The following is a 61,716-nucleotide window of genomic DNA, read 5'->3' as shown; positions in this document are numbered from 1 at the left end:
CCAGGGACATCATCTGGGTCCCCGTGTGGGTGGCAAGGATGGAGCCCCTGCCCCATTCCAGGTAATATTCTGGATGCTGGAGACAGAATGAACAACGGAACGAGGAGATGAGGAGGTGAGGGCCTCCTGTTGTGGGGAGGAGACTTTGGAAAGGTGGAGAAAATACGAACAATTAAGTTAGGTCGTGAATAAAAAGAGGAATTAAGTCACGAAGCACCTTGGGTTGGGGATTTGAAAGGGTGCCTAGGAAAGGCCTAGCTGACAAGGCGCGAGGTTGGAGCAGCCCTATGCCAGCCGTGAGCAGAAGCCTGCCTGGCAGGCTCGGACAGCGCGCAGGCCGGGGGCGAGGTGGGAGAGGGCGCGGCGGAGGGGTCAGCCAGGCGGGACAGTGTCAGGGCACTGCTGCGGCCGCAGTCCGGGTGCTGCAGTGCTCCGTTGGAACTTCGTGTACAACAACGTGCAGGGGCGGTTGGCAGTCATTCTCCAGGACCGACACGGGGCCTGGGAGTCATACTACGGACTTCAGTATTGCTTTCGCGTGAGATCAGAGTGGGGTTTTGAGCGCCAGCTCCGAAAGGCCCGCCCGGCCTTGCATTAAGAACACAGGATGGGGCTGGAAGACTAAGCCGCACGAGAATGAGAACGAGAGGGAGCAGGGAAAACAGGACGCACTGCTGGCTTGTGTCACGTGCTTGCGTTCCAACTGGTAAGAAGCAATCATAGCCTGACTGTAGGAGGGGACGTCAAAAAGTCCCTGGGAAGTGGAATTAAAAGGGGCTTGAGAAGGCACGATCTTCTACCCGTCTGTCGAGTAGGCATAGCAGCCATGAACTCACCTAGCGCCCAGAAATTGGTATCCGAGTTAACTACACCTGAGACCAGGCACTTTCTAAAGAGGAGCGGTTGGTTTGGCTCATGGTTTGGAGGCTGCGGAATCCTAGCCCGTGGTGCCGGCACCTGCTGAGCAGGCAGTAAAGGTCTCGTGCTGCATCGCAACATGGGCGAGGGCAGCACAGGGCGACACAGCATGAACTGCCAGCTTAACCCTCCCCTCCTCTTACAAAGCCGTTGTGCCGTCATGGGGGCTCGCCTACATGGCGTGCTCCCCTCCTAATTACCTCGCAAGGGCCCCACCTCCAAACACCTCCGACATGCAAATTTGAGGGTTAGGTTTCCAACCGTTAACTTTGGGGGATACACAAGATTTCAAAAAGTTCGTGGAAATGGAATTAAAAGACGTTTATTTTGGTGCAAAAAAAAAGAGATTGATATCCATGCATACAAGGGGTCTTCAAAAAGCTCATGAAAATGTCTATTATGTACAATGACAAGGTCAGTGGCTGCCTAGGGACAGGAAGAGGGACAGCAGGTGCTTAGAACGAGGAAATACAAAGGGAACATTCAGGGACATGGATGGACTCACCGTCTTCATCATGGTGAGAGCTTGGTGTGTATACGCCAAAGCGTATCAAATTTAAATGTGGAATTTATTGTATGTCAATTATACCTCAATAAAGCCTTAAAACCAATGTATATTATGAAAAAAACTGTATTTCAAAAATTTTTGCACCAAAATCTTTTAATTTCATCTCCATAAACTTTTTAAAAAAAATGTATTTATTTGTCTGAAAGGCAGAGTTACAGAGAGGCAGAGGCCTTCCATCTGCTGGTTCACTCCCCAGATGGCCACAACGGCTGGAGCTGTGCTGATCCAAAGCCAGGAGCCAGGATCTTCTTCCGTTTTCCCATGTGCGGAGACCCAAGGACAGGGGACATCCCTCTACTGCTTTCTCAGGCCACAGCAGAGAGTGGGATCAGAAGTGGAGCAGCCAGGACTCGAACCAGTGCCCATATGGGATGCTGGCACTGCAGGCAGTGGCTTTACCCACTACGGCCTCCTCCATAAACTTTTTGAAGTACTCTAATTTCCAAGTCATGGCCTGAGGTTCCTTGGGAAAATAGTTGATTCCAGGGATAGTATAGGATAAGCCTGCAACATCTGAAAGCAAAAATAAGGAAGTGCTCGAAGAACAATGGGGATACACCAAAAAAAATTTTTAGATTGATTTCAGAGGCAGAGAAACAGACAGACAGAACCCACCTGGAATAAGGCTTAAATCATGTCCACCATGTCACGGTAAGACCTTACAGGCAAAAGACAACTTTCCCTGATGGGATGGCTGGACTGGGAGCACCTCGTGGCCACAGATGAAGCTGCCAGTCTACTGTGCTGGGTGTACCAGGTTCCTATGGCTCCTGGAATCACTTCCAGCCCACACGGTCCTTTCTGCATCTGACTACGGATGGCTACCTACAGCCGCCCTCGGTCCTTGCTCAGGCCATGGAAGATCACTTCCAAAGGCACACGTACTGCTTTATGCAGGAAGGACCCAAGGAGCTAGGTCCTGCCTTACACCCAGTGCAGACCACATGGATTTTCCAAAAACAGGTCAGGGTTTATCTCTATACACTGTGGGGTTCTCCAATATCTGCCACAGATACAAAGAAAGTCTCAAACATTTTATTATAAACAGAACAGTGGCAGCAAATGGGTAGAAGCTTTCATGTTAATATTTACATTATTTTCAAAATATATTACAGTTTTAATTTATGAACAGAAATATCTTGTCTTTTTTTCTTTTTCTTTTCCGTCTTCTTTGCATCACTGATTTGCATCTTCACTTGATCTTGTAATTTAGAAAAGAATGCTTGAGATGACTTTAAGGCTTTGTCTTTCCCTTCATCCTGTAATTAAAATGAAGATATGTTCAGGCTGTGAAAATGTGCTTATTCATAAGAAAGCCAAACTATAACTATATTATGAATACAATAATGTGCAAAGGTATAAATTCAAGAAAGAAGTAAAATTAGAAACAATTGCATCCGTTTGTGGACAGGTATCCTGTACATCCCACACTGGTGCAATGTTCTTGCGATTTAAGGGAGAAGGGAGTGAACAAAAACTGCTGCAGGCCCAAGTGGGACAAACTTGGAAGCTCCTCCACCAGTCAGTCTCCACCCTGTGGGGGCTGTGCCACTGGCCCTGGCGTCCCAGGCCAGGAGACAGCGCCTAACCCGCAGGTCTCTTCAGCAGCGTCCTTCCCGTCCTTACCTTTAACAAGGAAGCTCTGCCGGTTTTGGTCAGATGTTTCAAGGTCTCCGAAGCTCTGGCTTTGGTGTATTTTCCTCCTTGGTCTGGGTTGCTCTTTTCAAGTTGTTTTCTCCGCTTCTCCCTCTCTTTTATTTTCAAGCGTTTCTGATATTTCTTTTTCCTCCGTTCTCGCTTCTTGTCTGTAGCTGTTTTCTCGGCAGCTGTTTTTATATCTCCAGCTTTATTTTTCTCCTATAAAGAAACACCACCAACACAGCAGTTACTCTAGTCTAACATCAACGCAGGGAACTGCCGCAGAAGAGAGCAGAGAGTAGGCAGCTCAGGGGCTGTAAGGACGTGGCTCAGTGCGTCAGGATGCAGTGCAATCCCCACCTGAGTTCCAGAGGGCTTGGCTAGCAGCTCTTTAAAACCTGGACGCAGGGGCTGGCACTAGGGCGTAGTAGGCCAGGCTTCTGCCTGTAGCACCCACATCCCTATGGGTGCTGGTTCGAGTCTCAGCTGCTCCACTTCTGATCCAGCTCTCTGTTTATGGCCTGGGAAAGCACTGGAGGATGGCCCAAGTACTTGGGCCCCTGTACCCATGTGGGAGACCCAGAAGTTGTTCCTGGCTCCAGATCGGCTCAGCTCCAGCCACTGCAGCCATTTGGGGAGTAAACCAGCGGATGGAAGACCTTTCTCTCTGTCTCTGCCTTTCTCTGTAACTCTACCTCTTAAATAAATAAAATCTTTAAAACAAAAACAAGCAAACAAAAAAACCCTAGATGCAGTGTTTGACATAACAGACTTTTTCAGTGACAGTTCAGTTACCAAACAAATTCACAAAGGTGGCATGGAGAGTTGGGTTCTCAAGTCAATGTATCAGAGACTCCAGCATGGGCCTGAGGCATGCCTGAGCTGCAAAGACACAGGGCACAGGTTCCCAGAGACCGAGAAACCACAGAGGAAAGGAAAACACCCCTCCACTGCAGACCAGTTTGTCCGTCTCTTCTCCTCAGCTGCCAGCCCACTGTGCCAGGGTGGCCACCCTCACGGAGATGGCAGAAGCTCCGACAGGAGGAGTGGGAACAGCAAAGCAATGAGGAGAAAGAAACAGGGCCCTGCTGCTGGCCAACCTTGTGCTGTGGGCCTGGCAGAAACCACCATTATTGCATAAGGCACTGGCGTCATTTTTCTCCATTTGGTAAAACTAACTTCTTCCAAGACCTAAACGCTGTATTCTAGATCCAAAGCCCTTTGCTCCTAATGTATAAGCAGTTTATTTCAACCTAACTTTGTAACTACTAGTGTTCAGATTTGGATTATAACAAGACACTCATACTGGATACTTAAAAATTGCTTTTATACTACTTCTAATACCAGCAACTCATACTAATGCCTGCTTGTATGGAATATTTTGATGTTAGTTTGACTCGACCTATAAACTACTTAGATATATCAGAATAAAAACTACAAACTCGGGCCGGCGCCACGGCTCACTAGGCTAATCCTCCGCCTTGCGGCGCCGGCACACCGGGTTCTAGTCCTGGTCGGGGCGCCGGATTCTGTCCCAGTTGCCCCTCTTCCAGGCCAGCTCTCTGCTGTGGCCAGGGAGTGCAGTGGAGGATGGCCCAAGTACTTGGGCCCTGCACCCCATAGGAGACCAGGATAAGCACCTGGCTCCTGTCATCGGATCAGTGCGGTGCGCCGGCTGCAGCGCGCTGGCCGCGGCGGCCATTGGAGGGTGAACCAACGGCAAAAAGGAAGACCTTTCTCTCTGTCTCTCTCTCTCACTGTCCACTCTGCCTGTCAAAAAATAAATAAATAAATAAATAAAAACTACAAATTCAAAGGAGTGCTAATAAATAAACGGAGATCTGCCTGTATCTAAGGTCTGACTTGTATACATGTTTATGTCTCAACCTCCGCTTCTTACCTTGATTTCCTCTGGGGCCAGGAGGGCTGCATCACTAACACTCACGGGGGCTACTTCCTCCATAGTGATGGCTGGCAGGTTTGACACAACTTTGATCTCTGGTGCAGGCTGGAAAAGAGACAACACACGCACTCAATAGGAAGTCAAAAGTGGCCCTGGGGCCAGCATTATGGTTTAGCAGGTTAAGCCGTGGCCTGCAGTGTGGGTATCCTAAGGTGCTGCTTCAAGTCCTGGCTGCTCCACTTCCAATCCAACTCCCTGCTAATGCACCCAGGAAAGCAGTAGAATGGGTCAAGTGCTTGGGTCCCTGCCACCCACATGGGAGATCTGGATGAAGTTCCTGGCTCCAGTCTGACCCAGCCCTGGCCGTTGTGGCCATTTGGGGAGTAAACTAGCAGACAGAGGAGCTTTCTCTGTGTCTCTCCCTCTCTCTAACTCTGCCTTTCCAATAAATAAATAAATCTTAAAAAAAAAAAAAAAAAACAGCGGCTTTAACATAAAATATGTGAACTGTGAAGTTATCAACTTAGAGTCCTATACAATCAGGCCTCCATATCTGGGAGGTTCCACACCTGTGGATTCAACCAACTGCAGACCAAAGAGATCCTAAATTATATAGTAATATAGCAACTAATATTGTATTAGGGGCATGAGGTGACTTAAAGTATCCGGGAGGACATGTGTAGGTTATCTTCAGATTTACGCCATTTTACGAAAGGGACTGGAGCACCTGCATAGTTTGATACTGAGGGTGGAGTCCTAGAACCAATCCTGTGCAGACAAGGAAGCTCTACACATAAAGTACTTTATGGGGAGATCATTAAAACGTTAGTGTGCTGACAGCTGAAGCTGTAAGCCGGCTGGAATGCAGGTGCTGTGCACAGCCTGGGCACCTCCGAAACCCTAGGCCAGCCGAGCTGCAGGGTCTTCTGCTGCTTCGACATCTCTGCTGGCATTTCTGCCACAATCAAGCTCAGTTCCTCTCTCTGTACTAACCTATTTATACCTGTGGCCTGTGTGGACTTTCTCAAGTAATCCCATCCCCTGCTGAAGTCAAACACATCCACTATGACAAGGGCAGAGGAATGCAACGCTAACTGGGGACCATTTGGGTTTGTATCAGTCTTTTTTTTTTTTTTTTCCATTTTTTGAAAGAATTACTCAAGAAATTCAGAAATCAAAACCGGTTTCCCACTGCTCATGGTAATCAAAGAGCAATGGAGATTACTTACCACACACCTAGACTCACAGTGCTCTTCACGTCAGATTCCTGCCTGTCTCTGTGAGGGTCACCAGGGACGGGGAGCAAGAGCATCACTCAGACCCCTCCCTGTCACCAGCGGCTGAACTGTGGGAGGAGGTTCTGCTTCCAAGCACATCACTGACTCCTCAGCCCACTCACTCTGCTTTTCACAGTCCTGCCCATACTCCAGTGAACTACGAGACATTTGCCCCAGGAAACTTCAAGAACAAAAAACAAGCAGAAAAACAACAGAGCCTGGATTCCCAGAGAAAAATGTCACAGTATGGAAGAAATCACTTCTTCCACAGGACCACTGCTCAATTATTTATTAGGAACACTGTGTTCTACTCTACAATAAACAGAAATATGGAGAGAATGGATGTAGTTCAAGATACATCCAAAAATGATGGCTGGTGACTGCTCAGCAGTCTACTGAGAAGGCGAGGGAAAACCCAACCTGAATGGGAAAACAGGGGCACTGTGGGGCCCACACTCCAAGTCTGCATTTCTGAAGAGGAAAAAGCAAGCAGGTCTTTCCAGCTGGAGCGTGCAGACAACACACACATTAAAAACCCACTTTTTATACAAACTACAGGATTTAAAAACCAGGTGATAAAAGCTTACTGTCTGCTGAGAAATCAGAATACAAAGGTAAAATCACCTAACCATCAACAAATCAGAAAGGATCTTGGAGACTATCATCTATGCTGCAGATGAAATGTGAAGCAATCTACCTGAATCTCAAAGCTAGTCAGGAGCAGAATTAGCCTTAGAATTCTGGACTTGCATTAACTCCCGACATTGTAGAGCTACCAAAGGGCCGCAGGAGAGCAAGCAATGAAAGAATGGTACAAGCACTGTCCTAGAGGTTTCAAGAAGGTGGTGAGTAGAAGATGAAGCTCCCAAGCAGGCAGATACTGAGCCAAGTCAGTGTCCTGGATGAGAGTCAACCAGACAAGGAGATCACTTGTGGGGTTTGGGCCTGGCCAAGGGAGCTGTAGGCAGTGAAGACAGCATGGGCCACTCCCATCTCTAAGCCCGTTTCCTCATCTGAAACTGGAGGCACCATCTGCCTCAGTGTCTTGTACATTAGAAGTTAATGCATGGCCGGCGCCGCGGCTCAATAGGCTAATCCTCCGCCTAGCGGCGCCGGCACACCAGGTTCTAGTCCTGGTCGGGGCGCCGGATTCTGTCCCGGTTGCCCCTCTTCCAGGCCAGCCCTCTGCTGTGGCCAGGGAGTGCAGTGGAGGATGGCCCAGGTGCTTGGGCCCTGCACCCCATGGGAGACCAGGAAAAGCACCTGGCTCCTGGCTCCTGCCATCGGATCAGCGCGGTGCGCCGGCCGCAGTGCGCCAGCCGCGGCAGCCATTGGAGGGTGAACCAACGGCAAAAGGAAGACCTTTCTCTCTGTCTCTCTCTCTCACTGTCCACTCTGCCTGTCAAAAAAAATAAAAATAAAAATAAAAATAAAAAAAAGAAGTTAATGCATGCAAGGGAGGCAAGGTGGCAGGTAGCAGGTACTCAATAAATGCCCAGTATGGACACTGCGTATCTCCATTCCCATCATGCACTGAGAATGGAACTAAAGGACGGGAGGCTGGGGAAAGGACAGGTCCCTGAGGGTTAAGGCTGAGGGTCTGGCAGGGGCCAACAGGAGCGCAGGCTGCACGCGCAGGGGAGCCAGAACTATCATGGCACCAGAAACGAGCACTCCTCGAGGAGGCCCTGCCTACAAGTGGCAGGGCATCACGACAAGTTTGCACCCTAAAACCCAGTAAGGAGTGAGTCTCACAAAAGCTGTTGTCAAGGTCCCATCTGCTGGCCGCACACAGACTGCTAACACGCTTACCGGCTTAGGGATGAAGTGGAAGTTTGACAGAGCATCCAGCTTTAAAAAGAGGGCATCCATCATCTTCTGAATTTCCACATGCTCCGGATTTTCTTCTTCTTCTGCTTTTTGCTTAGGAAATAAGGTCAACAATGTCAGACTAAGCAGCTTAACATATACCACAGGAAAAACACTGAAGGCCAATGAGGGTATTCCCAAATTCTCATCACCAAAGCTTCAGCTACACAGAAATATTCAGACAAAATGAAAGGCATTAGTGCCACGATGGTACCAACTACCGAAGAACAAAGGTGACGTGCATTTCAGTACCTACAAGTAACCGTCACCTCTAACATCCTCTAAAACTTACAACTTGCAACTTCACTCCTTCGGGGTTGACTTCTGTTAAGAGATAAGCTATTCCCATTAGGATGCCCACAACGAGGGGGGAGAAAACCAAAAACAGTGGTGACAGACAACAGATGTGGGTGAAGACATGGAGAAAATGGAACCTGTGCATGACTAGTGGGAATATAAAATGGAGCAGTCACAATGCTAATAAGCTTGGCAACTCCATGGAAAGTGAAACAATTACCATACGAGCCAGAAATTCCATTCTTAGGTTAACACTCAATAGAATTAAAAGCAAGTACTGAAACAGGTATATGTACACAGTAGTATCCACAACAGCTAAAGGTGAAAACAGCCCAACTTCCCATCTAGGGATGAATGCATATACAGACAGCGGACTATTACTCAGCTACAAAAAAGAAGTAAAGTACTATACATGCCATGATCATGAAAATACCGTGCTAAGTCAAAGAGCTGGCCCTAAAAGGTCACCTGTTGGACTCCATCTATACGAAACGTCCAGAACACTGGAATTTACAGACACAGAATACAGCTTGGCAACTGCTCAATGAGTATGGAGTTTTATTTTGGGACTAGACAGATGCAGGATTTACACAACACTGTACTAAATGTTCCTCAACTGTTCATTTTGAAGTAGTTAATTTTATATTGAATGAATCTCACATCAATTAAGAAAGAAAAATATCCAAATATTGATTTGGCTTATAGGGTCTTTTTTCTTCCTTTTGTTTTTATATAAAATGCTAAAGATTTATTCTGATAAATTAACACTGAAAAAAATGACAATTTTAATTCTATTAAGGTGAAAATGTAAATTTTGTATTTCTTTTCCCTCTAGCCCAAAATTCTTATTCTAAAAGGCTAAGACGATTTTCAGTTTTTTTTCATTAAGACATGGAAGAAAACAATAAACACCAGAACCAGGAAACCACCGACTGCCTCCACACCTGATGCCAGAGAAGAATCTAATCTGTTTCTACCACTCGTCATCAGGGCCCAAACTCCAGTCACACCCAGGTACCAGGATACTCTTGCTTCTACCTTAACTCATGTTTTAAAAACCTTAATAATACTGCAAAGTCATATATTTGCTATACAGCATTTTCCTGATCCCGTCAAATACCCAGCCATGATAAAGGCTCATGCTGGAGCTGTCTCCTTTCACCTTGCTTCTTCCCTCCTGTCTGAAACCAAGCTGCAGCAAACACTGACAGTCCCCGGCATCACCTCCTACACCAATGGGTCTAGAAGTGGCTCAGCTCATTCAAATACTAGAACTCCAAGTCCATACCCAAAAACTGCCAAACTGGCTGCCGACTCTGACAGAGGAATAAAACCAATACTTGGGAGCCAGCATCGTGCTGTAATGGGCTGAGCCTCTGCCTGTGGCGCCGGTTCATGTCCCGGCTGCTTCTCTTCCAACCCAGCTCCCTGCTGTGGCCTTGGAAAGCAGTGGAGGATGGCCCAGGTGCTTGGGCCCCTACACCCGCATGGGGGACCCAGAGGAGGTTCCTGGCTCCTGGCTTCACCTCAGCCCAGCTCTGGCCATTGCTGCTGTCTGGGGAGTGAACCAGCAGGTGGAAGATCTTTCACTCTGTCTTTCCCTTTGTCTGTGGCTCTCTTTCAAATAAATAAATAAAATCTAAAAAACAAAACAAAACAAAAAAAAACTAATACTAACACAACTAGCATAAGCTGCTATATCACCTATTTAATTAAATTTTGAACATTCTCTGTTACCCAAACTTTTGGTATTGACTGAATCTCTTCAAAATTGCCAGTAGAAGTTCAATAAGTATCAGTTGAAGCTGCACAAATATTCCTTCAACTGTTTCCTTGGCTTGCAAGGTAACCAGGGGGAATTTTAATTGCAATCTTCCCAGCTGTTCGGCTACAGGGGCCTCAGCGCACTGCCTGCCATTGCTGCGTGGTTGGCATTAGCTGACAAAATCCAGCAGCAATCCTCAACGGCTTTACCAGAATAAATATGCCTCCTCAACCCTAAGCGCACACTGAGCACATTCCCAATGCACCAAATGTGAAGAACAATTCAACTGTTATATTGGGAATATAACCCAGTACTGCTATTTAATCAGAGATGACTTTAGAATTTAAGCAAAAGAAAGGACAAAAATCCATAATCATATAAAATACATCAAAGTAACTTCAAAATATCAATGAGAAACGATCCTAAATTGTAATACTACCTTAATTACTGGAGGGTGAGTAACTGGCTGCTTACGTACAAGGTGACCAACATCTAACTGCAAAGCAAAACCCTCTTCTTCCTGTTCAGTGGAACACTGGAACCCCTCTATTGTCAGCATTCTCTGTCTCCCACTTAAACTAGGTGACCGAAGATTGTGGCTTCATGATCTCAACAGTATAAACGGCCTGGTTTTCTATTTCTATTCCTTAAATAATAGCTTTGCCATAGAAGCTTTCTTACCTGGTTGAGCTTGATGTATTCCTGTTCATAAATTTCAGCCAGGCTCAATTTACTCTTTTCGTGGTCTAATGTTAAGCGCTTTTTATACTCATATGCATCCTCCTTGGGTTTTTCTTTCCTTACCACATCATCCCAAGCCTGAAACAGAAGGGCAAGGAGAATATAAATTAATGGGATCTGTAACTTATTTCTAGCCTCACTTAAAAATCTTTTGCCAATTGTATAAAAAAAGTAAGCCAACCTCTGAGATGACTATCAAATCACAAAGAAGCAGCATCAAGAAAAGCAAAGAGCAGACTATTCAAATATCCTGTTCTGTTTTTGTTTTAAAGTAGCCTTTCTCCTGTTTGCCAATCTTAATTTCACATTTCCCCATCCAGTTTGTTTAAAAATCAAGCCCCAGATTTACCTAGTTTCATTTCAAATCTCAGGACATTCTGTATGTAACACCCTCCCTTAAACCTTTTGCATGTTTAACACCAAAGTGTGGGTAAACATACATGTTATAACAACCATCTCTTATTGTACATGCCACATGCTCAATTTTTATTCTAAGTTTACAAAATCAGATCAATCCCTAAACAATTCTTTGCTGGGTCAACACAGAACAGACAGACCCTTGATTTGCCACATTATGGGTGCTGGGTGTAACCACAGCACGTCAGACACCGATTACCATTCCCAACAGCCCTCAGCAGCTCCATGTGACACCATCTGACAGGCCAGCCTGATGCAGGAGGAAGGGGACTGGCGACAGCTCTGGCTTCCCTGTCCCTCCAGGCACAGCACTGCCATTCCCAGCTACTACTTTTCTCACAGTACCTCACACAACAAAAGCTGAAAACAGTCTTAGTCTAGATTCAAGACTTTTGTATGTTTTTTAAAAATTTATTTTTCTGAAAGGCAGAACGAGAGAGAGCTTCAATCCGTTGGTTCACTCCTCAATTGAGCTGAGCCAGGTGGAAGCCAGGAGGCAGGAATTCCCTCCTGTTCTCCCACATGGATGGCAGGAGCCCAAGCACTTAGGCATCTTCTGCTGCCTTTCCAGGTGCATCAGCAGGAACCTGGATTGAAAACTGAGCAGCTAGCACTCGAACTAGCAATCCAGTATGGGATGCTGGTGTCACAAATAGTGGCTTGACCTGCTGTGCTACAATGCTGGCACTGAGTTAAGGCTTTTACCATGAAGAACCTAATTAAGTGCAAATAAAGACAGCATTATCAGCGCGTTAAAGCCCTGGTCTGAGGCACCGGCATCCCATGGGCGCCAGTTCTAGTCCCGGCTGATCCTCTTCTGATCCAGCTCTCTGCTGTGGCCTGGGAAAGCAGTGGAGGATGGCCCAAATCCTTGGGCCCCTGCACCCATGTGGGAGACCCAGAGAAGGCTCTTGGCTCCTGGTTTCGGATTGACACAGCTCTGGCCATTGTGGCCATCTGGGGAGTGAACCAGTGGATGGAAGACCTCTCTTTCTCTGCCTCTCTCTGTAACTCTGTCTTTCAAATAAATAAATTAAAAAAAGAAGACAGCATTATCCCTACTCCCAAAATACGGAAACATCATTTCTAAAAACTTCATTGAAATGTAAATCAAGTCATATTTACTTCTTCTGACCTTATCTCTTATCCTCTGCTTAATGATATCTTCTAGTTGAAGGGTGGTTTCCTCCGTAATCACAGGTGCTAAAGGAAATGAAACATGAATTTACTGAGTACACAAGACCGAGGATCCAAAGCATCAGCAACACCGGAGAACCTGTGGGAAATGCAGTTTTGGGCCACCCCACACCTCTAGAATCAGAAAGCAGGGAAAGGGGACAGCTACCTGAGTTGTTTTTGTTTTTTTTTAAGATTTATTTTATTTGAAAGGCAGAGTTTGAGAGAGAGAGAGAGAGAGAGAGAGAGAATATGACTGATCTTCCACAGCTGGTTCACTCTCCAAATGGCCACAATGGTTGGGGCTGGGCTGGACTGAAACCATGAGCCAGGAATTTCTTAGGTCTCCCACGTGAGTGCAGGGGCCCGAGGACTTGAGGTCATCTTTCACTGCTTGCTTTCTTCTTCTTTTTTTTTTTTAAGATCTATTTACTTATTTGAAAGTCAGAGACATACAGAGAGAGAAAAAGAAGTGGCAGAGAGAGCTTCCACTGCTTTCACCAGGACATTGGCAGAGAGCTAGATCGGAAGTGGAGCAGCTAGGACTTGAACCGGTGCCCATATGGGATGCTGGCACTGCACGCAGTGGCTTAACCTGCTATGCCACAACACCGGCCCTAGCTACCTTTAACAACCGTTCTGATGCTCCCTCAAGGTTGAGGACCACAGAACTAGAATATAAATGGTAGTAGGTGCTAACTGTTCTATCTCAGGCATCTGGGGACTTTCCTTCTTTTTTCCATTCTCTCTTCTGCTGAAATTTTGCAGAAACTCATTTTGACTTCAGAGCACAAAAACAAAGTGCTCAATGAGCTGACAAGAGGCTCAGTGCAGAGCCCATAATTTAATCAGAGCAGTGACAGGATGGAAGCCTTGTAAAGACCCCACAACAGGAAATCTGACTATGGATCATACGTTGGGTATCATTGGTATCCTTGGTGTTTCAATGTTACATTTCTTAGGTGGATTAGTGGTACTAGGGTTATACAGGAGAATGTCCCAGTTCTTAGAAGTCCCATGTAAAAATACGGAGGAATGAAGTGCCACAGTATTAGCAACTTAGTTTCAAATAATTCAGGGGAAAAAAATCAGGGAGAAAAGGGCACACACACACAATCACACACCCGTAAAGGAGAGAGCAAATGTGGGGAAATGTTAACTGCTGCATCCTACTGAGTGACAGTTTCTGCAGCTGGGGCGCACAAGGGAGTGCTCTGCAGAAGCCCGGGGGGCCGTACCCATGCGGACAGCGTGGTCGAAGTGCAGGGTCTCCTCCAGGAGGCTGTTCTCCGGCCGCTTCTGTGCAGTCACTTCCCCCTGGAGCTGCCACGGCTTCTTTTCCAGTAATTCTTTTTCTAAAGATGCAATCTTTTCATTCATCTAAGAAAGACACAAAGTTACAGACTTAGGAAATAAAATTGGACTTATGGTTGTGTAAAAGCAAATATTTTTAAAAACAGAAAAAGAAATGTACAGTTCCTCAAACTCAAATTCCTCAAACACAATTCTATTGTGCTCTCGCCACCTTTTTATGCCAGTGAGTTCCTAGTGCCATTGCCCAAGGCAGGGTGAGCTGCAATGGCTCTCTTCCCCACTGATCTGAAATGCCACATTTAATATACTAGGTCCCCTCAGACCCTATTCTATTCAAATGTCCTATCTTATTAGACTAGTATCTGATGGAGTCTGACCCTTTGACTCTACACCCAAATCCCAATTACCTCTAACTTCTGAAAGACAACAATTAGAATGATCTCAGTGTATAAAACACCAGCTTTTTCAGCTACCTGACAGGATTCTTATTTTTCCTAACAGCTTTTTAGTTTATCTGTTGGTTTTTCTAGTATCTCGGGTAAATATTAATGCTTTCTTTAGTCTTTTACTTCCTAATCTTTTTTGTAGTTGCACTTGCTAATACTTCTAATAGAATGTTAAATGACAGTAATAATTTTAAACAATGAACACTTGGTCTTATTCTTGATTTTATTTTTTAAGATTGATTTATTTGAAAGCCATAGTGATAGAGAGAAGTGGAGACAGAGAAGATGTTCTACTTGTGGCCACTTCTCAAACACTGGCAACAGCTAGAGCTGGAGCAAGCCTAAGCCAGGAGCCTGGAACTGCATCCAGGCCTCTCCCCAAGTAGGCAGCATGGACCTAAGAACTTGGGCCTTCATATAACGTCTTCCCAAGGTACACAGTAGCAAGAACCTAGGTGGGAGGTAGAACAGCAGGGACAAGAACTGGCACTCTGATATGGAATACAGGTGTCCCAAACTGCTCAACCTGCTACACCACCATGCCCAACCCTATTCCTGATTTTAAAGGAATGTTTCTAGAAATTCACCATGAAGCATTTTTGCAGATAAGTCTGTACATCACCAGAAATGACAAATTCAGACTGGATATTGAGTGTCAAGGAATGTCTGACATGTATGAAGGGGACTATATGGTTCAGGTCCTTAACCTTCAGAACCAAGAATTAGATTTTCTAACAGGGAATCAAGAGAATAATTGGCCCACATTTTGCAAGGCATGATTTTCACAGTGCTGTTATAGATTTTTGCATCACTATTCATAAATAAGTACTTTAATGCTAACTTTTTCAGGTTGGAGTTTTCATCTTATAATAATCTGCAAGTTTTCCTTAACTCTTTGTGGGAACTGATTAAACAGCATTAACTCAGCTATTTCTTGAAAGTTTGAATAATTCCACAATCAAACCAAATGTTGCTTTCCTCTTTTGGTGGGATGTAGGAAAGGACAAAAAGCCACTGACAAATTTATTTCCTTTTAGTTTTCTTCAGACTTTCTCTTCTAGGACAACCTGACAATTGTGGATTCAACTCAAATTCTATCTTTAAAATAATCCTTTGACAACCCCGGTGTTTTACATTATCTGTCTATTCTCATTTTCTAATTGTGTAATGTATTTTAAAGGTGATACAGCCAAATGATTGGAGCTAGACTACATCCATTAAAACTGAGTGATTTTTCATCTGTATGAAATCACGTTTTTATCAATCTGGAAGATGTACTTATGATGGTTTTAGTTATAACTCAGGAGGATGGACATTTAGCATAGCCGGTTAGATGCTGGTTAGGATGCCTGCGTCCCACATTAGTGCCTGGGTTTAATTCCCAGCTCCAGCTCCTGATTCCAGCTTCCTGCTAATGTGAACCATGGAAGGCAGCGGTGACAGCTCAAGAAGTAGTTCCTAGCTCCCATCTTCAGTGCCCCTAGCACCTGCAGGCATTTGGGAAGTAAACCAGCAGAAAGCTCTCTGCCTCTCAAATAAACAAAATTTAAAACAAAAATAAGCTACCTCAGGGAACAAGCATTTAGCCTGGCAATAAAGACACCTGCATTGCAACTGGAGTGCCTGGGTTTAATTCCTGGTTCTGCCTCCTGATCCCAGGGAAGTCACAGTGATGGCTCAAGTAACTGGGTTCCTGCAACCCATGTGGGAGATCTGGACTGAGTTCCTGGCTCCCAATTCTGGCCCCATCCTAGTCCACGCTGTCGTAGACATTTAGAGAATGAACCAGCAGACAGGAGCTGTGTCTGTCTCTGTATCTCTCAAATAAATAGAAAAATAAAGGACACTATTAAAAACCAACTCCAGCACTCACACCTTACAGACAGGCCACATCCTGCAGAGGAGCTGTAACAGTAGTGAGAGGCTTGCAGGAAGCGCATCAGGAGACCTGCCACTGGAATGAAGACACCAAGGACACCACAAAGAAACAAGTTTTACACATGTGCTCCCCACTGAAAGCCTTGGAGTAGCAAGCTCATTTTTGTGAATTAAACTTTCTGTGAGGCACTGACATTCAGTGCGCTTTAGAGAACAGCAGCAAAATGTTTGTTTTTAAATGATGGTTAATAGATCCAACAAGAAAAAGAGGTATATTGGTTAGCTGTCTGTGAATTTTAGTCATGGTAAGCATATAAAAATTTCCTTTTATTCCTGATAATTACCTTCTCCTGTCTTTTTTCAAAAGAAGATTTAACTTCCTCTGAATCTGTTTTTACATTTAAAACGTCTGTATCTTCAGTTTCCTCATCATCTGGCAAAGCAAAGGTCACTCTCTTCGAGATTTCTTTTTGGTTACCATCTTCACTTTCAAGGTCATTATCTTCATCCCTGTAACACCAAAATGCTTATGAAAGGAAACATACTACTTTTCCTTAGGAAAACAAAAATAAATTTCCCAGTAACATAGGTTTTGCTGGTATGCATGATGCAACCAAATATTCAGAACTTCCAAAGTCAGTCATCAAAGAACAGAACTATCTAGGTGAAACGCTGTGTAAGAAATTGTTGGGCCAGTGTTGTGGTGTAGCAGGTAGAGCCACTGCCTGCGATGCTGACATCCCATACGGGCAACTGCTCCTGACTGCTCCACTGGCTATCTTTTTTTTTTTTTTTTAAAACAGGCAGAGTTAGACAGTGAGAGAGAGAGACAGAGAGAAAGGTCTTTCTTTTTCTGTTGGTTCACCCCCAAGTGGCTGCTGAGGCCGGCGCACTGCACCGATCCAAAGCCGGGAGCCAGGTGCTTCTCCTGGTCTCCCATGCGGGTGCAGGGTCCAAGCACTTGGGCCATCCTCTACTGCACTCCCAGGCCACAGCAGAGAGCCAGACTGGAAGAGGGGCAACCGGCGGGACCGAATCCGGCGCCCCAACCAGGACTAGAACCCAGGGTGCCGGTGCCACAGGCGGAGGATTAGCCTAGTGAGCCGCAGCGCTGGCCTCCACTGGCTATCTTGAGACTACCTATCAGAGACTTCTATTTGATCTTAGGTAATGCAACTGAAGAAATAAAATACTTGACAACTATGAGTATTGCATACAAGAGCAGCAATTCTGTTTACAAGTTCAAGGACGATTCAAAATACTCACGTTTCAGAAATGCTTCCTTCCGCTATTTCCTCCTCAGCAATCTCTTCCTCCTCCATGTCTGACTCCCGCCCACCATCGTTAACACGCGGCACCTCCCCATCGCTTTCAACTGGATCAAAGAAATCTTTGTATTTCAGGTTTCTGGAACTTTTAGCTGACTGAAATACAGATTTTAAAAATATTTCAAAGATAGAAAAATACACTAAAACATGCACACATGTGTATGTATACTACATTTTTTTTTCTAATTTTAAAATAGGGTAAATTGGCAAATACTACCACTACCATAAAACCATAAGGACTGGATTATAACAAAATGAATGGAAGTAGCGATTCATTTATAACTGAAAAGGTACAGGACAAATTCCTTATCTCTAAATCTCCCAAGCACAATCACTTCCAAAGTACTGCTGCCTAAATAAAGGATACAAATGCCTCCCTTTCAGTGCAGTGCTTCTTGAAAATAAATCAAGAAAAAAATCTGAGTATCTTTAAAGTATGATTATGCTTCTTAACCCACATAACAGTGTTTTGTGATGGGAAATGAGGACCTCAGTTTAATTTTTTCAATTAACCAAAATTCTTCATTTATGCCAGGTGAATTTTGAGGTGCTCTACATCTCTCCTAGGGAAAATGAATAAAATCTAATTTGAAGAACACAGTCCTGCCTCTTCTCCTCTCCCAAAACTGTTACCTTCGGTTTCTGATTTCCAAACAGCCCTCCCTCATCTTCATCGGAATCAACATCTTCAAAAAGATCAATATCTTCTTCCTCCTCTTCATCATCATTTTGTTGTTCTTCTTTTTCTACGTTTTCTAAAAAAGCCTCCATTTCAGCTAGCTTGAAGAATCTATCGTCGACTACGGACTTCTCTCTCGGCTTCCCAGGCCCTCTGTTTTGCACCCTGCTCTCCTGTTCCAACTTGCTGATGTCAAAGTCACGATCCGAATCCTCATCACTGAAGTCGGGGCTTCTCCTCAGGTCAAGTCCGCCGGAGCTGTTAGCTTTCTCATCTCCTTCAGGATCATCTCCGCTCAGGCCGGAGGCTTCCTCCTCCTCCAGGGCTTGTGCTGTCTCCTCCTGGCCATCGGCCTCCCTCTCTGAGCCATCGGCCTCCACCTCTGAGTCATCCACCTCCATCTCTGAGCCATCAGCCTCCACCTCTGAGCCATCAGCCTCCACCTCTGAGCCAGCCTCCTCACACTGCTGGGCCTCGTTCGCTGGGAAAAGACTGATGTCTTCGTCTTTAACTGCTGTACTAACTGCATTTTGGAAGTACTGTAAAATCGGTTCATTCTGCAGTTCCAACTGTTGCCAAATCTGCTCATCATCAAATTTATTTATCACCAGTTTCTGTAAAGGACTCCCATGGGTCCCACCTTTCTCTAGCGTTTTATTGAAGTCATAAAGTACTTTGGTTAAAGAAATGAAGTTGGAGGCCAATTCATCTTGAATCCTATTGGGGGGGGAGTAAATGAGAATTACACACATGCGCAGTGATTTCACAGCACTCCTAAAATAAAGGAAACTCTTCAGCAAAATCAAATTTAAATGCATGTCAATTTTAGATATAGATTCTGGCATCCCAGGCAAATGATGACGGAGAGTCAGATGGTGGAGATTTACGCTGGAGTTAGCCTGGCGAACAGGATAGTAGTTGTCGCACTCAGAATTCAGGCCCGAGGCACAAGTCCCAGGACCGCTGAGGAGCGCGGGGCACAACGCAGAAAGGCCCGGTCGCCAGGGTGGACAGACGAGCCCGAGCTTTCAGTCCAGCGCGCGCACAGGTGAGCGTGGTCTGGGCGCACACGCAGGTGCGCGTCCCGAGGACGCGGCGCTGGCCGCGAGCCGGCCTCTGGTGGGAGCTCACCAGCCCACAACGGAAAAGCCACACCGCGCTGCTTTCCATGTTAAAGTCCTGGCCGGCCGCGCGTGCGGAAACTGTCTGACATTTTGGGAAAAGTGAACCACACTCCCCCTTCACGCAGCTCCGGAACCTTCCGGGGGCCCGAAACCCGAGCCCACGTGAGGCCGTGCCCCGGCTCTGCGAACTTACGTGAGGAAGCGCTCGGGCCGGCCGGTGGCCTTGCTGACCTCCTCCACACAGCGCTGCAGGGTCCGCCGACGCCACACCCGCGGAGCCATCGCCGCCGGCAACTCGCGACACGGCTCCGCGCGTGAAGACTGGAAAGAGCCCCCACCGGAAACCGCGCAGCAAACTCGTGCCTCGCGCAACCCGCAGCTGGCGACCGAAGGTTCCGCGGCACACAAGTTCCCGACCCACCGCTAGCCGGAGCCACAGGCAGCGCGCGAGCTTCCATTGCGCTTGCGCAGGAAGGCGGGCTGGGAAACCGGAAATCGCCCCTGGTAGCGTTCTCTCGGCTTTCTGTTTGGCTTTGCAGTGGGGCCGCAAATGGCGATGCGTCACGGGTTTACGTTTCCGCCTTAGAAGCAGTAGTGCCTCACTGTTCTAGCTTCCTGGATCGTATTATGTTGCCACGCCCCCAGCTCCCCTGTCACCGCCCCTTCGGCCTCGTGCCCCGCCCCCCGGCCGGGGGCCAGTGTTGAGCGGGTCGCTTCCCAAAATGGCGCGCGCGCTGAAGGCGGTGGCGGCGACGGCGCGGGCCGCGAGCGCCGTAGGTGAATACCGGGCGCCTTCGGGCTGCGCCGCGGGGCGGGCGTGCGGACGGGAGCCCAGGGGGCTGAGGAGGCCGCTGGGGGCGCAGCAGGCGGCTCGAGCGCGCTGGGCTCCCCCGGCAGCCCCCAGCGACTGCTCAGCCCGGCACCCGGGTTTCCTCAGCGCTGCCGGCCCGGGAGCTGCGCGCGGATGATTTTGCCCCTTTTTTTATGTTCCGGCCGGAGAGGCGAGGGAACCTGTGCAGGGGGGCAGGAGCGAACGGGAGTGGGGCGACGCGCCCCGAGCGGTGGGGAGAACCCCGAAAGCAGGGCCAGTCCTGCAGACGGTGCATCCCGGCGCGCCCGGGCACCTGCTGGCCACGGCCGGAGGTCAGCGGTGGAAGAATTCCGCACCGTGCAAGAGACGGGCAGGCGGGTAGGGGACATTCCTGGAGTTCTCTGCGCCTCCATTTTTAAAAACTATTTCTTAAGGGCTACACGCTCCTCCTGTGTGTGTCTTTTCCTTCTCTTCTCCCCTTCGTGCGAGGGCGAGCGTTCGTCTGAGATTTCCTGTGAGCAGGAAAGTGCCAGGTGGTAACTACGGGAGCTGCTCCTGGAGGTTTGGGATAAATCCTCCTAGCGCCAAGGGCGTGAGCCTTTGTCAAGGTTGGATTTCTCTGCCCCACCATTGAAACGTGCGGACCTGGTCAGCCTTGGAAGTCCGGGCTCAAACCGCGTCGGCTCCTGGTTGACCTGTGCAGGCGTTTTCCGCAGTCACCACATTCCTTGGTGGGCTCACGTCGCAGGTCACCCAGGTTCAGTGAGAAGCCGCATTCCAAGAAGAGGTGCACCGGAACGGGGTTTAGCTGTCCCAGCGCTGTGGTATCTTACACCTGAGAAATACCATAACACACCGAGCACAGCCTCCGCGAATTTGCGATTCACCGGTGGGCCCCCACCGCTGGTAATAGCACACACCAGCAGCCCTGCCTTCCTGTGCTTGTGAGCTGCAAGTCAGTATCTTAACTCATTCACCATAGCTTTGGCTTTTACTAGGACGCCACAGTACCCCAGGCAAGAGGAAGGTGTATGTAGCTCACTTTGTGGAGTTCAAGTCCAAGACCAAGCAGCACCGTTTTTGGCCTCTGGAGAGCGTGGTAGGTGCCGGTGGTGGGCTCCTGCCGAGGAAGGTGCAGGTCACAGGCCAGGAAGCAGCGCGGTTGGGCACCAGACCAAACCCTCTCTTACAACCCTCTCTGGAGTAGCGTCTTCCCAGGGAAGACGGTGCAGTGGCCTGAGGACTCCCTCCAGGCCCTGCCTCCTCCCATTAGCGCCACCCTGGGAACCGAGCTTCCACACAGGGGCCTGTGGGGGAACATTCAGCACCCAGACTAGATGTCCATGTCACAGCATCTGCCTTGGCAAGTAGCTCTTTGCAAAAAAGAGTCCTCTCTTGTTCTGTCTTGGAAAGCCATCTCTTAGAAAGTAGGAATTGCTCATAGAACACATACAAAGATACTAAAATTTGAGAATCAAAAGAATGGTTCAGGGGCCTGTGTTGTGGCACAGCCAGTAAAGGCGCCACCTCCCAGCATCCCATATGGGTGCCAGCTTGAATCCCGGCTGCTCCACTTCCAATCCAACTCCCTGCTAATAATGTGCCTGGGAAAGCAGTGGAGAATGGCCCAGGTACTTAGGTCCCTGCCCCCACAGGAGATCTGGAGGAAGCTACTGGCTCCAGCCTGGCCCAGTCCCTGGGAGCGACCCAGTAGATGGAAGATCTTTCTCTCTCTCTCTCTCTCTTTGTAACAAACTTTCAAATAAGTAAGTAAGTCTTAAAAAAAAAAAAAAAAAGTGGTTCAGAGGAATGAGCAACGTAAATGTACTGATTTAAAAGCCTCAGCTTTGGTGCCAGACGGTTTGAGGCCCAGCTTCGCCATTTAGCATAATGTTAAGGGACATGACTTAATCTCTGTCAGGCCTTTTCTTTTTTTTTAATCCCTGAAATGGAGGACATAATATCTGACTCAGGGTTGAAGGGTTACACAAAGTTCTTACTGAACTGCTGTCCTTAGTGAGGTCTAGTGGGCAGATAGAGGCTGCTGTATCATGTCTAATGCAGTATTTGAAATTTCACAATTTACTTTGGATTATGGATTTAGGCAAGAGTACGTAGGAGCACTGAAGTATGTATAACTCTAGCAGGAAAATAAACCAATAGGTTTGTCCTGGGAATCTGAGGTCACATTAGTACTATTTTACCCCATGGGACTCTGTCTTGTGCTGATGTTAAGTCCCAGTGGCTGGTAAAACATGGAGAGTGTGTGGAGACTGGTCGGGGTGTATTAGCCTTGAGCATAAAAACCAGCCTGTAGGTTCTTCAAAGGCATGTTTGTTATAAGTGTTATGTCATATTAAAAAGGTCATAAATTAAAACAGCTTTCTAAATATATCTTCTCAAACCAGATATGCAAAAATTCAGACTTAAAAAACTTTTTTCATGTTCTAAAATTAGAGAATGTAAAGGTTGCACAACTTTCCAAGTAGACAAAAAACTACTGAATTGTACACTTCAAATGGGTGAACTTTATGGCATGTAAATTATAAATCTTTTAAAAAACTGCTAACAGGCATGTGTGTTTAACCTAGAGTTTAAGATGCCTATATACCGTGTTGCAGTATTGGGGTTCTATACTTGGCTGTGGTTCCTGACTCCAGCTTCCTGCTAGTCAGACCTGGGGAGATAACAGTGATGGCTTAAGTAATGGGGTTCCTGCCATCCACGTGGGAGACCTGAAATGAGTTACTAGCAGCTCCTGGCTTTGCTCTGGCTGTTGTAGGCATTTGGGGAGAAAACCAATAGCTGGGAGAGAAATATCTCTCCTCCCTCTGCCTTCCAAATAAATAAATAAATATGACAGATCAGAATATTTTTAAAAACCTTATTATAAGAGGTTATTCACAATTATATGATAATTTAGACACAAATTTAAATCTAATTGCTTTAATAAGAACCATTAGCACATTTGAATATAAACCTTTGCAACTAAACCTTTACTTATCTGAGACAATGTTTGGAAAGCTTGGTCTGAAATAAGTGCAAAATCTCGAAAGAAAGGCAGTGATATTTTTAAGTCAAGGTGCTAAGAGTGATTAGCGAGTCTGCATGGTGAAGATAGGAATTAGACGCAACCAGATTTTCTAACATACCTATTACTTGTACACAACGTTCCTGACACGTATGAAAGTAGTTGATTTCTTTTTTAAAGATTTATTTTATTTATTTGAAAGAGTTACACAGAGAGAGGAGAGGTAGATACAGAGAGACAGAGGTCTTTCATCCGCTGGTTCACTCCCCAGATGGCTGCAACAGCCAGAGCTGTGCCAGTCTGAAGCCAGGAGCCAGGAGAGTCTTCCAGGTCTCCCACGCAGGTGCAGGGGCCCAAGGACTTGGGCCATTTTCTACAACTATCCCAGGCCATAGCAGACAGCGGGATTGGAAGAGGAGCAGCCGGGACTGGAACCGGTGCCCATATGGGATGCCAGGGCTTTAACCCACTGTGCCACAGCGCCGGCCCCCAGTAGTTGATTTCTTAAGTCTGTAGTTATTCATCTTCATGCTCTTGCTTTTTTTTTTTTTTTAATACTCCTGCTTTTTAAGTATAGGCTACATTTATTCACATTTAGCTATACATTGCAGTTTATTCCTGCAATGTAACCCTTATTGGAATAATCACAAATTATACATTATGCAGTTCAAAGTAATGCAGTTCTGCTGCAGCTTTTTATAAGGGGCAGAGAAACCTGAATTTAAGGAGTTTTGAATTCTACCAGTTGGAGGGCAATCTGAAAGAAAAGTAAATAAAAAGAATAGAGGTGGGTGTGTTCATGCAGCAGTTAAGTCACCATTTGGGACACCCACATCCCATATTGGGGTGCCTGGGTTGTAGCTTCCTGTTAATTCACACCATAGGAGGCCGCAGGTGAAGGCTGCCACCTACATGTAAGACCTCGTAGAAATCCAATTCCTGGCTTAGGTCTGACCCAGCCTGGCTATTGGAGCGTATGGGGTATGAACCAGCAGGTGGAAGATCTCTTTCCATCTCTCTCTTTCAAGTAAAGTGAAAAAAGCATTTTTTTTAGTATGTTTGTGGTAATCATTTCACAATGTATGTGCATATCAAAACATCCCATTGGGAGCAAGTGTTCAGTGGCTATTTAGGCTAAAGGTTAAAATGCCTGTCCCATGTCGAAATGCCTATGTTTGATTCTTGGCTCAGGCTCTTGACTTCAGCTTCTCCCCAGTTTAAACTCTGGGACGTAGTGGTGATGACTCACCGCTGGCTGGGAGACCTAAATTGTTCCCAGCTCTTGGCTCGCTCCTTGACCCAGCCTCAGGGAAGCTGCGCATTTAGAGAATGAACCAGCAGGTGCTAGTATGCTCTCTTGTTTTTCTCTCCCTGTCTCCCCCTACCAAAAAATTGCTTTGTATACCATAAATATATACAATTCTTATTGTTAATTTTTTTTTTTTTTGACAGGCAGAGTGGACAGTGAGAGAGAGAGAAAGGTCTTCCTTTGCTGTTGGTTCACCCTCCAATGGCCGCCGCGGCTGGCGCGCTGCGGCCGGCGCACCGCGCTGATCTTATTGTTAATTTTACCTCAATAAAGTTGGGACAATATCTTTAAAAGTTACTAAGAGTAAAAAAAAAATAAAATTTTAAAAAGTTCAGATGACCAGCTTTTCAGGTACACATTTCTATTAAGTATCAGAATCTATCTTATTCTAACCCTTTTATTCTATGTTTCCCACCCAGCTTGTTTAGCCTACAGTATTTCACCCAGAGTTTCTCTTGTTAGAATTTCAATTCTCCTGCTTTTTTGAGGCAAATTTGCATAGCAATTAACCATTCAGAAATGTACAATGTGCATTATGGCAGTGTTTATTTTGCTCGCAGTGGTGTGTAACCCTCACTTGGACTTGGTTCCCGAACACCTCTGAAGGAAAGCCATTCCTGATGTTACTCACTCCCTGTTCCCTCCTCCCTCCAGACCCTGGCAACCACTGTTCTGCTTTCACTGTGGATTTAGCTCATCTAGATCTTTCATGTAAATGAGAACTTACAATAAATGACCTTTTATATCCAACTCTGTCGCTTAATGTTTGTGAGGTTCACTCTTCTTGTAGGGTATGTTGGGACTTGGCGTCTAGATAATATTCTGTTGTTTGGCTACTGGGAATGTTGCTGTGAACATGAGTGCACAGTGTTTGTTTTGAGATCCTGTTTTCCATTATTTTGGATACTCAGGAGTGGAATTGCTGGGTGAGACAGTAATTATATGTTTAATTTTTTGAGGAACTGCCAAATTGTTGCATGGCAGCTGCACCATGGTAGACACTCACCTGCATCATACAAGGGTTCCAGTTTCTCATATCTTTGTCAACACTTGTTTTTTGTTTTCTTGGTTTCAGCCATCTTGGTGACATTGGAGTAGTACCTTGTTGTGGTTTCGGTTTGCTTTTCCCTAGTAACTGATGCTGAGTATCTTATATGCTTGTTGACCGTTTTCATACCCTTATCCCTTCATTTTAAAGAAGCTGAATTATTGAAATCTCATTGGTATCACTGTATTTTTTTTTCTGTCCTATTCCTAGAATATGTGCTTAAAGGACAATATAATATCAATAAAAATGAACTATTTCCCTCCTGTAGAGATTAGATAAGCCCATATTGCCTCAAAGTCTTAATTTTTATAATAAAGATGCTGTTATTAAGACTGGTATTGTGGGATGGGGTAAAGCTACCACCTGCGATTCTAGCATTCTCTGCGAGTGCCAATATGTGTCCTGGCTGCTCTACTTCTAAGCCAGTTCCATGTTAATGGCCTGGGAAACACCAGCAGAAGATGACCCAAGTGTTTGGGCTGCTGCCACCCGTGTGAGAGATCCAGAAGAAGCTCCTGGCTACTGGCTTCAGTCTAGTATGGCCCAGGGTGTTGTGGATATCTAGGGAATGAACCAGCAGATGGAAGGTCTTTTCTCTGTCTCTCACTCTCTTTGTAACTTTGACTTTCAAATAAATAAATAAATTTTTTGAAGATGCTGTTATCTTTCTATATTTCTGACATGGAAAGGAGATTTTGTTTTCTATTAAAAGGAGGAAGAACCCACCATTCTAGTAAACTTTTTTTCCTCTTTTCACTCTTAGAACCAGTGATAAAAAGTTATGGAAATGGAATACTACACAGCAGTAATAAAAAAAAAAAAAAAACTGAAATCCGGTCATTTGCAAAAAATGAATGATACTGGAAAACATCATACTTAGTGAAATAAGCCAGTTCCAAAGGGACAAACCATATGTTCTCCTTGACCTGTGATAACCAATAGAGCACCTAAAAGGCAATCTGTAGAAGTAAAATTGATACTTTGAGAAGCAGTGACTTGGAACAGCCCTTGTCTTAACTGTTGAAGAACAGTTTTTTTCTTTTCATACTTTTATTGAAGTCTTTACTTAACATAGAGATAATCATATTTGTATAAAGTTAATTGAAAATAGACCTTAGTAAAAAATAAGAGTGGGAATAAGGGAGGAGGAAGGGTGGGAAGAATCACCATATTCCTACAGTTGTAATCGTAATGTACGAAGTTTGTAAAGCTGTATAGATCTGTGTACATTCCTACAGACTTCTAAGGGTACAGTTTAAAAACTTGCCATGGGATCCCAAATCCCCTTAAGCTGGGTGGTAAAAATAGCATTTTTTTTTTAAGATTTATTTAATTTATTTGAAAGAGTTACAGAGAAAGGTAGAGACAGAAAGAGAGGTCTTCCATCCGCTGGTTCATTCTCCAGATGGCCACAACGGCCGGAGCTGCGCTGATTCAAAGTCAGGAGCCAGGAGCTTCCTCCAGGTCTCCCATGCAAGTGCAGGGGCCCAAGGACTTGGGCCATCCTCTACAGTTTCCCAGGCCATCGGGAGAGCTGGATGGGAAGTGACGCAGCCAGGACTTGATATCCCATATGATGCCGGCACCGCAGGCAGCGGCCTTAACCTATATGCCACAGTGCCGGCCCTGTAGATTTTGGATATTAATCCTTTAGCAATTTCATATTTTATAAATATTTTTCCCATTCTTTCAACTGCCTCTTCACTTTGCTGTTTTGCAGCACAGAAGCTTCTCAGCTTGGTGTAATCTCATTTGTCCATTTTGGCTTTAATCACCTGAAGTCTTTAATCACCAAGAAGTCTTTGCCTATGCCATTGTCTTGTAGCGTTTCCCCAATGTTCTCTAGTGATTGGATAGTATCAGGTTGTAGATTTAGATCCTTGATCCATTTTGAGTTGATTTTTGTATAAGGTGCGAGGTAGGGGTCTTGTTTCATACTTCTGCATGTGGAGATCCAGTTTCCCAGCACCTTTGTTGATGAGACCGTCCTTGCTCCAGCTCCTTTGTCCAAGATCAGTTGTTTGTAGATGCGGGGATTGATTTCTGCAGTTTCTATTCCGTCCTATTGGTCTACATGTCTCTTTTTGTGCTAGTACCAGGTTGTTTTGATTATAACTGCCTGTAGTATGTCTTGAGATCTGGTATTGTGATTGCCTCTGGCTTTGTTGTATAAAATTGCTTTAGTTATTTGGGGTCTCTTGTGTTTCCATATGAATTTTAGCATCATTTTTTCCAGATCTGAGAAGAATGTTGTTTGGTATTTTGATTGAGATCACATTGAATCAGTAAATTGCTTTCCATAGTATGGACATTTTGATAATATTCATTCTTCAAATCCACAAATATTGAAGATTTTTCCATTTTTTTGTTTCTTCTTGTATTTTTTGTTAATGTTTTATAATTTTCACCATAGAGTTCTTTTACCTCCTTGGTTAAATGTATTCCAAGACATTTAAGTTTTTCTGTAGCCATTGTGAGTGGGATTGATCTTAGAAGTTCTTTCTCAGCCATGACATTGTCTGTGTATATAAAAGCTATTGATTTTTGTGTGTTAATTTTATATCCTGCCACTTTAAGGTTTATGGTCTTAAATAAAACAAAATAGTACCACTTTAATTCTTGTTAAAACATAATTCCTATTAGCTAAAGCTCTGTGATTTTTGTTAAGAGCTAATGACCAGTTATGATCTTCATTTTGCTGTTTCATTAAGTGGTATGGTTTCACAAGATTGTACTTAGATGTCATACAAGTATATTTTCATTCTTGGGGGTAATATGGCTCTTAAAGCCCAGTGTTTGGGGGAATGTGAAAGGGCAGAGTAGTACCCTTTGCTGCCTTCTCAGTTACTGAATAAAATAGGCTTTCTTCATTTTAATTTTTTGAAAGGCAGAGTTTTAGAGAGAGGGGCAGAGAAGAAAGAAAGGCCCAGACAGAGAGATCTTCTCTCCATTGGTTCAGTCCCCAAATGGCCATAATGGCCAGGGCTGGGCCAGACTGAAGCCAGGAGCTTCTTCTGGGTCTCCTATTTGGGTGCACTGGGTCTCCAATGTGGGTGCAGGGGCCCAAGGATTTGGGCCATTTCCACTGCTTTCCCAGGCATATTAGCAGAGAACTGGATTGGAAGTGGAGCAGCCAGGACTCAAACTGGTGCCCATATAGGATGCTGGCTTTGTAGGCAGCAGCTTTACCCATTATGCCACAATACTGGCTCCAGTTTGGAACTCTCTTGATTTTTGCTTTATTTTTTCCCAATTAGGTATTTTCCTTAGATGATAATTTATGATATAAAATATACATTAAAAAATATTGTGTGGTTAAGCCTTTAATGAACGTATTATAGAATAGAAGAAAAAAAAAACTGAGTATAGATAAGGAAGGAGCTTGCTTGCTCTAATCATTGAAGTAAGTTGTTTCACTATTACAAACTTATCCTCTGTGAAGTGCAAAGATTAGCAAGTAATTCTTAATGCACCACTATCCATTATACCTACCAGTGAATACATATTTTTATGGAAAATGTCATTCTTTGTCCTGAATCTAGTTGAAGCTCAGAATTAGCTTTTTTTTTTTTTTTTAAAGAAGATTGATTTATTTCTTTGAAAGGCAGAGTTACAGAGAGGCAGAGGCAGAGAGAGAGGGAGAAGTCTTTCATCTGCTGGTTCACTCCCCAAATGACCGCAATGGCTGGATCTGGGCAGAGCCAGTAGCTTCTTCCAGGTCTCTCACACGGGTGCAGGGGCCCAAGCACTTGGGCCATCTTCCACTGCTTTCCCAGGCCATAACAGAGAGCTGGATTGGAAGTGGAGCAACTGGGTCTTGACCTGGCACCCATGTGGAATGTGAGCCACAGCACTGGGCCCAGAATTAGCTTTTTAATTCCAGACAGTTATTTAAATGGCTAGAGCAGAGTGAATAATTTTGACCTAGGTTTTTCCATTTATCCTCTCTGACTTATTTTCAGTAATCAAAAAGCATAGACATATAAATAATGAATTTTTGCATGTATTGTTTGTTTAGTTTTTGAAATTTTTTTTGGAAGGACATTAATTCTCAAAAGGAGGATAAGTGTCTGTTCAATTTTTCAGATTTTTTCCCCAGACTGCAAGCTCTGATTCCAATAGTAAGAGCTATTTCCACATCACAGTGTTCACGTGAAGTAGCAGATCCTGTTTGGAAGCTGGGTCGGCTCAATCATGTGGCCATAGCAGTACCGGATTTAGAAAAGGCCACGGCCTTCTATAAGAACATTCTGGGGGCCCAGGTCAGTGAACCGGTCCCTCTTCCTGAACATGGAGTATCTGTTGTTTTCGTCAACCTGGGAAATACCAAGATGGAACTACTTCATCCACTGGGAAGCGACAGTCCAATCGCAGGTTTTCTTCAGAAGAACAAGGCTGGAGGAATGCACCACGTCTGCATCGAGGTATTTTTATTCTTGCAGTGCTTCATGTTTTACGTCTTTTACAGAATGCCTGTTACTGTTCAAGACTGCATCAGTGTCATCAGAAATTTTTATTAAGTTCTGTAAGGGGAAAGATAATATTAATTCTACTCAAAGATGGGTCCATAGAAAAACTCTTTCCTGCTAACAGATTATAAAAAGTGATTTCAATGTATTTTCTTGAAGTCAGGATTTAAAAACTGCTATAAAGGCTACCAAAGTTGGCCAAAACATTGAGTCTAGGCCGGCGCCTCTGCTCACCAGGCTAATCCTCCGCCTTGCGGCGCCGGTACACCGGGTTCTAGTCCCGGTCGGGACACCGGATTCTGTCCTGGTTGCCCCTCTTCTAGGCCAGCTCTCTGCTGTGGCCAGGGAGTGCAGTGGAGGATGGCCCAAGTGCTTGGGCCCTGCACCCGCACGGGAGACCAGGAGAAGTACCTGGCTCCTGCCATTGGATCAGCGTGGTGCGCCGGCCACAGCGTGCTGGCCACGGCGGCTATTGGAGGGTGAACCAACAGCAAAGGAAGACCTTTCTCTCTGTCTCTCTCTCTCTCACTGTCCACTCTGCCTGTCAAAAAAAAAAAAAAATTGAGTCTTTACTCTTGGATTTGTTTATCATGTATGAAGTCCGATGTAATAGGAATACAAGTTCTTTCACTATCACAAGGTAATTAGGAGAAGCAAGTGGAAAGACTGTATAAAGTAAAATTTTTCCATCCACATGCCAAATATTCTTGTAATTATTTTCTGTCCTTAAAATTCTAATAACTTGTTCCTTATTACAAAAGCAATGCATTTTTCAATTGCTATGATTATTAAGATCTTCTGAATCCCAGCTGCTAATAATTCCTAAAAAAAAAAAAAAAGAAATGTTAGACAAGAATATTCTCATTAGAGAACATTTATCTGTAGTTGTTCATGTTGGCTATAACTGCCTTTTAGAATATGAGCAATACCAATTATGCTTCAATTTAAATTAATCTGATAGGACAACTCTTTCAGAAACAATGACATAATTAGTAGTTAGGACTTGTTCCTCATCAGGAGAAGGGTAAGTTGGTTCTGTAGTGAATTCAAGTAGGTGTTCAGTTCATTACTGCAAACGCCTGTGAGGATCTGCAGTGTGTCCTGAGTGTGCTGAGTATCAGCAGTGAGTAAGACACAGAGACCGCTCCACTGGGAGGAGAGGCGGGTACTGCATGCTGTGATAAGTAGAATTAGTATCTGTGTCTTCTCAGCTGCACACATGAGAGAGACGTTGGTTGCTCTTGGCGGCTGAGGAGCTGGGAAGGCCTCACAGCACTGGAGTTGTAATGAACATGAAGAATTCCCCCGCAAAGCTAGAGAATAACATCTAGAGAGCATAGAGTTACCATCGCAGCTAACCCTGGGGGAGGCCCCTGGCAGCCCGGGACGTACTTGACTCGCATTCTTGACTCGCATTCTTGTCTTTAATTCTCATTGCCACCTTTTTTTTTTTTTTTTAATAGAAAGCTTTTACTTAATAAATGTAAATCTCATAAGTACAACTTTTGGATTATAGCAGTTCTTCCTCCCATACCCACCATCCCACCCCAAACCATCCCACCTCCTAATCTCTCTCCCATCCCATTCTTCACTAAGATTCATTTTTAACTATCTTTATATGCAGAAGATCAACACTATACTAAGTAAAGATTTCAATAGTTTGCACCCACACAGACACACAAAGTATAAAGTCCTGTTTGAAGACTGGTTTTACCTTTAATTCTCATAGTACAACACATTAAGGACAGAGATCCTCCTACATGGGGAACAAGTGCACAGTGACTCCTGTTGTTGATTTAACAATTGATACTCTTATTTATGACGTCAGTGATCACCGAGGCTCTTGTCATGATTTGCCAAGGCTATGGGAGCCTCTTGAGTCCACAAACTCCGACGTTATTTAGACAAGGCCGTAATCAAAGTGGAAGTTCTCTCCTCCCTTTGGAGAAGGTACTTCTTCTTTGATGGCCCCTTCTTTCCATGGGAATCTCACTCACAGAGATCGCTCATGTAGATCATTTTTTGCTGCAGTGTCTTGTCATAGCCACCTTTGTGAGGCCACCACTGACCTGATCTGACCGGTGAGGAAACTGAGTCAGAGTGTAGTTAACTTGTCGACAGTCACACTAATGTAGGTGGAAAGGCTGGCTTCCGACACCAGTGTGTTCTGATTCCAAGGTTTGCTCTCTTAACCAAGAGGTCTGTTACATTCATTGTATTAGCTAAGCCTAACGTTTGAGGTGAGAGGGGCTGGCAGTGGGTTACACCACTGCCTGTGACACCAGCATCCTATATGAGTGTTGATTCAGGTCTTCGTTGTTCCAGTTCCGATCCAGCTCTCTACTAACGTGCCTGGGAAAGCAGCAGAAGATGGCACATCATTTTGGGCCCCTGCCACCCATGTCGGGGGACTGGCTGGAGTTCCAGGCTCCTGGCTTTGGCCTGGCCCAGCCCTGGCCATTACAGCCATTTGAGGAGTGAGCCATGGAAGATGAGTCTCTTTCTGCCCCCCAATCCCGTTACTCTACCTTTCAAATAAATAAATAAATATTTATTTAAAAAAAAAAACTGAGGCAGGAGAACTGTAAAGTATTATACCAGGAAACTAAGCGAGGCCTAACACCTAGAATTTATTTCATTTTTAGAAGGCTTCTGTTGGCTACAGGTCTGTATTGGTGGACCTGAGGGTTTGTCTAAGTGCTCCCAGGATGAGAAACAAGACCACCTGCCTTTGAATCTACTGTTCTGTCTCCCACACTGCACTGTCTGGGTTCTACATCAAGAGAGCCCTTCAAAGGAAGCTGGCTCTGTGAGTTAGAAGTTCAGTTAAGTAAAGAATAGTGGAAGTTCAGTGACATATCAGCAAATTGAAACGTGAAGATCCAAAGAGGGAAATGCAAATGTAGATGAGGATAAAATGAAGGTAGGTCATGAGAAGAGGTATGAAAAGTGGCTAGTTGATCCTTTAGCCTGGCACCCATCGCCATTATTACTAACCGCTGCAAAACAAAGTGGCTTAAGTAGATATTTATTTTTCTGTTCTTAGTCTGAAAGTGAACTGTCCCAACTGATGGGGCAGCCCTGCTGTCCATAGCACATGAATTACTGGGTTGCAGCTGTCACCCTTTATCAGCCAAAGGGAAAGGAAGGTGGAGAGAATATACCCCCTGTGCCTTGACGGAGAGGATCCAGACATTGTACAGATTGCTCTGTTCCTATCGCATTGGCTTGGGCTTAGTCACAAGGCTGCAAGGGAGACTGGGGAGTGTAGTCCCTGGCCCAGCAGTCCTGTGTCCTGCTTTGACTCGGGCATGGCTATTATTAAAGGGAAGGAAAGGTGAAAGTCCTTGTCTATAAGTGTTACGCTTAATGTTTTAAAACTATCATTGCCAGGACAGCATGACACTTTCTGAAAGACGGCACCGGCATCCCATATGGGCGCTGGTTCTAGTCCTGGCTGCTCATCTTCCAATCCAGCTCTCTGCTATGGCCTGGGAAAGCAGTGGAAGATGGCCCAAGGGGCCCCCTGCACCCACGTGGAGACTGGGAAGAGGCACCTGGCTCCTGGCTTTGGATTGATGCAGTTCTGGCCATTGAAGCCATTTGGGGAGTGGAGTGAACCAACGGGAAGAAGACCTTTCTCTCTGTCTCTCCCTCTCGCTGTCTGTAATTCTATATCGCAAATAAATAAATAAAATCTTTTTTTTTTTTTTTTTTTGACAGGCAGAGTGGACAGTGAGAGAGAGACAGAGAGAAAGGTCTTCCTTTGCCATTGGTTCACCCTCCAGTGGCCGCCGTGGCCGGCTCGCTGCGGCCGGCACACCACGCTGATCCGATGGCAGGAGCCAGGTGCTTCTCCTGGTCTCCCATGGGGTGCAGGGCCCAAGCACTTGGACCATCCTCCACTGCACTCCCAGGCCACAGCAGAGAGCTGGCCTGGAAGAGGGGCAACCGGGACAGAATCCAGTGCCCCGACTGGGACTAGAACCCAGTGTGTCGGCGCCACAAGGCGGAGGATTAGCCTAGTGAGCCACGGTGCCGGCCAATAAATAAAATCTTAAAAAAAAAAATAAGTCAGAATTACAGAGAGAAAGGAGAGACAGAGAGATCTTCCATCCACTGGTTCACTCTGCAGATGGCCACAATGGCCAAGGCTGAGCCAGGCTGAAGCCAGGAGCCAAGAGCTTCATCTGGATCTCTTACAAGGTGGCAGGGGCCCAAACACTTGGACCATCTTCTGCTGCTTTTTCCAGACTGTTAGCAGGGAGCTGGATTGGAAGTGGAGCAGCCAGGACACAAACCAATACCCATATGGGATGGTGGTGTTGCAGGCGGTGGTTTTTACCCTCTATACCACAACACTGGCCCAAGGAGCCAGGAATTCAATCGGAGTCTCCCATGTGTGTGGCAGGGACTCATCTATTTGAGCCAACAACTGCAGCCTCCCAGGGTGTACCTTAGCAGGAAGCTGGAATCAGGAACAGAGCCAGGACCAGATCACAGGCATTCCGATGTGGGATGTAGGGATCCCAACCAGTGGCTTAACCCTAGGCCACATGCCTACCCAGTTCTTGATGGGAGGAGTAGCAGAAAGCCCATGGTTATGTTTTACAAGTTCTACAACCATCAGCACATTAACATGTCCTAAGTAAAAGGAAAAGTGTGAGATGGTAAAAATTCTAGAATGACTTATTTTCATACTGCTGGTAGTGGGGACCTGCAGCATTCATGACAAGAGCAGACAACCTGCCTCTCCTTTCTAAAAACAAGGAGACTTAAAACATTTGTACTTGATAATGTGGAAAGTTGGTAAGCGGCACCTGTACAGCAATTGTTTTGGACTTGGACACCATTCAGAAACGTATCTTCTGATAACGCTCTCGGTTCTTCTCTACCTCTATGGTTCACCACCATTTGTTTTTTATTGCCATCCCTGCTTTTATATTTATTCCAACTATTGGATAATTAACTTTCTGCTATCTATCGCAAGGGCACTTAACGATAGGGCAAGTTAGAACAAAGAGGAAATGCAGGGCAAGATAAAACTAAAGGTAAGATCATTGTGCCTAGTCCTTCTGTCAAATACTGCTTTCTAGTTGCCAAAATGAAAAGGAAAATAAACAGTTATAAGAGTAATTATGGGCGGCTCAATAGGCTAATCCTCTGCCTGCGGCACCAGCACCCTGGGTTCTAGTCCCGGTCGGGGCGCCGGTTCTGTCCTGGTTGCTCCTCTTCCAGTCCAGCTCTCTGCTGTGGCCTGGGAGTGCAGTGGAGGATGGCCCGAGTGCTTGGGCCTTGCACCCGCATGGGAGACCAGGAGAAGCACCTGGCTTCTGCCATCGGATCAGCGTGGTGCGCCGGCCGCAGTGGCCATTGTGGGATGAACCAACAGAAAAGGAAGACCTTTCTCTCTCTCTCTCACTCTCACTCTCTCACTGTCCACTCTGCCTGTCAAAAAAAAAAAAAAAAAAAAGTAATTATGGTGCCGCCGCCTTTTCCTCTCTTCCCTTCCTGAAGACTTTGGGTAGGGCAGAACAGAATCGTCCACCTTGGTAGGGAGAGCTTCATGGCCCAAAGCAGGGTACTGGGGCTCACACGAGTGAGGAGGGCATCCATGAAATGGGGCGCCTGTATGGGAAAGCCGGAGATCTCGTAGGGTGCTCAGGCGAGGGGTGGTCAAGAGTCTGAGAAGGATGGAGTGGGAGCCTGTACCCCAGAAAGACACCCTGGCGTGGGGTGTCAGAGTGAGGAGGGCATCAGAAGGGAGGCCAGCCTGCAGTGGATTGGACACTTACGTGTCTCCTCACCCCCAGTTCTTACACTGAAATTATAATCTCCGCTGGTGTTAGGAGGCTGGGCCTATTGGAGGTGAATGGGTACTGAGGGTGGAGCCCTCCTGGAGGGAGTGTGCCCTTACTTCAGAGAGCTGCTAGCGACCCGCTTCCCCTGGGTGAGTTGGCAGTGAGAAGTGTACCATCCGGGAGACTGGCTCTCTGGTGCTCTCATCTTACACGTGCCACCTCCAGAAGTGGGAGAAGTAAATGTTGCTCAGAAGCTGCTACAGACGAAGACTCAGCCTGGGTGGTGCAGGGGGTTAGGCCGCAGCACGGGGCACGGGGACGGGAGCCCCGTGGTGAGGGTGTTATTGCATGTGATTTAGAGGTGACCCTTACTGTGGCAGGCCCATGAGGAGAAGCATGAGAAAAATATTTTTAAAGAGATGCAGGAATTTTAACAGTTTTATTTTCTGAGTGGTTATACATGAGGTGATTTATTTCCCTGTTTATGTTTTTGTGTATCTTATAGATCGTTTCCCACCACACATATTTTTCCTTATGAAAGAAAAATTACATAAATTGAAAGTAAAAGATTAGTGAGGTGGCTTATGTCCTGCATGCTGAGGAATGTCTGTTCTTCAATCAATGAGGGATAAAATTCTTTTTTTTTTTTTTTAAGATTTATTTTATCTCTTGAAAGACACAGTTAAAGAGAGAGATAGAGACAGAGAGAGAGGTCTTCCATCCACTGGTTCACTCCTCAGATGGCCACAATGATCAGAGCTGTGCTGATCCAAAGCCAGGAGCCAGGAGCTTCTTCCAGGTCTCCCATGTGGGTGCAGGGGTCCAAGGACTTGGGCCATCCTCCATTGCTTTCCCAGGCCATAGCAGAGAGCTGGATGGGAAGAGGAGCAGCTGGGACTAGAACCGGCACCCATATGGGATGCCGGCGCTTCAGGCCAGGGCTTTAACCCGCTGCACCACAGTGCTGGCCCCAGGAGAAAATTCTTTCTTTAAAAATTCCCTCCTCATTTTGCCTTAGTTCCACTAGAGATCACCAGTTACCAGATGTGAGGATTCCATAGAATGATAAAATTCCCAGAGAATAAAGGACACCAAAAAGAGCAATTTAGTGAAGTTTTTCACTCTGTGTGTTGCTAAGGACATATTTATTTATTTACTTATTTTTATTTAAAGATTTTATTTGAGAGGTAGAGTTATAGACAGTGAGAAGGGGGGAGAGAGAGAGAGAGCGAGCGCGAGTGAGCAAGGTCTTCTGTCCGTTGGTTCACTCCCCAAATGGCCGCAATGGCCGGATCTGTGCCGATCTGAAGCTAGGAGCCAGGAGCTTCTGGGTCTCCCACGCGGGTGCAGGCGCCCAGTCATCTGGGCCATCCTCCACTGCTTTCCCAGGCCACAGCAGAGAGCCGGACTGGAAGAGGAGCAGCCAGGACTAGAACCAGCGCCCATAGGGATACCGGTGCCAAAGGCGGAAGATTAACCTACTGCGCCATGGTGCCGGCCCCATAAGGACATATTTTAAAGCTATCATCTAATATTAACATCATTTTGTAAAAGAAAGGGCATTTTATTACCAAAAAAAAAAAAAAAGAGGGAGAGGGAGAGAAAAAAGTAAAAGGAGAAATTTTCTTGGAATAAGAGTCCAATCAGATACGTCTGGTTTTCTGTCAGTTTGTTTTGTGTTTTACTATCAAGTGGTGATGACTTCAACTGAGGCCAGAATTTGGAAGCACTGCGCAGGGTCACTGCTGGCCTAGAGAGCAGATTGGGAGCCTAGGTAACAGGTTCCCTTCTGAAACCATCTTCAGGAGCACTCATACCTGGAACCGTCTGATCCCTGTGCAAAATGACAAGCTTGTGAATGTAATGCACTTAGTTTTTAGCTTTGGAGAAAGAGACAACTAAAACATAAATATGTAATTCAGACTTTTCAACTTCAACGGATTTGCCCCACTTCGAGGATTGAATTCATTTATTATTGATACCAGTGAACACCATTACAATTTTATAGAAAAGAATACCTATGCTTATTTACTCACTCAAAATACATACACTATTAAAAGTGGCACATTATTTCTTGTTCATAAAATTTGAGAACTGAACACCTTAAGGTTAAGAGATATTGTTTAGTCCAATGCTTTGCCTTCAAACAAACAAGACTACATTGGCATTTTCAGAGGGAGCAGCAGAGGACTCCAGAGGATATAATTTACCTAAGCATTTACCTTTATATTTAGGCTACTGTCACTCTTCATTCACAAATGACAGAAGGAAATCAACATAAATTCCCAGACACAAAGCACCTCTCCCCACCTCATCCCCCACAAAAAACAGGGCTGGCATCATGGCACAGGGGGTTAAGCTCCACCTGCCACACTCATCCCATTATCAGAGGGTCAGGTGGAGTCCTAGCTTTTCCACTTCCAATCCCTCCTAACGCACCTGGGAACACAGCAGAAGGTGGCCCAAGTGCTTAGACCTCTGCACCCATGTGGGAGACCTGGATGGAGTTCATGGCTCCTCACTTCAACCTGGCCCAGATCTGGCTGTTGTGGCTATTTGGGGAGGGAACCAGCAGGTGAAAGATGTGTGTGTGTGTGTGTGTGTGTGTGTGTGTGTGTGTGAGAGAGAGAGAGAGAAAGAGAGAGCTTGTTGCTCTGTCATTCTGTCATTTCAAATAAATAAATCTTTAGGGGGAAAAAAAGCTAGTAAGAAGTTGAAGTAAAAAGCACATAGCCTAAAGTTGTACAGAGCTATATGATGCATGACTGTAATTGTTTGAAGGACCATAAAACCAGTTCTAAAAGACCATAAAAATCCTTTTGTTTTTTGTTATGGGTTATTATTGACTGTGTTATTTTTATTACTTATGGGGACAGACTTAATTTCCCAAATCAAATAGCTTTGCATTTCTTATAACTATTGCATCTACTTTCAGTTCAGAAAATTAAGACATTTTCATTTCATGCTTTTTACTACCACCAAAAAAACATTAGGAATACTCTTAAAAAACTGTAAATTTTATAGCAACACTAACAAAAAGATGAATATAGTATAAGATCTTTAAAATCAAAGTTAAAGAAATAGCAACAGAAACAAATACTAGTTCAATGTCGATTAGGCATTTAAAAATTAACATAAATCACAGAAGTGTTTCTGGTTTACAGGTGTTTTTTAGACTGCGAGATCTTGCACAAGCAGGATACTAAAAACCAGAATCCAGCATCAGCCTTGGAGGTGTTTGTGCTTGGATAGAATGTGCTATAAATGAAAATATTCATGATCATATGTAGAATAGAAGTTACCAAAAAGATGCTATGAAAAAAGTTATGAGTATATTATGAAATTTTTCAAACATAGGAGAAGTAGAAAAATAAAAACATGTAGTGAATTCCCATATTGCCATTACCCAGATTCAACATCTTCAAGATCTTGCCATATTTACTTCATTGGTCTTTTTCCTTTGTTAAAACATTATAAAGTAATTCACATCTTTCTACCCTTATTCAATTTGTGTCTATAACCACAATGACATTATATTGTCCAAAATTAAATTTAAATCTTTTGGTCATATCTATATACAGTCCATAAATCAAGTTTCTAAGATTGACCTACAAATGTCTTTTTATAGTTCATTTATTTTTGCTTTTTTAATGTTTATTTCCACCTACTTGAAAGGCAGAGCTGGGTGGGAGGAGTGAAAATACATCTTCCATCCACTGATTCACTCCCCAAATCCCCTAATGCACCCAACAGCTAGGGCTGGCCCAGGCCAAAGCCAAGAGCCAGAACCCCATCAGAGTCTCCCATGTGCGCGGCAGGGGCCCAAGTACTTCAGCCGTTACCTGCTGCCTCCGGATGCATTGGCAGGAAGCTGGATTGGAAGCAGGGGAGCTGGGGCTCCAGGTGGCACTCCAGTATGGAAAGCAGGCATCCCAAGTGGTAGCTAACCTGGTGTGTCACAGTGCCTGCCCCAGCTGGTTTGTTCTAATCAGTATCCAAAGGCTACTTATTACAAATGGTGGTTAATCTCTTTAGACCTTAAAAAAATTATCAGCACCTTCATTAGTATGGCACATTTAATGAACCAGTATTGATACATTATTAACTAAAGTCTGTCCTTTATTCAGAGTTCCTTATTTTATTTTATTTTTTTAAAGATTTATTTTGTTTATTTGAAAGAGTTACAGACAGAGGCAGAGACAGAGAGAGAGGTCTTCCATCCACTGGTTCACTCCAGATGGCCGCAACAGTCGGAGCTACACCAATCCAAAGCCAGGAGCCAGGAGCTTCCTCCGGGTCTCCCACATGGGTGCAGGGGCCCAAGGACTTGGGCCATCTTCCACTGCTTTCCCAGGCCATGGCAGAGAGCTGGATTGGAAGAGGAGCAGCCGGGACTCAAACTGGCACCCATATGGGATGCGGGCACTTTAGGCCAGGGCATCAACCCGCTGTGCCACAGTGCCGGCCCCCCAGGTTCCCTTAATTTTTATCCAGTGTCCTTTTTCTGTTCCAGGAGCCCTTCCAGGATATCACATCACTTTCGGGTATCCTGTCTATCTTTTTCTATCTTTTTTTTTTTTTTTTAAGATTTTATTTATTTATTTGAGAGGTCGAGTTACAGAGAGAGAGAGAGAGAATGAGAGAGAAAGGTCTTCCATCTGTTCATTGAGCTGATCCAAGCCAGGAGCCAGGAGGATCTTCCACAAAGCCCAAGCCCCTGGACCATTTTCCACTGCTTTCCCAGGACACAAGCAGAGAGCTGGGACATGAACCGGTGCCCATATGGATGCTAGCGCAGCAGGTGGAGGCCCAGCCCACTGCACCACAGCGCCAGCCCCTGGTATCCTGTCTCCTTAGGCTCTTCCTGCCTGTGACAGTTTCTCAGACTCTCCCTGTTGTTGATGACCTTGGCACTTTTAGGATTATTGGGCAGTTATCTTCTATCCTGTCCTTCATTTGAGAATTGTCTAATGCTTTTCTCATGATTAGACTAGGGTTATGGATTTAGAGGAAGAAGACCACAGAGGTGAAGTACCTTTCTCATGCAGCATGTCAAGGATGCATACTGTCAGCGTGACTATACTGCTGGTATTAACTTCATCCCCTAGCTGAGGACATGTTCTCAGTTGTTTCCACTGTACATTTATCTCTATTTCTTGTCTATGCTTTGCTCTTTGGAAGAGAGTCATTATGCGAGGCCTAGGCTTAAGGAATGGAGATTTATGCAGTGTGGAGTTGTGGGTGTTTGTTTTATACTTTGGGTTATCATCTAATACTACTGTATTTTGTTCTTTAAATCGTTCCAGCTTTTAGTTGGCTTTTGGGTCCCTTTGGTTTTTGTATCCCTTCTGGTTTTGTGTCTTTGTTTATTTTTAGTGCTTTTTTACTTTCTTAGCAAGGTGCTCCACGTTTATATTCCCTGCCTTATTCCTAGAACCATCAGTTCTCAAGGAACCCTGGTCCTAACACTGAAGAATCATATTAGAAACCAAGATCTAGGTTCTTGGTGTGCTTATGGCTAGAGACGTGTCACAGTTTCTGGTCCCTCTGAGCTAACACAGTAAGGAGATATGGAGATGAATGTGTATAGAAATGGTCAGTATACACACACATATCTAAAATTTCTGTGTGTAACTACATAAAGTTCATGAGATGTTCTACTCATAAACTCCCGAGTTCATCTTTTTTAAAAATATTTATTTATTTATTTGTAATTTAGAGTTACATAGAGAGAGAGAAAGAGAGAAAGGTCTTCCATCTGATGGTTCACTCCCCAATTGGCCACAATGGCTGGAGCTGCGCCGATCGGAAGCCAGGAGCCAGGAGCTTCTTCCGGGTCTCCCATGTAGGTGCAGGGGCCCAAGGACATGGGCCATCTTCTACTGCTTTCCCAGGCCAAAACAGAGAGCTGGATCAGAAGTGGAGCAGCCGGGTCTCAAACCGGTACCCATATGGGATGCCGGTGCTTCAGGCCAGGGCATTAACCCACTGTGCCACAGTGCTGGCCCCCTGAGTTCATCTTTATTTATTTATTTATTTATTTATTTTGACAGAGTTAGACAGTGAAAGAGAGAGAGACAGAGAGAAGGTCTTTTTCCATTGGTTCACCCCGCAATGGCTCCTGCGGCCAGCGCACTGCGCTGATCCGAAGCCAAGAGCCAGGTGCTTCTTCTGGTCTCCCATGTGGGTGCAGGGCCCAAGCACTTGGGCCATCCTCCACTGCACTCCCTGGCCACAGCAGAGAGCTGGCCTGGAAGAGGAGCAACCGGGACCAAATCCAGTGCCCCAACCAGGACTAAAACCTGGGGTGCCGGCGCCACAGGTGGAGGATTAGCCTGTTGAGCCGTGGTGCGGGCCCATCTTTATGTTTTGAAATCCAATCCCATTCCACATGTACCACCCTAGCCTTTTCCCTTGCTTATCTATAGCTTCCCTTTCCAACAGAGAAAAGCTATTCACCAACCATTTACTTAAATTCCTCAATTTCAGTATGCATACATAGCAGTTGTAGCAGTTTTCTATGGCTGCTGTAATAAAATTAAAGCAACAGAAATTTATTTTCTCATAGTTCTGGACACTGAAAGTCCAAAATCAAGAGGTAAGAAATATGGAGGAGTAAAAGAGAGATTCAGTACATTGTCAAAAACCGCAGAGGGTGCTGTGGCATAGTATGTTAAGCCTCTCTCTGGGGCACCAACATTCCATATAGGCGCTGGTTTGAGTCCTGGCTACTCCACTTCCAGTCCAGCTCCCTGCTGATGGCCTGGGAAAGCAGTGGAAGATGGCCCAAGTTCTTGGGCCGCTGCACCATGTGGGAGACCCCAGTGAAGCTCCTGGCTCTTGGCTTTGGATCAGCCCAGCTCTGGCTGTTGCGACCATTTGGGGAGTGAACCAGTGGATGGAAGAGCTCTCTGTCCTCTTCTCTGTCTGTAACTCTGTCTTTCAAATAAATAAATAAGTCTTAAAAAAATCTTAGCAGGGAACAGCTTGAGACATAGAAAAGGAAGAAAGAGAAAATAGAATAGAAGCAGTAGAAATAGTTGACAAGGACATTGTCAATCTAATGTAAGCAGTCAACCCACAACAAGTAAAACCACACCTAAGCTCATTGTAGTCAAGCTAAAAACCAAAGATGAAAAAATTTTAAAACATCAGAGAAAATAAAGACATGGAAATTATAGAATACCATAGTTTATAATGGCATTTTTGAGTGCTGACAAACTTATCAATTTAAAATTATTTTTTTAAGATTTATTTATTTGTTTTGATAGAGTTACAGAGAGACAGCGATAGAGAGCAATATCTTCATCCGCTGGTTCACTCCCAACATGGCCCCAAGGGCCAGCGCTGGGCCAGGCCAAAGCCAGGAGCCAGGAACTTCATCTAGGTCTCCCATGTGGGTGCAGGGGCCCAAACACATGGACCATCTTCTGCTGCTTTCCCAGGCATGTTAGGAGGGAGCTGGATCGGAAATGGAGCAGACGGGACACAAACCAGTGCCCACGTGGGATGCTTGCACTGCAGTTAACCCCCTGTGCCACAGTGCCGGACCCTATAAAATTCTAATTCCTATCCAGGTGGAAAAGCAGATCGATGTATCCCCCTCCTCAAACAAACACTATAGACAAAACTTGAAACAGTGGTTCCCTGGCACTGGACAACAGAGCATTGAAATCTGAGAGAGGGGAACCAGAGATGAACACCAGTGTCCTAGCTTCCTGGCTGGTGAGTTTCCAGGCTGCGGTGCAGGAACAGGGAGTCCAAGTGGAGCTGAGCAGTCTGCCTGAGTTGAGGTGGTGTCGGGAGTCTGAGTAGGGTTCACTCGGGGAAAGGGTTGGAAAGGAGAGAGCTGCCCAGAGTGCGGCCCAGAGGTCTGCGGCTTCCATGCCTTCATCTGAGTAGAGTGTGTGTGCTCAGAAGCTGCCTGAGGCTGGAACAGAAGCCCTTGGAAAGATGAGCAGGAGTCGTCCTCACAGAGCTGGGAATATTTCTTGCCATAGTGGGAAAATCTGTGTCTCAGAACACTGGACAGAGCACTCAGAGGGACTTTGTCTTAGTGGTTAGGAAGATTAGTTCTTCATTAAACACTGCTTCATCTCGCCTGAAAAGCAAGCAGAGCTCTAGAATATTGATAGGAATTTGTAATAAATACTAAAAATAAGGGTCAGCGCTGTGGCATAGCGGGTAAAAGCTGCTACCTGCAGTGCTGGCATCCCACATGGGTGCTGGGTTGAGTCCCGGCGACTCCACTTCCAGTCCAGCTCTCTGCTATGGCTTGGGAAAGCAGTGGAGGATGGCCCAAGTACCTAGGCCCCTGCACCCGCATAGGAGACCCGGAAGAAGCTCCTGTCTCCTGGCTTTGGATCTTGGATCGGCACAGCTCCTGCTGTTGTGGCCATCTGGGGAGTGAACCAGTGGATGGAAGACCTCTCTCTCTCTATCCCTGTGTCTCTGCCTCTCTGTAACTGCCTTTCAAATAAATACTCTTTAAAATAAATAAATACTAAAAGTAAGGCCAACAATATGCAACATTAGGATAAACGCACTAGTGAGGTTGCTCCCATGCCCTGCTTGTGTTGTATGCTGTGTTTTGAAAATAATGAGAACAGGCCAGCTACAGTGGCAGCAGCATGGCCTGAGCTAGAGTCAGAATCTCAGCATGACTGTGATGTACTCATGAGGCTTAAAAAGAAATGTGAGGAATACAAGTAGAATATATACCACATGAATAAATCATAGTTTATATTAACATTTAGTATCGTCAGTAGTTGTTTGATCAGTTTTGGAATCCATTATATAATCCTTGGCTCTTTGGAAATAAGTGGAATAAATATTAACATAGTATGGTGGGTCCAGGGGCGTTACATTATTCTCTGTTCTTTACATTTGGAATGCTATCAGATCTTTAAAATCTATAATGATTTATGACTGCCTAGGAAGGCGGACACACATATCATACCTTTTTATCCATTACTGGGTTCTTACTCCATAGGGGTATCTTTCCAGGTAGAGGAGGCTAATTCCCTGAAGAGACACATTTGCTCCTTTTCTAGGCTGTCAGCAAATAGAAAACAAAAATATTTTAGAAGACAGTTTTGAAATTGTAAAAGTTCAGATATTTTTAGAATGGAGAGTAGCATTTTGATGTTGGTTTAGTGGTGATTTTCATGTGTATCAAGTTTTAATCTCAGAAGTAATAACCAGTTTTCGGCAGGGGGAGGCTTGGGTATCAGGGCAACCCTCTGATTTGTGGAGTACCTTGTGCCATAAATCATGCTAACAGCTTTTTATCTGTTCTCTGATTTTAATCATAGTCCATATATGTAATAGAACTCAGATGAGAAGTCCAAAGCCCTGAAGGAAAAAGTTTACCCCAAATCATTTAGCGAAACTACCAGAAGAAACTATTATGAAATATAGTATACATGATTTAAGTTATAAGAGAAACATTTACTCATGGTGAGAATTCTTAAGTATTGCATTTGCTTACCTGGGAAAATGTAGATGCTTCTTTTGCTTCTCTGAAAATTTTAGGTTTATTTCTTGGGATTGTTTAGAATAGTCCTGCCCAAAGGCAGAGAAAACAGCCTACCTGAGCTCTCAGGGCTCCTTCGAGTCTTGTACTACTGCAACCTGGTTTATTTATGATCTCCAATGTGTTCTGTGTTTCTTTTCTCAAGGTGGATAATATAAATGAAGCTGTGGTGGATTTGAAGAAGAAGAAGGTCCGCAGTCTAAGTGAAGAGGCCAAAATAGGAGCACATGGAAAACCAGTGATTTTCCTCCATCCTAAAGACTGTGGTGGAGTCCTTGTGGAACTAGAGCAAGCTTGATATATATGTATAAGAAACTAAGTTCATTAACCTGGAAAAAGCCTTACTAGACACTGCCAGAATGGACTGTGGTGTTGATCCTTCACTGTTCCCATCACTTGAAAGTTCAAAAGAAAAGCTTAATTACAGAAGGGTTAAAATACATATACATTACATGGGTATTTCTTGGATTAATAAGTATATGTGTTAATTTAGATTTGTAGAAATCTTTATTAAGTACTTGGGGAAAATTGTTGAAATCATATTCATACAAATAAATTATTTCTGTCCTAAAATGGAGTCTGAGTACAGTGTGTTAGCTGTGTCAAAGTAGGTGTGTGGCAGGATGGACACAAAGCAGTTGTGAGGGTACACCTGACAGTGGCATGGCTGTGTGTTTGAGAAAAAACTGTCTTTAAACTTGGCGTATGATTGTGGGTGCCTAGGTAGCTGATTTTTTTTAATTGGTCGTAATGTATAGAGTTGTCTATCACTTTACTGCTAGAATACCATAACAGAAGAATATACAAAGTAAATAGAAACCCACTGCCAAGGAGGTTAAGGTATAGCTGGGAAAAGTACTGCATGGAGTAAATGTAAATAGTTACAAAACAACACGTGAATAAGTTAAAAGGAAGAGGAGAGGGGAAAGGACTATATGTGTCAGAAAATAAGTTTAGAGGCATATCAGGTTTCCAGTCAGACTCTGGAATAGATTAGAAACAAGTGTACGAACTTGAGGATGACAGATACATAGATGCATGGAGTGCGCCGTGTGCAGGAAGGTGGTTAAGTTCCTGAAGGCTGAGTAGACGGGCAGGTGGGTAGACACTGAAGCATGTTACAGAAGACGTTACACTTGAGAGGGTGGTAAGAGGGACTTGAGTGGCGAGTAAGTAGCCACATTATACTTGAAGTGATGAATGTTGATCCTAGTACATGGTGATAAATTGCCTATGTGTATGGCAATCCTCAGAGTAACCACTGCAAAACTTTTTTAAGCTGCCATCTATGGCACCTGCATCCCCTATGGGCACTGTTTCTTATCCCAAGTGTCCCCCTTCGATCCAGTTCCCTGCTAATGACATGGGCAAGGCAGCAGAAGATAACTCAAGGGATTGGGTCCCTGCCCCCAACATAGGAGACCTGGATGAAGCTTCTGGCTCCTCCCTGGCCCAGCCCTGTCATTGTACCCAGTTGGGAAATGAACCAGTGGATAGAAGATCACTTTTTCTCTGTCCCTCCCTCTCTCCCTGTAACTCTGACTTTCAAATAAATATATCAGTAAGAAAAAAAAGAAAAAAAAAAGAATACCCTAATAACCACTTGCAGACAGGTAAGGGGAAGCAGGACAAACTTCCATCTCAGTATCAATAATTACATTCAAGTAAATGTCTAAACACAGCAGTCAGTAAACAGATGAGGAGAATGCCTAAAAAGCCATGACCTAACACATGTTATCTAATAGAAACTCACCTAAAATACAGTGGTCTTGTTATGTTAACAATAAATGACTAGGAAAAGAGATACCTTGCAAATGCTAATCCAAAGGACACTGATGGGGGTGTATTAATATCAGAGCAGACTTAACAAAAGAAAAATTTCCAGGGACAAAGAGGTGCATTATATAATAATAGAAAGGGCGTGCTCACAAGCAGAGAATAAGTGTGTATGCACCAAACAGTACAGTTGCAAAATAAATGAACCAAGAATTGACAGAACTAATAGAAAAAAAATTTTTTTAAAAAAGGACCTATTCACAGTTAGAATTGGGGACTGCAACACCCTTCTCGAACTGATCAATAAAATCCCTAAACAGAATGTCGTGTAGAAGAACTGAGCAGTGCCACCAACCAATACACAATACAGTCTTTGAGTATCTGTGGGACCGTCACTAAGACTATTGAAGTCACAAAATACGTTCTGTAATTGTAACTGGACCAAAGTAGAAGTTAGTAACGGATAATAGAAAAGTCTCCAAAAATTTGTTATCAAGCAAGTCTCATGAGAAGTAAAAAAAAAAAAAAAAAAAAAGGAAATACAGCAATGATTTTTAATGAAATTCAATTTATTCATCAATTGATAATTTAATAAAATTCTGTCTTCATACAAAGAATGAAATTTGGCAGCAACAAATGCAAAGCAGTATGTTTCATAGATAATGCTTGCCTCCCAGCATCCACCCACCATTTCTTCCCTAGTAGAGTTCTGCCTTTCTTAGCTGTCGACCCTTCCCTCCCACGCAGGTAAAGCCCCAAGACTGGACTGAAATTCCATCGCCGTCGATGGTGATGGATTGTACACTCCATACCTGGACCTAGAGGGTTCTGGAAATGTTCTCCCACACCTAGATGTGTGATACGAGAAGTCAGCCTCTCTCCCACCACAGGTGAACAAGGAAACAGGTACAACTACTGGTTACTACTAGTAACCACACAATAACCTTGAAAAACAGCCATGTTTAGGATAATGGACATCCTGGTTGGCAGAGAGAAGATGTTATCAATGACATTAAAAAAAGTTTATTGAATAAGTTGATTTTATTATATTGATTGGCATTTATAATTAAAGAAAAACTTCACTAATTATTCCTAAAAAATTAAAATGAGGCACTGGTGTAGTGGAGCCGTGGATTAAGGTACCAACAGTGCCGGTTTGAGTCTCAGCTTCTCTCTTTCTGATCCAACTTTCTGGTAATACATGTGAGAAAGCAGCAGAAGACGACCTAAGTGCTTGGGCTTTTGCTGCTCATGTTGGAGGCCAGAATGGGGTTCCTGGCTCCTGTTCAGCCTGGTTGAGCCCAGCCTGTTCCTGCCATCTGGGGAGTGAACCAGCAAATGGAAGATCTCTCCCTCCCTGTCACTCTACCTTTCAAATAAATATTTTTTAAAAATGTAAATGACAGTTACTCAGTATGTTTGCATAATTTTTAAAAGCTTGATCTGAATTATTTTTACATTAAAAATAAAACAAGATACATATTGCTTATCTAACCAGTGCCTTCACCATTCTAATACCTCAGTTTTGCATTTTACTGACATTCATTTTTTTCAGTATGATCAGTATGATCATTTTATCTTTAAATAAAATTGTTTATCATTGTATTTAAAATTATAGTTCATATATTGGAAATTGTTGATGTATCTGATTCTTCTGTATACCCCTCCCCCTCCTTTTTTTTTTCCTTTTAAGTAGACTATGTTCTAGAGCAGTTTTAGATTCACAGCAAAACTGACCAGAAAACATGGAGTCCCCAAGCACACAGGCAGGCTTCCCCTCATCAACTAGCACGATAGTACCTTTGTTAGATACTATACAGAACAGGTTCTCTGTCCTAAAATCCTCCTGTGCTAAATCTACCTGTCTGCCCAGTGCTGTCAACCCTGGCCACACACTCCCCGGCAACCTCTGACCTTTACTGTCCTTTCCAGATTGTCATAGCTGGAATCACCGAAGGTAACCCAGACAGTCGTCTTTCCCTTACTACTGCATATTTAGCATTCGCCTGTGCCTGTCCGTGGCTTGGTAACTCCTCTTCAGTGCTGAGTAAGTTTCCGCTGTCTGGATGTACAACAGTTTATTCATTCGTCCACTGTAGGCCATCTTGGTGGCTTCCAAGTTGTGGTATTATGAATAGACAAGCATCCACATGCAGTTTTTGTGTGCTTTCAGCTCATTTAGGTAAATTTCAAGGAGCGTGATTGCTGGGTTATCTGCTATAACTGTTTATTTTATAATAAAATGCCAAACTGTCTTCCGATGTGACTACGTCATTTTTGTAATGCATTCCCACCAGCAATAAATGAAGAGTTCCTGTTGCTCCATATTTTTGTCAGCATTTGGTCTTGTCTGTGATATGGATTTTGGCTGTTCTAATATGTTGTGGTGATATAGCATTGTTATTTTAATCTACATTTCCCTAATTACATATGATGTGGTGCATTTTTCTTATGATTATTTGCCATCTGTACATCTTAGGTAAGGTGTCTCTGTTCAGGTCTTTTGCCACCCCCCCCCCTTTTTTTTTTTTTTTTGACAGGCAGAGTGGACAGTAAGAGAGAGAGCCAGAGAGAAAGGTCTTCCTTTGCCATTGGTTCACCCTCCAATGGCCGCCACGGCTGGCGCTGCGGCCGGCACACCACGCTGATCCGAAGCCAGGAGCCAGGTGCTTCTCCTGGTCTCCCATGGGGTGCAGGGCCCAAGCACTTGGGCCATCCTCCACTGCACTCCCTGGCCACAGCAGAGAGCTGGCCTGGAAGAGGGGCAACCGGGAAAGAATCCGGCGCCCCAACCAGGACTAGAACCCGGTGTGCCAGCGCCGCTAGGTGGAGGATTAGCCTATTGAGCCACGGCGCCGGCCTGTCTTTTGCCCATTTTTAAATCAAGCTTTTTATTTTCTTTATGTTCAGTTTTAAGTGTTCTTTGCATATCTGGGGATTATAGTGCTTTATGTCTTTTGCAAATGTTTCCTTCCAGTCTGTGGCTTAGCTTCTCAATTCTCGTTCACAGAGAAAAACATTTTCGTTTATGAAAGACTAGCTTATCTTTCTTTCTTCAGCTTATCAACCCTTTCTTCCACAGATCACGGCTTTGGTGCTGTGTCTAAAGAGTCACCATGGTAGTTTTTATCCTTTTATCTTCTAGGAGCTTCATGGCTTTGCATTTTGCAGTTAGGTCTATGTTAAGTTTTTAGTTAAATGTTGTGAAGAATGCAAGGTCTGTATCTGGCTTCAGTTTCTTGCATGTGGATGTCTAGTTGTTCCATCAATGTTTGTTGAAAGGACTATCTTTGGGATACCACTGTGATGCGGTAGGTTAAGCTGCTGTCTGTGGTACCAGCATCCCATATAGTCACCATTTCAGACCAGCATCTGAAATAGGTGCCATTAAATAATTTTTTCCCATTCTCCATCAACCATGGTTTTGTGGTTTCCAGAATTTCCCATGAATGCAATCATACAATCTGTAGCCTTTTGTTTTTTTTTTAAAGATTTATTTTTATATTTGAAAAGCATAGTTCAAGACACTGTAGCAAAAAATGACCTACATGAAAGATCTCTGTGAGTGAGATCCTGGTGGAAAGAAGGGGCCATCAAAGAAGGAGGTACCTTTCTCTGAAGGGAGGAGAGAACTTCCACTTTGATTATGGCCCTATCTAAATACTGTTGGAGTTTGTGAACTCAAGAGGCTTCCATAGCCTTGGCAGCTCATGACAAGAGCCTCGGATGATCACTGATGTCATAAGTAAGAGTGTCAATTATTAACAACAGGTCCTCCGCCTTGCGGCGCCGGCACACCGGGTTCTAGTCCCGGTCGGGGCGCCGGATTCTGTCCCGGTTTCCCCTCTTCCAGGCCAGCTCTGCTGTGGCCAAGGAGTGCAGTGGAGGATGGCCCAAGTGCTTGGGCCCTGTACCCCATGGGAGACCAGGATAAGTACCTGGCTCCTGCCATCGGATCAGCGCGGTGCGCTTGCCGCAGCACGCCGGCCGCGGTGGCCATTGGAGGGTGAACCAACGGCAAAAGGAAGACCTTTCTCTCTGTCTCTCTCTCACTGTCCACTCTGCCTGTCCAAAAAAAAAAAAAAAAATCAACAAGAGTCACTGTGCACTTGCTCCCCATGTAGGACCTCTGTCCTTACTGTGTTGTTTTATGAGAATTAATGGTAAAACTAGTCTTCAAACAGTACTTTATACTTTGTCTGTGTGGGTGCAAACTGTTTGAAATCATTACTTAGTATAGAGTTGATCTTCTGTATATAAAGATATTTATCAAATAAAAGCTTTCTATAAAAAAGAAAGGTATAGTTAGAGAAGGAGAGACAGAGACATCTTCTATCTGCTGGTTTACTCCCTCAAATGGCCACAATGGCTGGGACTGGGCCAGGCTGAAGCCAGGAGCTTCTTCTGGGTCTCCTACATGGGTGCAGGGGCCCAAGTACTGGGCCATCTTCTACTACTTTCCAAATGCATTAGCAGGGAGCTGGATCAGAAGTGGAGCAGCCTGGACTATAACAGGCACCCACAGGACACCACAGGATGCTGGCATTGTAGATGGAGGCTTAACCTGCTGCACTACAGCACCAGCTCAGATAACTAAATATTGCTATATTACTATAATAGCTATAATACTATAATAACTATCTTTGCTTCATGTTCCCCTTTATCAAAGATCAGTTGACTATAATTATTTGGGTCTATTTCTGGGCTTTGCTTTCTGTTCCACTGATCTGTTTTTGTCTTCTTTCACCAATGTCACATTCTCTCTCTTTTTTAAAGATTTATTTGGAAGAGTTTCAGCAAGAGGGAGAGACAGAGAGAGAGAGAGTGAGAGAGAGAGAGAGAGCAAGCTTCTATCCACTGATCTATTCCCCAGATGAGAGAGATAGCTTTCATCCACTGATTCATTGCCCACAGAGAGAGAGAGAGAGAGCTTTCATCTGCTGATTTATCCCCCCGATGGCCACAACAGCCAGGGCTGGGCCAGACTGAAGCCAGGAGCCAGGAGTTTCATCCCATATGGGTGCTGGTTCATGTCCAGCTGCTCCACTTCCAATCCAGTTCCCTACTAATGGCCTGGGGAAAGCACTTGAAGATGGCCCAAGTGTTTGAGGCCCAGCCACACATGTGGGGGCCCCAGATAAAGCTACTGGATCATATTGAGAAAAACTGACTTCTTGATATTGAATCTTCTTATCCATAAGCATGGAATATCTCTCCATGTATCTACTTCTTTGATTTCTTTCCCCAAAGTGCTTTAGTTTTCCTAATGTTAATTGTGTAATACTTTATGAGATTCATACTAAGTTTCTCCTCTGAGGAATGGTGATGTGAATGGTAGTGTGTTTTTAATTTCAACTTTCATTTGTTCATTGCTGGTGTGAAGTAAAATGATTAACTTTCGTCTATCAACTTTGTATCCTGCAACCTTGTATCATCATTCATTAATTCCGACAGTTATTTTTATACGTTTGTTTTGATTTTCTACATACATGATCATTTCATCTGTGAACAAAGATGCTTTTCTCTTTCTTCCCCACTGCACACCTGTTATTTTATTTTTTTATGTTATTAGTCAGCCTTTGTAGTACAATGTTGAAAGGGATTAGTGAGATGAGAATTTGCCTTTTTCCCCATCTTAGCCAAAAAGCTAGTTTCTATTAAGAATTATGTTAGCTGTAGGGTTTTTGTAAATGTTCTTTATCAAGTTGAGGATGTCCTCTTTATTCTTAGTTTTCTGAGAGCTTTTTAAAATTGTTATCATGAGGGGCAGTGCTGTGGTGTAGTAGGTAAAGCTGCCACCTGCAGTGCTGGCATCCCATGTGGTGCCGGTTCAAGTCCCGGCTGCTCCACTTCCGATCCAGCTCTCTGCTGTAGCCTGGGAAAGCAGTTTCAAGATGGCCCAAGTCCTTGGGTCCCTGCACCTATGTGGGAGACCTGGAGGAGGTTCCTGGCTCCTGGCTTTGGATCGGACCAGCTCAGCTCAGCCATTGCGACCATCAGGGAGTGAACCAGTGGATGGAAGACCTCTCTCCCTCTCTCTGCCTCTGCCTCTGCCTCTCTGTAACTCTGCCTTTCAAATAAGTAAATAAATCTTTTTAAAAAAAGTGTTATCATGAATATGTATTGAATTTTATCAAATGTTTTTCTGGATCTGTGGATACAACCAAGTGATTTTTTTTCTTTTCTAGTCTCTTGATGTAATTGGATCAAATTAGTTGATTTTTATGAATATTGAATCAGTCTTTCATACCTGGGGTAAATCCCATTTGGTTGTGGTGTATAATTCTTTTCATATGTTGTTGGATTCAATTTACTTGTATTTTATTGAGGATTTTTCATAAGATACTGGTCTATAGTTTTCTTTTAATGTATTTGGTTTTGATATTAAGGTAGTGCTGACCTATAGAATAAGTTAGAAAATATTCCCTTCCCTGGCCAGCCTGCAAGCTTTCCAAAGCTTTCTGCTCTGCTCCCCTTTGCTCCTGATCCTCATTGTAAAACTTAGTAAATGCAGTCAGTGACTCCCAGGCCACCGACTGCTTTGAAACTCTTCTGCCAGACAAACCAGTCCATCCTCTTTAAGCTCAGCCCCTGGCAAAGTCTCCACCAACTGGAGACTTCAGAGTTTAGACGTCTGCATGAGTCTGGGGAGCTAAGTCCTGGTCAATCCGTAACAACTATTAATTCAATGTCCTGGCTGGCACCTTGGCTCAATAGGCTAATCCTCTGCCTGTGGCGCTGGCACACCAGGTTCTAGTCCTGGTCGGGGCGCCGGATTCTGTCCCGGTTGCCCCTCTTCCAGGCCAGCTCTCTGCTGTGGCCTGGGAGTGCAGTGGAGGATGGCCCAAATGCTTGGGCCCTGCACCTACATGGGACACCAGCAGAAGCACCTGGCTCCTGGCTTCGGATCAGTGCTGTGTGCTGGCCTCAGCGGCCATTGTGGGGTGAACCAATGGAAAACGAAGACCTTTCTCTCTGGCTCTCTCTCTTACTGTCCACTCTGCCTGTCCAAAAAAAAAAAAAAAATTCATTGTCCTTAACAGATACAGGTTGATTTGGGTTGTCTTATTTCTTTCATGAATTTTGCAGGATTGCCTTTCGCAGAGTCAGTTCGTTTAGTTCATCAACTCAGTGAGCTGACATTGTTCACCGTATTACTTTATTATACTTTTAAGTTTCATGGGTCTATGGTGATGTCCCTCTTTCTGCTATTAGTGATTTGTATTCTCTTTATTTCTTAGTTAGATGAATAGAGGCTTATCAATTTTGTTAAGCTTTTCAGAGAATCAGCTTTTAGTTTTTTTTGATTTCCTATTCTCAATTTCATTTATTTTGGCTCTATTTTTATTATTTTTTTCTTCCTATTATTTTTCTTTTCTGTTTAATTTGCTCTTTTTTTCCTCTAGTTTCCTAAGGTAAAAACACAGACTGTTGATTTTAGATCTCTTATGTTTCTTATTAATTTTTAAAAAAATATTTATTTTTTGACAGGTGGAGTTACAGTGGGCAGCAGGGAAGAAAGACAGAGACAGGTCTTCCATCCACTGGTTCACTCCCCAAATAGCAACAACAGCTAGAGCTGGGCCAATCAGAAGCCAGGAGCTTCTTCTAGTCTCCCACATGGGTGCAGGGGCCTAAACTCTTGAATCATCTTCTGCTGTTTTCCCAGGCCATTAGCAGGGAGCTGGACTGGAAGCAGAGCAGCCAGGACATGGCGGCACCCAGATGGGCTGGCCACCTTGCAGGCAGTGGTTTTACCTACTAAGCCTCAGCACCGGCTCCCCTAATACTTTTCTTTTCTGGGTAGTCTGCTGTGTCTGAAGTTAGTATAGCTACTCCAGATTTCTTTTGAATAGGATTAGCATGATTTATCTTCCTTGTATCTTTACTTTTAATCTCTAGGTATCTTTATATTTAAGGTGGATTTCTTTTAGACAGAAGGTAATAGTTGGGTCTTATATTTTGATACCCTCTGGCTTTTTAAGTCTCTCTTCCAAGTGCTGTATGCTATGGTTTGGATGTGGTTTGTACCCCTGAAGTTTCGTGTGTTGGAATCTTGGTCTCCAGGGTGGTAGTATTAGGAGGAGGTGAGACCCGTAGGAGCTGTGGGTCTGTGCGAGGTTCTTGGGTCATTTTGGGGGTGCTGCTCTTGAAACAGAATACTGGCCTCCTGGAGTGAGTTCTCATGAGAGCAGGTCGTTGTAAAAGCCTGGGCCTGACTCCTGCGTTTCTGGCTTCCAATTTCAAGATGTGATTTCTTTCTCTGCTCTTGTGCTCACCATCTGCTACGGGGCCCTCACAAGAGCCTGCACCATGCTATTTGGACTTCCTGTACCCAAAACTGGGATCTAATATGCCTCTTTTCTTTGTAAGTAGCTGACTCTTATTTTATTATAGTAATGAAAAGATAACTAATACAGTATATTTAAGCCATTAACATTAACATACGTACTAATGTACTTGATTATCTCCATATTTACTACTATTTTCTGTTTGTTGTTCTTATCTTTGGCTTCTCTTTTGGGCTTCTCCATTTTTTCTGCCATTCGTGGTTTTAATTGAGCATTTTCTGTGATTCCATTTTCTCTCCTTTCTTTGTCAGTGCATCAATTACACTTTGACTGCACTCCCTGCCAGGAGCCTGAGGGGGCTTTTCTCATTCACTGAGAAGCTAGCAGAGGCCCTGGAGGTGAAAGTCACCAGTGCTCCCCCCCGCCCCCCCCCCCCCCCCCCCCCCCCCCCCCGTGACTGCCTTCCCCTGGAGCTCTGAACCCGCAGGCCTCAGCGCTGAGCCTCCAGCGGTCCAGCAGTTCTCACTGAGTTTCTTAGCCTGGGACTGGCTCCCACAGAGGTGTCAGCCCGTGGGCTTCTTCTTGGTAAGGTGTTCCCTGCAGCCACCTTTCTCTCCCATTTCGGAGGCAGCAGTTTGCCCTATGACCTCACTTCTCTGAGTTGCTGAGTTTTCAGTTTGTGCAGCTGTTTACTTTCTACCAGCAGTGGCGTAGTAACTTTGAAGTCCTTGCCTGTCTTCCTGGGACTGGAGGTCTCCAGTTTTCAATCACATATTTGACTGCTGGAATGTTCGATTCTGAAAATATCCTCTCTCTAAAACAACTTTTATGTCACCTAATCGAGTTCATTATATTTTTAAAAAGATTTATTTATTTGAAAGAGTTACAGAGAAGGAGAGGCAGAGAGAGAGAGAGAGGTCTTCTATCTGCTGGCTGATCTCCAAATGGCTGCAATGGTCAGCCCTGGGCCAATCCAAAGCCAGGAGACAGGAGCTTCTTCTGGGTCTCCCATATGGGAGCAGGGGTGCAAGGATTTGGGCCATCTTCCACTGCTTTCCCAGGTGCATTAGCAGGGAGCTGGATCAGAAATGGAGCAGCTGGAACTTGAACTGGCACCCCTATGGCTTTACCTGCTATGCCACAGTGCTGGCCCCAATTTCATTATTTTTTAAGTACAGTTGAGCATAAAAATGAAAAAAACACTCTCAGAACTACACAGAGAAGCTATAATTAGTATTTTTTTTAACCAGGCAGAGTGGACAGTGAGAGAGAGAGACAGAGAGAAAGGTCTTCCTTTGCCGTTGGTTCACCCTCCAATGGCCGCTGCGGCCAGTGCGCTGCGGCCGGTGCACCGTGCTGATCTGATGGCAGGAGCCAGGTACTTATCCTGGTCTCCCATGGGGTGCAGGACCCAAGCACTTGGACCATCCTCCACTGCACTCCCTGGCCACAGCAGAGAGCTGGCCTGGAAGAGGGGCAACTGGGACTAGAACCTGGTGTGCCGGCGCCGCAAGGCGGAAATTAGCCTGTTGAGCTGTGGCGCCGGCCTATAATTAGTATTAAATGCAGAGCAAAAGATCAAATATTCATAGCTGACTAGCCCAACAGTGTAAGCATTGTGGAAAAAGCTAATGGATTCATATAGTGTATTCCCATTGGCTTTACAATATTGTGTTATTGTCTTAAAACTTTATTTATAGGCCGGCGCCGCGGCTCACTAGGCTAATCCTCCGCCTTGCGGCGCTGGCACACCGGGTTCTAGTCCCGGTTGGGGCGCCGGATTCTGTCCCGGTTGCCCCTCTTCCAGGCCAGCTCTCTGCTGTGGCCAGGGAGTGCCTAGTGGAGGATGGCCCAAGTGCTTGGGCCCTGCACCCCATGGGAGACCAGGATAAGTACCTGGCTCCTGCCATCAGATCAGCGCGGTGCACCGGCCGCAGCGCGCTGGCCGCAGCGGCCATTGGAGGGTGAACCAATGGCAAAGGAAGACCTTTGTCTCTCTCTCTCACTGTCCACTCTGCCTTCAAAAAAAAAAAAAAACAACTATTTATAAAGTTGATGATCAGTTCTTGTGGTGACATTGTGAGAATGTTCTGGAGTATAAGCTGTTTTGTTTCCTTGTACTTGGTCTGTACTCAGTGTTTTTGCTGAATTAATTGTGTTGGCTTAACTCCTTTAAAAAGCAGTGTGCTAAATAGAAAATCAGGGTTCTTAGTCCCAGTGCTCACTTGCATCATTGCTGTGACCTACGTGAGCATCCCATTACTGAGGCACCTGCCCGTCTTCACTGTTGTACATGAAGGTGATGACACTGATCTCAGTGTGTGACAGTGCTGAATTCAGACCAAATAATTCCCCCCAGAGAAAGCCACATCTTTGTAAGCAGTCCTGGCTGATGCTTGCTTGATGGCTATCTGAACGTTTCACTTGCTAGGGAGATACAGAAAGGCATCACATTTTTGTAATAATTTTTAAAGGGGTTTCAAAATATCTTGTTCCGACTCAAACAATTTCCATATCTTCTTTGCATTTCTCTGTTGAGATTCCAGAGAAAGTCAGCTGGATTAAAGATTCATAATGACCACAATTAAGAGATGAATTAATTAACTATGAGTCAAGAACAGTGAGAAGTACAGGCAGGAAACTGAACAATGGATGCAAATCAGATACAAGTTTGTTTTGTCAAATCTGGATACACATATATTCACATTCTTTAATTTTGCAAGGTTTTGACCACCAAAATCCCGAGAAACTCTGGTCAAGCTAGAGAGAATTTCAAAGACATGCTAAAGTGGCTCTTTGGAGAGAAGTCTGCACTGGGATTTCAAAGCCTGATTCAGGTTTCCTTATGATTCTCATTACTGTAATTTTTCCTTTAACTTGATATTAATGAGGAAGGTACTCCAGGGTTTTGAATTGTACATAATACAGTCATTGGAATTCAGAAGGAAAACATAGTGATCCCTCGTTAGCTGAGGTTTCTGTTGGACACAGTCAGCCGCAGTTTGAGAATATTAAATGAAAACTTCCAGGAATAAGGAAATCATATATTTTTAAATAACTCCTGTTATAGCATATTGTTGTAATTATTATATTTTATTATTAGCTATTATTGTAAATCATATACTAATTTAAATAATGTGCCTAATTTATAAATTATACTTTATTATATGTATATATGTATAAGGAAAATAACGTATACAGGTTTCAGTACTGCTATAGTTTGTATTGTAGTTTGGGTTTCCACCAAAGCTCTATATCCCAGAGGCATGGTCCCCAAAGTCTTATGTTAACAGTACTAAGAGGGTAGAAACTGAATCTGATTATTGTGTTTGGAGGTAGGACCTTTGGGGAGTGATTAGCTTGGAGTAGGTTGTTGGAGTAGGGTTCCCATAATCAAATCAAGGGAGCTTTACAAGGAGAAATACAGACGGGTGAACACGCTTCCTCTTGATGCTGTATGCTGCTTTGGACCTCTGCCAGCAGGGAGGCCATCAGCAGGTGCCCAACCAGTGGGACTGCCTGACCTGGGACTGAAAACCTCTCAAACTGTAAGCCAGAATAAACCTCGTTCCTTCATAAGTAGCTCATCATTTTTTTTTTTTTTTTTTTTTTTTTGGCAGGCAGAGTTAGACAGTGAGAGAGAGAGACAGAGAGAAAAGTCTTCCTTCCCTTGGTTCACCCCACAGTGGCCACCACGGCCGGCACTGAGCCAATCCGAAGCCAGGAGCCAGGTGCTTCCTCCTGGTCTCCCATGGGGTGCAGGGCCCAAGGACTTGGGCCATCCTCCACTGCACTCCCGGGCCACAGCAGAGAGCTGGACTGGAAGAGGAGCAACCAGGACAGATTCTGGCGCCCCCAACTGGGACTAGAACCTGGGGTGCCGGCGCCGCAGGTGGAGGATTAGCCAAGTGAGCCGCGGTGCTGGCCCTAAGTAGCTCATCTTACGTCTTTCATTATAGAAGGAAAAGTTGACTAATGCCCTCCTACAATTAAGAAAGCACTGCTGTACTGTACCTTCCACTGGCATTTAACTTTTATGTCATCTTCTAAAATTTTCTGTTTGTTTATGTCACCTAATGTATGTAATGTGCTATAATGTACATAATAAGTTATAGTGATTGAATATCTCTCTGTGGGGAGAGATGTTCAAAGTGTTTTTGCTGACAAAGGTGCGTTCTTAAGAAAGTCTGAAGCCCAGTCCACTTACTCCGCTCTGTTGAGGACGGAAGGGAGAAGGGAAGGACGAGAGGTTGCCTGTAGTTGGCTCCTGATTGTTGCTGAAGGACGGAGGACCCTCCCCGCAAGGTTTCAGGAGACGCAGGCAGCTCCATGCTGGTGAACAGACGAGCAGACGAGCAGAGACTCTTAAGCTAAACATTTTTAGTTCACAACAGCTCTCTGAGACAGGCACTAATATTGACCCCATTTTATAAGTGAGGTGACAGCAGGGGTAGCAACACACTTCCAAACTACGCTACTTCTCTTGTTTCTGCCCCCACAGAAGAAACAGCTAACTGACCTGTGGAATCTCTGTACGCACTTGGAGGCCAGAATCTGAGCCTGTCCTCCCCCAGACAGCTCATCTCTCCGTAGAGCTTACTCTTTACATGGATGGTGGGCACAGGGTGGACGCGAGTGCTCATGCACCAAACATCCCGAGGAAAGAACAGGACCAAAGGCGACGTCCCAGTGAGAGGGGAGTTCTGCTCTCCAAGACTGTTCTAGGAGTCTTCAGCGGGAGAGTACACTTTCCCCTGCTTATCCACCAACGTGTTTTCTCCGTTACCTTTCTGAGAGCCGTTGAAGCAGTGCTAACGTGCGTAAGATGAACTGAGAGTGTTGTGAGGGTGGATGTCCTCTCAGCTGCGTTCAGCTCGAAGTGACAGAACTGTGAGTGTCTGTGTCTTCAGGTCACACCACACACAGGTGTGTGGCACTGAATTGGTGACCTTGCTGGGTTTAAAGCAAGGCTAGCTGTTAGTTTTGTGCCTTTTCACCATTTGGACAAAGATATTATTTTAAAATGTTTACTATGTACTGAAAGCTACCTCTCAGCGTTAATTCAAATCTTAGTTGTTCAAAAGCCAAACACATTCTTCCTTTTCATAAATCAATAGCATTGGCTTTGAAAGGGAAGAAGGATGCCGTGTGCTAACCAAGGGAGGGAAACAGGGTCCCCTGTGCCTGGTGCACAGATCAAACCACTGTGAAGTCCTGGCTCATCTCTCAGTCTCTACCATGGTTTGTGTGACTCTGTCCTTGCAAGACAAGATCAACCAGGTTAAGTTCAAGACAGTCTTTGGAGCTAGCAGGCTTGGAGGCTAACCGAGTTAAACCTCACTTCCAGAACTCTTGCTAGTAGCCAGGGCTGGCCTTCCTAGCGCCAGTTATTGCAGGATAGCTGGATTGTGCAGCAGAAGACAACAGAAAAGGACACTCGATATTTCAGTTGTTTTGGGCTTTCAGTGTATTTTATATAAACGCTACAAAGGTACATGTAATGCAACAATAGGTAGACTTTAGAAGTCACAGCAAATGGAAATTTAGGGTCTGATAGTAAAGCAACACGCTGCATCCCTTCCTGAACGGTTTCCAGAGGTCAACTATACTTTGGTCTCTGGTCTTCTTGGCAGTCACACAACACAGGAGCATATTCAGCTACAAACCCCACGGGTTCCAAAAGATCAAAGCTAGCCTGTAGTTCCAGACAAGCTATTTTTGCCTGGTAATGAGGCCTGAAAGAAAAATTTCCTTACGTTCCCAAAGAGAAAACATTTGGAGCTTATAGAAAATGTCTCCCACAGCATCTCCATAATAAATAAGGAACACATTTCAAGCAGATCTTTTTGGCAGCGTCTCTCTCTGCAGACTCATGGCGTAATGCCAGGATGTAGCCCAGTAAAAAGCAATTCAGTGAGGCACCAAGACTCCACAATCTGCTGCAATCAGATGAGAAATGGCGCAAGCCAGAGCCTCTGCGGCTGCTCCCCGAGAGACGCTGTCAACGTGGGGGGCCCGGCTCTGCCGCTCAGGGCTGTGCAAGCCAGAGGGCAGAAGTCAGAGCAGAATGCCGGAGCGGGAAGGAGAAAACTGCTCTGTGTGCAAGGAGGAGGAGGAGCCATGTGGGGGTAACTGCTGTGCAAACTTCGGGGAGCAGACCCTCCAAGAAGCATTGCAAGGGGTTGAGGTCTTCCTTGTGTTAACCGTCCCCCGGCCAGACACTGAGAAAACCTGCGACAAAGACGTGATTTGGAACAGTGGCCTCAAAGTTATGTGCTTGCACACTCTGTGAAATTGTCAGGAAAAA

At 44.8% G+C, this 61,716-nt stretch overlaps 2 protein-coding genes across 3 annotated transcripts; one reads left to right on the top strand and one right to left on the bottom strand.

The window, feature by feature from the left end:
• Positions 1–2,505: 2,505 nt before the first annotated feature.
• MPHOSPH10 (M-phase phosphoprotein 10) lies at positions 2,506–19,947 on the bottom strand. Of its 2 annotated transcripts, XM_051822261.2 has the most exons (12): positions 19,532–19,712; positions 18,637–18,931; positions 18,169–18,594; positions 17,474–17,631; positions 16,552–16,717; positions 13,808–13,949; positions 12,529–12,596; positions 10,917–11,054; positions 8,117–8,227; positions 5,025–5,132; positions 3,113–3,343; positions 2,506–2,745 (listed from the first exon to the last, which is right to left on the bottom strand). In XM_051822261.2, the coding sequence occupies exons 1-12, from the start codon at positions 19,618–19,620 to the stop codon at positions 2,596–2,598; spliced, it is 2,082 nt and encodes a 693-aa protein (XP_051678221.1). In that variant the 5' UTR covers positions 19,621–19,712; the 3' UTR covers positions 2,506–2,595. The 2 variants fall into 2 exon arrangements, with proteins under 2 accessions (XP_051678221.1, XP_008268000.1); XM_008269778.4 differs by having other exon boundaries at positions 18,169–18,931; positions 19,532–19,947.
• On the top strand, positions 19,821–45,915 carry MCEE (methylmalonyl-CoA epimerase). Its single transcript, XM_002718291.5, has 3 exons — positions 19,821–20,115; positions 29,624–29,961; positions 45,488–45,915. Exons 1-3 carry the CDS (start codon positions 20,061–20,063, stop codon positions 45,638–45,640), a joined length of 546 nt encoding a protein of 181 aa, XP_002718337.1. The 5' UTR covers positions 19,821–20,060; the 3' UTR covers positions 45,641–45,915.
• The last annotated feature ends 15,801 nt before the right edge of the window (positions 45,916–61,716 follow it).

The sequence above is a fragment of the Oryctolagus cuniculus genome, chromosome 12 (genome assembly GCF_964237555.1).
Source record: "Oryctolagus cuniculus chromosome 12, mOryCun1.1, whole genome shotgun sequence".
Classification (NCBI taxonomy): Eukaryota; Metazoa; Chordata; class Mammalia; order Lagomorpha; family Leporidae; genus Oryctolagus; species Oryctolagus cuniculus.
This window is presented reverse-complemented; position numbering and strand designations above follow the sequence as displayed.

Excerpts from the sequence above, each read along its gene's own strand:
- MCEE (XM_002718291.5), top strand. The coding sequence starts at position 20,061 with ATGGCGCGCGCGCTGAAGGCGGTGGCGGCGACGGCGCGGGCCGCGAGC. Across the intron at positions 20,116-29,623 it reads GCGGGCCGCGAGCGCCGTAG|ATTTTTTCCCCAGACTGCAA; the intron begins GTGAATACCGGG and ends TCAATTTTTCAG. Across the intron at positions 29,962-45,487 it reads TGCACCACGTCTGCATCGAG|GTGGATAATATAAATGAAGC; the intron begins GTATTTTTATTC and ends TCTTTTCTCAAG.
- MPHOSPH10 (XM_008269778.4), bottom strand. The coding sequence starts at position 19,620 with ATGGCTCCGCGGGTGTGGCGTCGGCGGACCCTGCAGCGCTGTGTGGAG. Across the intron at positions 18,932-19,531 it reads CGGCCCGAGCGCTTCCTCAC|GATTCAAGATGAATTGGCCT; the intron begins GTAAGTTCGCAG and ends CCCCCCCAATAG. Across the intron at positions 17,632-18,168 it reads TTGGAAATCAGAAACCGAAG|TCAGCTAAAAGTTCCAGAAA; the intron begins GTAACAGTTTTG and ends TCTGTATTTCAG.